The 72,089-nt window shown below is 36.1% G+C and overlaps 4 protein-coding genes and 1 long non-coding RNA gene across 12 annotated transcripts; 2 read left to right on the plus strand and 3 right to left on the minus strand.

Annotated features, from left to right (window-relative positions):
- Positions 1–5,301: 5,301 nt before the first annotated feature.
- On the minus strand, positions 5,302–21,547 carry LOC103927242 (protease Do-like 7). Of its 3 annotated transcripts, XM_009336138.3 has the most exons (24): positions 21,086–21,545; positions 20,692–20,762; positions 19,774–19,908; positions 19,612–19,670; positions 18,463–18,499; positions 16,850–16,975; positions 16,653–16,742; positions 16,193–16,258; positions 16,032–16,088; positions 15,867–15,932; positions 14,664–14,771; positions 13,126–13,206; positions 12,669–12,718; positions 11,959–12,124; positions 11,168–11,680; positions 10,392–10,574; positions 10,210–10,315; positions 9,005–9,175; positions 8,834–8,913; positions 8,496–8,723; positions 7,088–7,303; positions 6,726–6,883; positions 6,001–6,112; positions 5,302–5,808 (listed from the first exon to the last, which is right to left on the minus strand). In XM_009336138.3, the coding sequence occupies exons 1-24, from the start codon at positions 21,366–21,368 to the stop codon at positions 5,632–5,634; spliced, it is 3,339 nt and encodes a 1,112-aa protein (XP_009334413.1). In that variant the 5' UTR covers positions 21,369–21,545; the 3' UTR covers positions 5,302–5,631. The 3 variants fall into 3 exon arrangements, with proteins under 3 accessions (XP_009334413.1, XP_048430353.1, XP_048430352.1); XM_048574395.1 differs by lacking the exon at positions 5,302–5,808 and having other exon boundaries at positions 6,045–6,563; positions 6,679–6,883; positions 21,086–21,547; XM_048574396.1 differs by lacking the exons at positions 18,463–18,499; positions 19,612–19,670; positions 19,774–19,908; positions 20,692–20,762; positions 21,086–21,545 and adding an exon at positions 18,092–18,156.
- A 3,058-nt stretch (positions 21,548–24,605) lies between these two features.
- LOC103927241 (phosphatidylinositol 4-kinase beta 1-like) lies at positions 24,606–40,490 on the plus strand. Of its 5 annotated transcripts, none has more exons than XM_009336135.3 (17): positions 24,607–24,839; positions 25,359–26,891; positions 28,432–28,623; positions 28,981–29,029; positions 29,666–29,798; positions 29,959–30,415; positions 31,451–31,531; positions 31,623–31,742; positions 35,070–35,139; positions 36,257–36,354; positions 36,442–36,546; positions 37,695–37,748; positions 38,481–38,624; positions 38,750–38,803; positions 38,909–38,983; positions 39,538–39,621; positions 39,710–40,490. In XM_009336135.3, exons 2-17 carry the CDS (start codon positions 25,446–25,448, stop codon positions 39,809–39,811), a joined length of 3,264 nt encoding a protein of 1,087 aa, XP_009334410.2. In that variant the 5' UTR covers positions 24,607–24,839; positions 25,359–25,445; the 3' UTR covers positions 39,812–40,490. The 5 variants fall into 5 exon arrangements, with proteins under 5 accessions (XP_048430311.1, XP_048430314.1, XP_048430313.1 ...); XM_009336134.3 differs by having other exon boundaries at positions 25,400–26,891; XM_048574354.1 differs by lacking the exons at positions 37,695–37,748; positions 38,481–38,624; positions 38,750–38,803; ... (1 more) ...; positions 39,538–39,621; positions 39,710–40,490 and adding an exon at positions 37,201–37,254 and having other exon boundaries at positions 24,606–24,839; positions 25,400–26,891.
- A 2,493-nt stretch (positions 40,491–42,983) lies between these two features.
- LOC108865548 (uncharacterized proline-rich protein) lies at positions 42,984–43,466 on the minus strand. Its single transcript, XM_018642566.2, has one exon. The coding sequence runs from the start codon at positions 43,464–43,466 to the stop codon at positions 42,984–42,986; it is 483 nt and encodes a 160-aa protein (XP_018498082.2).
- A 4,586-nt stretch (positions 43,467–48,052) lies between these two features.
- Positions 48,053–49,914, minus strand: LOC125472671. 2 transcript variants are annotated; one of them, XR_007254590.1, is made up of 3 exons: positions 49,589–49,914; positions 48,386–49,098; positions 48,053–48,292 (listed from the first exon to the last, which is right to left on the minus strand). It is a non-coding gene; the product is annotated as an uncharacterized LOC125472671 (long non-coding RNA). The 2 variants fall into 2 exon arrangements; XR_007254591.1 differs by having other exon boundaries at positions 48,386–49,109.
- A 1,501-nt stretch (positions 49,915–51,415) lies between these two features.
- On the plus strand, positions 51,416–52,668 carry LOC103927240 (F-box/kelch-repeat protein At3g06240). The gene has a single exon (XM_009336133.3). The coding sequence runs from the start codon at positions 51,421–51,423 to the stop codon at positions 52,609–52,611; it is 1,191 nt and encodes a 396-aa protein (XP_009334408.2). The 5' UTR covers positions 51,416–51,420; the 3' UTR covers positions 52,612–52,668.
- Positions 52,669–72,089: the final 19,421 nt, after the last annotated feature.

Genomic DNA, 72,089 nt, shown 5'->3' on the forward strand with positions numbered 1-72,089 from the left:
GTTTCTCTTCTCCGATCTCTCTTGCATCAACGTCTTTGCAAGCTATGGCGGCGCACTCATCTTCGCCACCACCTGAATCGTCTTCTCCGTCGGTTCAAAACCCTAATTTCTCTGGAAATCCAAGTCCTCTGAGTTCCTACACCTCTCTTACGATCCATAACATCGGCAGCATGGTGCCGATCAAGCTGAAACGATCGAACTATTTGCCATGGCGTGCGCTGTTTGGCCCAATTCTACGGCGTTACAAGCTTCTTGGAATCATTGATGGTACTGATGTTTGTCCATCACCTTTCCTACCTGATCGCAACATTAATCCTGCTTTTGAGGAATGGTACGAAAAAGATCAAAATCTCTTGATCTGGTTCAATTCCACACTTTCTGAGGAAATCATCCCCTTCACGGTGGGTGTTTCTTCGTCTCGCGAACTCTGGTTGAAGCTTGAACAGAGATTTGGTGGAATTTCAGAGGCTCATATTCATCAATTACGGTCGCGTCTCCAATCTGTTCAGAAAGGTTCTCGCTCCATCTCCGAGTATCTTCAAGAAATTAAGGAAATCTCAGACTCCTTGCAAGCTGCTGGTGCCTCCGTTTCTGATCGCGACCTAATTGCAGCCACACTTCATGGCTTGCCTGATGATTTTGAGTCATTCATTGACTCAATCATGGTTCGATTGTCCTCTACTTCTCTTGATGAACTCCATGGTCTTCTTCTCACTAAAGAACTGTCCATGGCTCGACGCAAAAATATCAGTTCATCCTCTGCTGCTGAACCTTTTCAAGCCTTCTCGGTGCACTCTCAGCCTCCTCTGCTACCTACTCCTTCTGTGTTCGCTGCTCAGCACCAATCTTCATCCTGGCAACAATCAAAATCTGCAAATCGTGGCAAACATAACAGAGGCCATTCCTTCTCTCACAGAGGCAATCGCAATTTCCAAATGAACCGTGGCAATTACTCCAACACTCGTGGAAATCGTAACTTTCAAGGCTCTCGTCATCCTCAAGGCTCTTCCCATTTCAAAGTTCCATGTCAAATATGTGGCTCTAACAGTCATGAGGCTCTTGATTGTTTTGATCGAATGAATCCTGACATCTGTGGTCGGATTCCTCCAGCTAAACTCGCTGCTATGTATGTCAACCATTCTGCCAAACCAGCTCAGCCTTGGTTGATTGACTCGGGTGCGACTTCTCACATTACTAATGATGTTGCCAACATCTCTTCTCCCACTCCCTATACTGGTGAAGATAAAGTGTATATTGGTGATGGTAAAGGTCTTTCTATTCATCATATTGGTTCATCTGCTTTGCATACTCCTCATACTTCCTTTAAGCTGCAGAATGTTTTACATGTTCCCTACATGAAACATAATCTCTTGTCTGCTTATCAGTTTCTCAAAGATAATAACTGTTCATTGACCCTTGACCCTTATGGATCCACTGTTAAGGATCGTATTTCGGGGAAGATGCTTTTGCGGGGACCCGTTAGAGATGGATTCTACCCTCTTCAAGGTTCCAGATCTTCTTCAATTTCTTCTCCCTCAGCTCTGCTCAGTGTCAAGGCTCCTGTCAAAGTTTGGCACCGACGCTTGGGTCATCCATCCTCCTCTATTTTCAGAAGGGTACTTTCTACTAATAAACTGTCCTTACAAGGCAAGTCTACTACTGATTTCTTCTGCTCAGATTGTGCTCTTGCCAAGAATCATAAGCTTCCTTTTGGAATTTCTTCTTCCACAACAACTCACAGTCTTCAACTTCTACACTGTGATCTGTGGGGTCCAGCACCTGTTATCTCAAACAGTGGTTTCAAGTACTATTTGCTCATTGTTGATGACTTTAGCAAATATAGCTGGTTTTTTCCTTTGAAGTCCAAGTCAGATGTTTTTTCTACATTTGTTGTCTTCAAATCTTATGTAGAAAATTTACTTGGAAATAAAATCAAAGTTTTGCGCTCAGATTCAGGGGGTGAATTCATCAGTACCGCTTTTGCTTCCTTTCTCAGTACACATGGCATTTTTCACCAATTTAGCTGTCCACATACTCCTGAACAGAATAGTTGTGCTGAGAGAAAGCACAGGCATCTTGTTGAGACAGCTCGTACTTTGCTAGTTGCTTCTAATGTTCCTCATGTATTTTGGGTTGAAGCCTTCTCCACTGCCATCTATCTTATTAATCGGCTTCCCATATCTGGTATTTCCTCATCACCATGGGATTTATTATTTCAGCAACCCCCAGATTACTCTAAACTTAAAGTGTTTGGTTGCCAATGCTTTCCTTGGCTCCAACCATATGTTCACAGCAAATTAGATGCCAAGAGCAAAAGTTGTATTTTTCTTGGATATAGCCTTCAACACAAAGGCTATCGATGCCTTGATCCCCTCACCACTCGCATTTACATCTCCCGACATGTTGTCTTTGATGAAAGTTCTTATCCATTTCAATCCCTGCAGCCTCCCTGTTTCTGTCCCAACCCATCCTCACCAGCAAGCTCTTCCTCTTTGGATCTTTATTTTGAGAAATATATTCCCCATCTCTCTCCTAGCCGTGCCCCATCTTCTTCACCTGTTTCTCCTTCTGCCTCTGCTTCTCCCCATCCTTCTTCTTCTCAACCCATTTCAGTCCCTGCTGCTTCCAGTTCTGACTCCGTTTCTGAATCCTCCACCTTACCCTTAAGTCAGTCCAATCCTTCTCTTCTTCCTCTTAATTCTCATCCAATGATCACACGATCCAAGGCTGGCATTTATAAATCTCTCCCTCATGCCTATGCAGCAACTAAGCATCCTCTTCCTGTTGACACTGATTATGTTCCTAGTACATACCTGCAAGCTTCTAAGCATGCTCATTGGCGAGCTGCAATGCAAGATGAGTATAATGCATTGATCTCTACTGGTACTTGGTCCCTTGTCCCCTCTCATCCTTCCCAAAATCTAGTTGGATGTAAATGGGTGTTTCGAGTTAAGAAAAAGGCTGATGGCACCATTGACAGATTTAAGGCCAGACTAGTAGCCAAGGGTTTTCATCAACAAGAAGGTATTGACTTCCAAGAGACCTTTAGTCCAGTTGCCAAGCCCGTTACCATTCGGATCTTACTCAGTCTTGCTGTCCAACATAACTGGTTTCTCAATCAATTGGATATAAGCAATGCCTTTCTTCATGGTGACTTAAAGGAGGATGTCTACATGCAACAACCTCCTGGGTTTGTTGATCCCAATTCTCCTACTTCAGTTTGTAAGTTGCAGAAATCTTTATATGGACTAAAACAAGCTCCTCGAGCTTGGTTTGATAAACTTTTTCAAGCTCTTCATTCTCTTGGGTTTCAACAATCTTCATCTGATGCCTCATTGTTTGTTCTTCCTGGTCCTCATTTGGTTATTGTTCTTGTGTATGTTGATGACATTCTAGTCACCGGTCCTCACTCTCAAATCTGTCAACAGTTTATCACCCAACTCAGTTCTCAGTTTCCAGTAAAGGATCTTGGTCCTTTACACTACTTCTTGGGCTTAGAAGTACACAGATCCTCCCATGGTATTTTTGTTCATCAATCAAAGTACTTAATTGATCTTCTTAAGAAAATACACATGGAGGGTGCCAAACCGTGCTGCACACCCCTTAGTTCCACAAAATTAGATAACAGTGGGCCTCTCTTGTCCAACCCCACTGAATATCGTTCTATTGTTGGGGGATTACAATACCTTACTTGGACTAGACCGGATCTCGCTTTTGCTGTCAACCAGATCTGCCAATTCATGCATGCTCCCAGGGAACAACATCTTCAGGCAGCTAAAAGAGTTCTTCGATTTCTTAAAGGCTCTCTTTCCCATGGTTTATGGTTCACCAAGGGTTCCACCCATCTTTCAGCATACTCTGATGTTGATTGGGCTGGCTGCACTTTTGATAGAAGATCTACCAGTGGCTATTGTGTGTTCTTAGGCTCCAATCTCATTAGCTGGAGTGCTAAGAAACAAAGTACTATTGCACGGTCATCTACAGAGGCTGAATATCGCTCCTTAGCTCATACAGCTGCTGAACTTACTTGGGTTTGCAAAATCCTCAGAGATCTTCACTTCCCTATCCCTACACTGCCTACACTTTGGTGTGACAACATCTCAGCCATCTCCCTAGCTTCTAATCCTGTTTTTCATGCTCGTACAAAGCATGTTGAGATTGATTACCACTATATTCGAGAATTGGTTCTAGCTAATCTTCTCAAAGTTCAGTATGTTTGCAGTGCAGACCAAGTAGCTGATCTTCACACCAAGTCATTATCCAAAAGTCGATTTCAGTTCCTATGCTCCAAGCTACCCATTGGAATCTGTTCTGATTCCCCTTCTAGCTTGAGGGGGTGTATTAGGGAAAATGACAAGTCACCCATTTCAGTTACTGTAAAATAGTCTGTTATCTCTAAATGTACTTAGCTGTGCTAATGTTTGTGATTAGTTAGAACTGTTATAAGGTAGGTAGTTAAGGGGTATCTTTGTAAATAGCCAAAGGCTATATATATGTCTTCACAGTGTACAAACTAATTAATTCAGAAATACAATTGGAAAACTTACAGAGGAAGTTTCCAGTTTCTATATGCTGGACATATATTTGGTTTATCATGGACTCAAGCTGTTACGAGTTATCCGTTATGATCATAGGTGGTCTTGCAATTTCCTGCTGTTCAAGAATTTAAGCACAAAAATATCGTCTTGTGAATGCACGACAAACCGAAGGGGCAGACACAATTTCTTCACCTTTGTCAATTTAACACAACAAACTGAAAGAAAGAAAACCCATTCGTTATTTTTGCATTTGGGAATACATGTATACGTTGTATTGGTGGTGGTCAGCACCGTTGCTGGTTTTTGGTTTCTTACTTTTAATTCAGCTTAAAGATAACTTTACATATTTAATTGAATTTGTGATACTAATTTCGATTGTAAACTTGAGTTTAAAGAAAATTTGATTTTTTAATTAAAAATAATGAGTATAGACACCAAAACATAAACGCTCAACACCTATCAATTAAGTAACCATTTACCACTGCGGTGGAAAGGTGAACTCTTACATAACGACGTGTGAGTTCAAACCCCTCAATAGCTAATCTAATATCTAATCTAACAAAATCTTTCATTTAACAAACAAAAAAAAAACATACACATGTCGAAAAATAACTCCAAAGTTGAAATAATACAAGCTACTACTCTAATTTGAAACATCAAAGTTGTCTTGTATGTGGTTGGTCACCAGAGGTCATTAGTATCATAAAAGAAGCTGAAAATACATTCATAAATTAACTAAATAACCATAACACATTTCCTACAATAAATTAAAATATCAACTTTGTGTTTATTTTTTTATTTTCTTCATCTAACAATTCCACATTTTGTTAATTGAAGGGATACAAATCCAAACGACCATACCTCAAACTTTTCTATAACAATTCCCATTGCATCTACAGATAATATGGTTCCAGAATATAACATATAATATAATGAACCCCTGAGAATAATTCAATGCACAGTGCAGATAGCTGCCAGCCTGAATATGACTCCATGTATGATGGCCCGAAGCCCCGACTGGTATCGAGGGGCTTCGGCGTTTCTAAGCGTTTACCGCCTGCTTCCGAGGCGTTGCGAGATGAACGCGCCTTGTTTATATACTAGTATAATCTAGCGCCTTTATCGTCTTTCGACCCCAGATGGCAGAATCAGGATCAAATCTCAACTCCCATGTGGGCCAGTAGTGCAAGTCCTGTTTCAATGTTAGAACTCTCGGCTTCCCATTTAGATGGACTGTCCTCACACGAACAAACTGTCCGTGTTCCAATTCCTGATCACATTTTAAAGCAAGATTACAAAAATTAGAAAATATACGAAAGCAAAGATATCATACGCAACTCAATTTATATAATATGAAAAACACCAAAGGGGAAACAAAAAAGCTATCGCGAGCTATATATTGCGCAAATCTCAGCAATGCATCGCACGAACACACATAAAATATGAAGTCAAGTGTACGTACCTTTGTTACATCCACGAAAGCATCTAAATCAGGAGTCTTTTTTCCATTAACTTCAACAATCCACTGAAGAGCATATAGACCATATCTATGCACTGGACTACCATGACACCACCTGATAAATTTGGCAACTCGTCAGCATATAAAGAGAATCGAACAGTGGGACATGGAAGGTCATATCACTGAAAAGTTTATAAAACAAAAATTGCAAGTAATTATTTATTTATCTGTGTACATAACTACATATATTAAGCAAAATGCCGCTAAGGCCTAATTTTCAAAAACAATATATTCCACCCGCCAACAAGAGTCTCTTATCGCATGTACTCTCCTAATCCCACACTCCCACTCCATCTATGGCATTACAATAAGATTCATTCCTCCAAATGAAAATACGTGCAATATGAATACACACACACCAGTTTGCAATATGCATGACACTAGTCAACACAAATGCTGACACATGTGAGTGCTTGATGACGAATGAACTTTCTTTTGACATGTGGAAACTGTAAAATTGGTATCAGAGGAGTGTCCGTCCACCAGGCATTGTACACCAGTTTGACCTGTAGAATTGCTGGCGTTCATAGATACATACTAACTGTATCTATACTAACTTAAAAACCCTACTGTACTCAAAAAATAGTTTTGCTGTCAAAATAGAGTGTAGTATGTAGTCACCTTTCACCCAAATCAAGCATTCAAATTTCACAAAGAGGAATTTGTACCTCGCGACATATACGCCATGACCTTCATCTGGAAGAAACCCAAGAGCACGCACTGCTGGATGAGGATCCTGAACGATACATCCACACCAATTTATTACACGAGTAGTACCACTTCCATCCCTAACATCCGTTCCCACAAGAAGATTGATTTCGCGCCCCTGGAAAAAAATAGAGATGAGACTTTAAGAGGAGCGTAATTTAAAAGACCTTGCCCCTAAATCAAGCATTAAAACAAATCCATACAGTAATAATCCAAGGAAACAGCCCCATACCAAGACAAAATACTACCACTTTCCTAACTCAAAGATTAAAGATTTTGCAATGACTGGAAATGGGATCTAACAAACACAAATTCTCTTTACCTGGCGAAAGATGGTCATGTCAAGCTGGCCATCGTTGTTTTCACTTTTATCTAGTGCTTGGCAGACATTTTCAACATCGGAGAAACATGTAACCGGCTCCTTATTGATCGCCAAAACCATGTCTCCTTGTTCTAACAGATTTTCTGCTTTAGATCCAGCTAAACATCCTTTGACACGTAAAACTTGTCGTCTAATCGGATCTTTCTTAACAAGAGCCTAAAACAAGAACAATAATCACAATCTCATGATAATTTTCCACACACACATATATCAGTTTAGGGATCCAACTCCAAAATCAATAAACAAAAAAAATGCACAATCGAGATCAAGGACCAGAAACAAGGCTTCTGAGTTTAACAGTAAAACCAAGAGAGTAAAGGATGTCAAAAGGCCAAAAAAGAGGTTCAGAATAATAGTCAAAATGTGGAGAATAAGGGACAGTTTATTTAGCCCTTGCAGTTTCTCTAGTTCATTCAAAATAAATTAAGGGTGGTGCTATCCACACCTCTTTTTACCTTCCCACACTCCTCAGTTTTCAGCCATTAGATCAAAAGAATTGAAGAAGATCAAATGACAAAAACTAACAAGGGTGTGTGGGAGGTAAAATGGGTGTGTGGATAGCACCACCCTAAATTAAGTGCCATTGAGGCACAGCACAGAAACATAAAACTTAACTACTAAAAGAGGAACAAGAGGTAAGGGTGGATTTTTATTTTTTAACATTAAGCATTCCAATCCAAAAAGGATCTGAACGCTCCTCTCCATCCAGGTACACCAAATATCAGTGGGAAAGCTTAATAAAACCAATCCAGTTTTTCTCACAATCAACTAGGCCAAGATGGCAATAAGAGATTCAAAGATGATCAACAGAGCCCAAATACTGATGAAAAATACCCCATTAGCAAGAGACAGGACAATGATTAAATCAATGTCAGTTTTCAGTTCAGTTCAAACTCCCCTAACCTGGGCTGCAATAAAAGGCCTAACAGCTGGATGGCTGCAACTATCCAGTTAGGCTCATGTTGGCAGAAGTAGGGACATCATCAAGAGAAGATTTTGTTAAGTGGTAGTGTGATCTCCAGAATTTTATTATTTATATGATGCTCTCTTAAGAAATAAGGGTTAAAACAGAGGCTTCTTACTTTGATTTTATTGTGATACAAAATTTCAAACAGATTTAGCATCACTAATTGTGTCATACAAACATTATAAATTTATTGTTGGGTTTTTCCCTCCAACTTCAACCTTAAAGTGTTTCTTTATAATTATATAGACCATGAGGGATTACTAATTATCCATAAGCAACGTCATACCAAAAGCATCTAATTCTTTGAAAGTTGACATGAAAGAAAGATACAAAACAAAGACATAGTCGGAAGAAATATTTAGTATCAGGAAGAAGACGTACTTGGACCCAGTCATCACTCAGTCCAAAGCTTCGGGCTTTTGAAAGCAATGTAGGATATAGTTCAACCTCTAAAATTCTCACAAGAGGCATTGGCCTTTTGACACGATTTATGAGAAGAGGAGGGCCTTGAGCACCAGAGATAATTTTTTCTAGGACTTGACTGATTGAATAAATAGGGAGACCTCTAACAAACTGATGATCTTCGGAGCTACTGCCACCAAATTTTAGCTGCAAATACAAATCAAAAATGAAAATCAAATTAACAGATGTTAAAGTAAATACCTGAATTTTTTTATTTTGCCTTTTCTTTTCCTTTTGCTGAGGGAAAGGATGGAAACCTGAGTTGAAAAGCTGCCCCAGATGGCTTGAACCCTTCCATACTCATCAGTTAGTACACCAGAAAATGTACTGCCAAAATCTGAACAGAGCGCAGCATTAAAAGCAAAAAGTGAATCAAAATCAGCACAGTGAAATCAAGTTCTAGTTTAAGCAATAAGAATTTCAGTTACCAGTATCAAGCTCAATGACTTCCATATTGGTTGCTCTGTACCGTGGACAATCAGCAGATCCAATATTTAATGCAGCACACGGGTTAGTTACAATTGACTTTCTAGATGTTGCTTGTAGGCTTCTACTTAACCCCACAAGATACACAGAATCCCCCCGACGCAATGCAGGCTCTGTCTCAGAGAATAATTTTATCAGTAAATTTGTTCAAACACAATGGAGTAGATCCGAACAAGAGATGCAAAAGAGACAAACCACAAAATTGTTTTCTTTTCATAGGAAAAAGAAATGTAATTAAGAAACAAAAGTACCACAATAGTGGAGCAGTCCGCAACTGAATAGAAAATTTTACAGGAACTAGTTGTAAACTAAGTATAATACAACAAAACCAGAAAGGCCTTAAAATGACCAAACTACTACTTTCCAATCTGAGAAAATAACCAAAAAAAAAAAAAAAAACAATTCTCTAACATTGAAGCAGTAGATCCTACAAAGAAGCCCAAAAATAAACCCTATTCCAGCATAAATACCAAAACATTGCCATCATGGCACATCTTCCCAAAACTGCACCCCCCTTCTAACCACCAAAATTCTACGACAACAGAAATTACTCCAACCATCAAGGTTTCAAATATTAAAGATATTTCATTATATAAAGTCAAAATTCTAGATATCTAGAAATTACTCAAACTACCAAGGTTTCAACTGACACTCCATCAACCATTATCATCCTTTATAATAACATGCTAAGTTTTTTCTTGCTTGACCACTGTTTTCAAAAACTGATTCTGTTAGTACTTAAGCCAACTATTTCTATCTTATCTTAACAATAGGATAGTACCTTGACAACAAATAAACAAGCTGAGACACAAACAAAAAGTAAAATCAAAGTGCTTTAACTAATGTTTTAAAAGAATTAAGTTTCATTTTGACTTAAACAATTATAAATGTCTAAAATTATTATTAAAAAAAATTTAAAAAAAAAAAAACATTTAACTAATATCCTTAATCAGTACCTTTTGTTTAAGTATATGCAATATCAAATTTACAAACCTAATCCTGGAAAATGGATTAGAAATAAACAAGTAACAAATCATTTAATAAAATACAGCAATAATATCATTGTATAGTATACTAATACACACATACACACTATGCACATAAACTGAAAGGTAAAATTAGAGATAAGGTGAAAAGCCAGCCCTACCAGGAAGTAGTTCAGCAGCACGAACAGCAGACGAACCAACAGCTCCCAGGGCCAAGGGATCATACGAAATGAGAGCATAATTGTGAACAGGGTGGAGAAAAACCACCTGAAATTTAAAATAGGCAGTTTAGGTAATTTCAAAGGCATCATCATTTACATCTGTTTACATTCTATAGAATTACCTCGCCAGGAATTTCAATTGGAAAAGCAGCAAATGAAAGCATCACATCAGATGCAGCTATTGCAACTGTGTTCTTGTCAACAGCAACCAATCCCATGTTTTCAGAATGATAGATGATGACACCAGTCCCGAAAAAATGTTGTGAATGTACACCATCAAGCATACATGAAGGTGGCACATGAACCTGTAATCATATGAGAGCACCCCCTTAATATTCACAAGAATGTCATACAAATCTGTAGCAAGAATTTTTTGGTGATAAAAAATTTAAACCATCAATATAAAATACTTAACAAAACATCCATGACTGTAAATATACTGACAGAGTGACACCACTCACTGAAACACAACAAAAATTCCCAAGTACAAACACAGTTAACATGCTATCCACTAGAAAGAAATCCACAAAACCAGCAGGTAGCCTGCAAACAAAAACAACATACCTATCCTGACAGTATCACAATAAAATGGCACAAAAAGAATTTGTAGTCATAGGCTGCAAACCACCTAGTGTTGGGTTTTTCCTTTGAAAAAAGTGTGACCAAGTGAGATTTCGTGTGTGTGTGAAAGCCTGTGGGCACAAGTGCATGCGCGCGCGCGCGCGCGTGTGTGTGTGAGAGAGAGAGAGAGAGAGAGAGAGAGAGAGAGAGAGAGAACATACTGCCAAATGCCAATACAAAGAATAATGACAGTTTCCTTTCTAGCAAAGATTTTAGAGTTAGGAAAGAGACTATCGAGAAACACATAGAGAACTTAATATATCTCTGAGATGGTTACCTCAAGCATAACGAGAGTCGGCTCTATAACACGTTCAGCTAATGAAGCATTAGCAGTTGCTACATTTGCACCTTCAAAGTCTCTCAGAACAGCATTCTCCATAGTATTTGGATCATCCAGCTTACTGTCATTTGCTTCAGGAAAAGAACAGTCAGCAACAACATTTCCATCAGAAGGAAAACCCTCCTTCACTCGCCTTTTCTTTGTTTCAACATCCAGTTCATCCCTACAATGTGCTCCTTCAGATACGTGCTCATAACTGGTTTCCATACTGGTGACACCATCAGTCAATTGCTCGTGGCTATTATGCTGCATGTCTACCAGGGAAGTGACTTCACTACTTAGCGGAACTGCTTGGCTTCCTGTACCTCCGAGTTCATTGATACCAGATGATTGTAGATTACCATCAAGTTGAAACACAGGCTTAGCAGTCCAAAGACCAGTACAATCATCACGAGTGTATATCTGTGGAGGCGCATACCATTCATGGCGATCAACCGTGACCAGGACTGACTGCAGCCACCAAAACAATCAACAGATGAGAACCAACTAAGAAAAGATAAAAACAGTTAATAGCTAATTTCTCTAAGATATCTAATGGGGCAGCTCATTACAAGCATTTGCTGGGTTTCATTAGAAAAGCCAACTCGTGGGACCCTATGGTTCAGAAATCAGATTTTTATTTCTTATTCCTTTGTGCAATCTTAAAGATGAATTGACCAAACCAGCATGTACAACTATTTTCATGCCAATAATTGGTGGAATACAGTATAACTAAATCAAAGTATTACCTTCCTTCGATGACGATCCATGTAGCTTATATACTCTAATGGCACTCGAGCACCACGAGATAGCTTGCATAGAACTGAGATTAGATCCTCAAGTCGCGATATTTCCTCACCAGCAAACTTCTTAATGATAGCATGGCGAGGAACTCCAGCTCTAAGGAGCATATATCTGTAACAAATTAAATAATTGTTAATGATAGCATGGCAAGGAACTCCAGCTCTAAGGAGCATATATCTGTAACAAATTAAATAATTGTTCCTCAAAAAAAATGCAGATCAATTTTGTCAATAGGTGCAGTTCAAAAACGAAATAAGACCTATAAAGAGAGAGACACATGACCTATAATACTTTTCAAATTCACCCTTCAATAAATATCTGAATTAAAACACTCTTAAAATAAAAACTAAGAGCAATGTTCTTATCACAACTAGGATGGAATTATTGGTATCATCAGAAAAATTTATTCTCAAATTTATTCTCTTTCTCATATAGATCTACTTGAAAGGTCTTAGCTAGTTTTGCTAGATGGTGGATTTCTTATCCATATTTTGTAATTCATGTTATTGTTTTAATAAATTGTTATCTTTTTTTCTCAAAAAAAAAAAAATAGAAAAGAAAGAAAAAGCTGACACCATCATCCCGTAGGCCACAGTTCTTTTATTTGAGTAATAACAGGAAGCAAAACATATTGCACAAGATCAAGAGAACGTACCCTGGTTCTGTCACATATACAAGGCCACAAGGGAAACGAAAATTTCTAGCCTGTATGAAAAGCAGAGTAATGTCATAACATTAAGTGAAAGGTTCAAACATAAAACAAATCAGACAAATCAAGATAATAAGCCAAAGCCATGGTAAATGGAAAATGAGGAAATATTATTTCAATAGGCAGGGTCAACATAATTCAAAAAAGGCGTGCATAAAGCTCTCAGAATGGAATATATATATATATATATATATAGAGAGAGAGAGAGAGAGAGAGAGAGTATACGACAAGCTACACATGTAATATGCAAAAGAAATGCACTTGACTTGGTTAAAAGCATGCCAAAATTGGAATAAAAAAATTCAGTTCAAGCAAATGCAGACTTCTATATGAGGACAATAGCCCAGCAACAACTTGTAAGATCACTCTCGAATACTAAGTACAAACGGCAAAATCAACCAACCTGTTGGTACGATAGAGGTTGAATCACTCCACCACTTACTTCCAAGAAGTAATTAGGGGTTATTGAGTGTAAATCTTGCACCTGAAATAAATAGGATAACAAATTTACTGATGGCACCTTAATGAAACAATGCTACAATCTAAAGGAATACCACCAAACTGCATCCAGGTATATAACACAGTTGAATAAATTATGGGGTAAAGACCTCAATAAGTTCATACCTAGCCCAGTGAAGAAATAACTTAATTATGCATTGTGATAAAGGCATTAGTCTCTCTTTCATCACGATGCATAATGAGGAATGGGCAGGGACAATTTCAGATCGAAAAACAAAAGATTCAATTTACCAAGCTGATATTAATGCAAGCAAAGTAACTATATCTAATATTTTCAGACAAAGGCTAATGCAGTGAAAGTTGACTTGTGACATAAAATATTATCAGAGAAAACACCTCTAACCTAGCCATGTCTAAAGGGCAATCAGAGCATCCCTAACAGGTGATGGCTTAAACCTCTACATGTGCGGTTCAACCATTTCAATAAATTCACTGTTATTGGTTTTCCTCTCCTATCCTTTTCTCTACCCTGTTTTCAGTCCATTAAAGATGCCCCTCATGTTATACAAGGTTCCATAAGTCCCAACTCCTAGTTAAATCACCCACACAAACAGATACCATTTGCTAATGGCGTCCTAACTGTTCAAATCTCATGGACAGGAATTGTTGATAAAAAACAAAACACAAATGCACACACATACCATTCATATTACGAGGAACCTTAGGTACACAGACACATATACACTGAAGCATTCTCAGAAACATTAAGTGAAACAGAAAACACTGCAGCTTAAAATCATGTGCACTGAGACATTTACATTCACTGATGCATCTTCTAAACATACCATGGACATGAACATAGAATATTAAATAAGGTAAGGCCAGATCCACCTAAGCACTTAAATGATCTCTACCAGCTGACTTCAATTGGCCAATGCATAAAAAGAGAGACAAAGATGACATGTTAGTGCGTGCACATATCTTCTGCAACATTTGGTTTCTCCTAAGTAATGAAATCTCATCTTCTCATTTATAAGGAAAACAATTTGTGCTTTCAAGAACTAAACAAATAATAGGAAGAATTAGTGAAAACATTGTTTGAAAGCATGTGGTGGCAGTTCCTTTTAATTTCTGGTTCAGATGGGCATCTCTCATTTTCTTTCTCCTTTTCTTAAAACATTATTCAAAAACAAATTCATAATCCCATGAAAAAACAAGTAGAGCATTATACAATCAAGAAAAGACATAAATTACAAGTAACAACTCCTAACATTCTTGATTCATAATATTGAATGAACTGTTCTTAATCTTCCAGAAGGGTGCCAACATTGGATAATAATTAATGTTAAAAAGATAAGAGTAAAGCTTGCAATGCCTTGATTAAGCAGTGCACCTGTTGATTGCCACTACAATAAATTTTCCAGACATATATACGAGACTTTTCCATAGCAAAACATAATACCAAACAAGAAAACCTCTCACCGTCAAGTTAACAGTTAATTGTGTGCCACCCCTTTCAATCTGTAATTCAATCTTTTGATTGACACTGTCATCAAGTAAAGTCTCCAATTTTAGGAATTGGGTAATTACCTGCACAGCAATCCAATACGTTAGATTCAATTGTGTAGCTACTGTCTTGCTTGCATGAAAAACATTTGAGGTTTCCTTTCCCACAATCAAATGGAGCCTAAAAGTATTTACTTTGGATAGCATTTATAGACAAACTACCTATTGCCACAAGCGTACTATTTATTTTTGTCTGATGATGTATTATTTATTGTTTTGTCTTTCTGTTTTTTTTTTTCCTTCAAATTTACTTAATTTAGTTATTATAGTTTACATGGGTGGTTTTTTTATTTTTTGTGAAATTGTTTTTTCTTTGAAATCCTAATGGAAGAAGGGCAATTTTGAGATTATGAAAGCTTCACAGTTTTTTTCTTCTCCCTTTATATATATAAGAGATAATAGATAAAGAGTTGAATTCTAACATGTGTCATCTAAAATAAACAATATGGACCATAAAAAATTATCATTGATTATTTATCCAATCTAGAAGATGCGTTTGCAAAAGTAGAAAACCATTCATAATGAGTTACTGTAGCAACCTTACATTATACAAAGTTAATATCAAGTTAATCATAATATATAGTTAATATCAAGTTAATGGCATCACAAAACTCAACAATAAGATTGGATAAAGCTTATAATTTGATCCGGATTGATGACCTTACAGATGGTGGCCAGTGAGAAAAATAAACCTTATAATTTGATCCAGACATTTGCAAACAAAATAGTGGTCATATTTATAAAACAACAATATCAAATAAAGCAATGAATTTGCATGACATCAAAGTGTTTTCTATAAATACAAAATTAAATGGGGTCGAGCAAGATACTGGGCATCAGTTTCGAATGAGTTCAAGGATTATTCTATTTCTCATATAGTGTGGGATATGTTAGCAGCCGTAAAATGATTTTGGTTCAGGTTATGTTACTTATAATCAAATCTATTTGAGAGATCTTAGCTAGCTTTGCTACATGGTGGATTTCTTATCCACTATTTTGTAATTCTTGTTTTTATTTTAATAAAGTGTTATCGTTTCTTCTCAAAAAATTTAAAAAAAAAAAAAAAAAAAAGTCTTTTCAATAAATACAAAATTAAATGAGACAAAAAGTATGACTTACTTTCCCATTCATGCAAACAAGAACATCCCCTGGCTCCAAACACTTGTATGCCGGACCACCTGGAACCTGAAACAAGTCCAGCCTCATAAGAATCCCAGAAGTAAGAATTAGATGACCAAGAAAAAGAAAAACTTACACAATTTCAAAGTATGCAATAATACTCACCACAGAGTCAACAACCAGCATCCCAGTTTCACCCTCGGGAGATGCATGACGAACTAACTGAACAAATCAAAAGCACAGGTTACTTGAGGCACCCTACTTTTCATGCAAATAATGAAGTATGGGGAAATAAGACGGAAAAGAAAAAAAAAACCAAAAAGGACCTGCTCTGTTTCACTTTGAAGACCAAGCCGGCGTGTCTCATCAAACCCTTTATGGACAAATGTCACCTGCATTATAAATTATATATGCTGTGTCACAATAATAATTACTCAAACGTCGTACAACTCTGAACACCATGAAATCTTCGTATTGTTTCCAAGAATAAAATCAATCAGGTCCAAAAATTAAGAATTTCTTTTATATTATGGTTTTATTTCTCCTACCCTCGATCAAAAAATGTTTTCAATATTTCATCTAAACATAGATGCATAAATTAAGTTGTAAAAAACACCATGATCCATTGCAATTGCAACCGATTTCAACCTCAAAGGTAAAATAACACTGGGGGAAACTGAGTCAACTGCCCACCAAAATAGCAGTACCCTTCTGAACATGAAGTTAAAAGAATTGGAAAATGGTTTAATTGAAGTGATTCCCTTTAAGGATAATTCAAACACAAACCTGAAGCGTACCACGAGGTATAGAGACTGCCTCCCATTTATTGACAAAGGAATCTCTGCCTTTCTGGAGATAGTTCAATGCCCTCACAACCTGCCGTTTGAATAAGTCCATGTCATAAATCATAATTGTGGAATATAAAATATTAAATCCCCATGCATAATTAATAAAGATACAGAAGATACATAAAATGCACTTACTCGTTCTAATGGTAAGAAAAAAGCTGAAGCACTTGATGACTTGCTACCAGCATTCAAGGCCACCGCCCTGCCTAGCCAATCAATCACAGGAGATCCACTGGAACCACCTTTAGTACCAGATGCAGCCTATAACAAAAACAACTAATAAATATAAATGTGAAATTTTAGGCTAAAGCTACATATCAGCAAAAGATGCACTGCTATCAAGTATCAACCAACAATGCCAAGTCATTCAATAACATAATTAACAATGACAGTCATGTAGTAAAGGACTGCAAACATATATTATTCCATATGCAAAATAGTAAAAATACTGATCCATAAATCCAATGCCAAAGCCAAGCCATATTCGCACCTCAACTCTCCCAGATTCTAAAGGTACATGCATGCCATGAATGGAATGTATATAAATTTATCAGTAACAGTGTAAATCATTAAGACCATTACCATAGGTAAACAAACTTTGCACCTATGATTTTTTCTAAGAACGAGTATTTTCATGAAAGTCTTGTTTACAAATTTAAACCCTCATCTTTAGATACTTCGGGGCTTTTTTTCACGAAAGTCTTGTTTACAAATTGAATGTATTTTCTTAGTGCAAACACGGCCAACATGAGTGAGGAGGGCAAAGGGCAATTATAAAGACAAAATGCTGACCACTCAGATTTTGTTCCCTATTTCCTTTTATTTTATAATAGAATCTATAACCTATGTACAAGGGGCTTTCTCCACTTTTGGCCTCAATTCAAGGCCAAGTCTTGAACAAAAATTATAATCCTAAAGTTAAGTTTTTGCATCCAACAAGTATCAAATCAAACTTCCGGACAATGAAATTTGATCATTGGTACTTATTTTTCATCAAATGTGCCCTCGATGATAATAAGGAGGACAGTACATATTACCCCTGAGATATGTTAACCATTCCTATTTAAAGTTTGACCTGGTACTTGTTAGAAACAAAAAAGTTAGATAACCACTAAATGGGACAAATTAATCTTCACGCACTGAATTGATAAATGGGTTCAAAGTTCCGGTACCAAAAGTGGGAGAGAAAAATATTTATGCCATGTGGACAACTCTCAGCAGTCAGAACCAACCTCCAGCCATATATAAAACATCAATGTATTTTAAAGCAAGAAATTTTGTCTTCTATATGTCAGTCTGCTTCTCTTGTTGATCAAATTATTCATTCTAATTACATTTTCATTAAAGGAATCTCCTTCCCTTTTCTGTATCTTATACCTTCATCCTCACCCAATAACCAATTAAGCAGTACAATACGGCCCAAGTATAGCCCAAAAACTACCCTACAAAAGAAACAGAAATGCTCATATAAGTGACACATTTAAGCGTCTATAAGTGCCAACCACTTTCAGGTTGGATATAATACAAACACTTCAGTATATCAAGCATTGAAATATATCCAACAGTTTGATGTTTACAGCACAGTAAGGCGCTTGACATATGTCCCTCACAGAAGCATTTTTTACAACAGAAGTACTCTAAGGCACAATAATGAAAACAGTCACAAAATTATAAACCCAAAACCTACTCCAGTGGAGGAGGCTTACATGAAACTATTAGATAGCAAGAATAATGAATATGCTACTTACTTGCATGTAGAAGGTATTGAAGTCATTATAACCATCCCTGTGCAAAAACACAATCATTATTAACCAAAAAAAAAAAAAAAAAAACAGAAAACTGGTTGTAAAGTCTCCGAAGAACAAATGATCAAACCGTTAAGTGTTCTGCCTACCATAGGTCAGTAGCATAACAAAAGCAGCTTAGGCTCTGTTGTCTTATATCAAGCACACCTCTGTAAGAGGAGTTTAATAATAGAAGAGACAATTATGATTTTCTCCATGTAGTTTGGGATAGTTCCAATTTTCTCAATTGTAACCTTGTAGATGTAGTTTATTAAAGGTTGCAGACAAGGTGAAATCAAGATTTATATCAAGAAGTACTTATAATTTGTAAGGAATCAGCACTTGAAAATTTATTGGACTCAGTATTTGGAGAGGTGGTTGGGGGTTATCATAAAACGTTTTTATTGTTTCTATTGACTGCTTTTTTTTGAACGAGTTCACTGTAAAACTAACAAAGAAGAACAAAGATTGTTTTAGTTGGTCTTCTTCTATATTTTTATAAAGTTTTCGTCGTTGTTCTTATACGTTAAGCACAACGATTTACTTCTACATTATTCTGTGACTCAGGCAATCCACAGTCCACACTATGGTGTGTGCATCTATGACATACTAGAAAACGCCAAGTCCTATTTTTAAATGGATGCTCTGTTTAAAAAGGTAGCTGACTAAGAATGTTATGCCCCTTTGAAGAGCTCTTCCTTTTATTTATTTATTTTGTTCTTTTACATAACATAAGAAAATCAGTAAAAGGCACCATGTGAGCATCATGCGGTTGGCGCCTTTCACACACATGATAAAGACAGCTTGTAGGTCTCAGTTTGTCAATTTTGTTAATTCTGGTTTTTCCTAGACCATTGGATGCTAAAGCTTTAAGCTTTCTTTTAACTATAGGCATCCTCCTAGTATACTTCCCATTTCACAAGCACCAAGGATTTACCACTTTAGTGGTTCTGAAAAAAAAAATTATTATTCCAACAAACTACAATTCAATGAAAAACTCTTAATTTTTCGTAACCATGATATGAATCCATAGGACAACGTATATATTTCACTAGTTTTCAGGGAAAATAAGAACAAAGGAATAAGGCAGATGTTAGTCAAGCTGATACATACTTTTTGTAATGTGGAGCATCTCTATCCAAACGAGCAATAGTACCAGCCAAAATTGAGACCTAAAAATTAAAGTGAATCCAGTAAATAACAAATTACTAAAAAAATTTAAGGCATACAATTATGAGCCTATTACGTAAAAGCACAAACATGACAAATGAATACCTTCTCACCACTATCATTACCAACAACCCTGATTTCTAGTCCAACACAAGCAGCCTCAGGGGCCAGAGGAATCTCCTCATAACTAAGAAATTGTACTGCACTAGGATCATAACAAAAGAAGCCAAAATCATGGACCTGAAAAAACATATACATATATTAGTGTTTCGGATATACACAAGAAGTCTAACGCACAAATTGATTACAAAGGTTGTTTCGGATATACACAAGATGTCAAAAGCACAAATTGATTACAAAGGTATCTATAATTGTCCTGTTACATAAATCCCATGTTTAATTATAGCTAGGGGTGAGGTAATGATTAAGAGTTTCTTATTTTACAAGAAAACATGTAAATATTTTACTATCATACTAAAATTTTCAAATGCACTTGAATTGTAGGGTGTATGACATGCAATTCAATTATAGATTCGTTTGAACAGTCAAATAGTTTTAATTATTCTTTTCTTGCTATTTTGTTGTTGCTAGCAGACTACTTGTAAACTGCTTTTTAAATAACATTTTGAAGGTTCTTTCATTTTCAAAATCACTTCCTAAATACCAAAAAAATTTAAATACTTCACATGTCATTGGTGTCAATCATAATCACATTCGCATTAAACATGTAAGAGGACATATAAACAGATAATCTCATTTACACGTTCCCAAAATCACAACCATGTCTTACGATTTGAAGAACTTAAAGGAAAGTTCAACAAAACTTAATAATGAAAATAAACTGCTTGCTCTGCAGTCACAACTTTTCATTTACTATGTTAAGTAAGACAACAAAGCGTAAGGAACTATATCACACTGGAAATGTACAAGATTGTTTAATGGAGGAAAAAATAATATCGATTTTAGAAACCACCGTGCAATTACAGCAGATCATAAACCAAACATAAGAAAGAATTTACTCACTGGATCCCTGTATATAGGATATACTGGAATTTCTTCACGGTTCACAAACATAGCTTCTGCAACTACAGGTCCTACAGTACCAAAGAAACAGATTGGGAAAATATCAAAGAAGGTTCAAGATCCTTAAATCAAATTCCGTTGAAGAAAAAGAGCACTAAATGTTACCAACTAGACAATCATTACCGACTAGACAATCATTACCGACTAGACAATACTTACCGACTAGACAATCATTACCAAGCAATGCATTGGTTGGTTAGAAGCTTAAAAGAGTACAAATTTACTTTAAAACTCGAAAGGCTTAAACTTTGAAAGCGAAATTTTCCCTTTTCTTTCTCTCACATTTCCTCAGTATCCAAACAACAAGAAGAAAGTTCAAGAAACTAAAAAGTACCAGGCTTGACAACATGTCGATTGGTGAGGATGATCCCGCGGCGCTTATCGACGATGAAGCCGGTGGCATAGCTAGCACCAGCGGCCTCAGTGTCAAAAGCACGACAGGCGGTTGTCCGCAGAACGACGACGGCGGGGACGACCTTGCTGAGCGCCTTTCTCCAGTCGTCGGCGGTGGCGGTGTTTTCTTTGAAAGGAGGATCGATCTCCATGGAGAGTTCGTCCTTGATGTTCGATTCGCTCCCTCCGGCCTCTGATCCCAGCCTCTCCAGAGGATCGGCCATTCGAACTCCGTCACTGAATCAGGTAATAGAGAGAGAAATGGAGATTTTTGGGGGAAGGGAAATAATCTAGGGTTTGTGAAATGGATGGCAGTGAGGTTTAAGTCAAGATTAGAGAGAGAGTGTGTTTCTTTTAGTCTTAAGTGGGTGCGAGTCTGAGTTGGGTCTGCGAAGGAAAGTGCCTACAGAGCAGAGAGTCCAAACGTGTCCGGAGTGGCTTTTTTACTAAGGGAAGGAAAATATAAAATTTCTTTGTTACGTTTGGTAACGATGGAAAAGTAAATTAAAAAAATAAAAAGCTAAAATGTGGCAAAAAGATGCATGATCATGCTGCGAGTTCAGTTTTCGTTTCAGATCTCTACTAATAATTTTTTCGTTCTCAAATTATGTGATTTGTTGTACTAATAATCCATTTTATTAACTCCGTCAAGTTTTTTTTAAGTTGAAACAAAAAAAGAATTTCATCAAAAGATAAGAAAATGAATTTTTGAAAGAGAAAGACCTGGCATCTCAAGAATCGAGGATGAATTCCTTCTTAGAGTACATTGTGACTATGTTAGAGCAATAATAGAAAATATGGAAATAACACAAGAATTCTAATAATAATAATCATAAAGAAATTCACAACATCAATTATATATAAGATTAATATAAATAACTAGAAAGAAAGTTAGAAATACTAACAAACTTAGAGATTGAGGTTTGCATAAAATGCAATGTTCTAAAGACATAATTTTGCCCCAGCTCTTGTGTTTGTAGTTCGGTAGGTGTCCGTCTCCTATGATTCAACAATCTATAATCCAATTTCAATTTTCGAACTCTGGCGAACTTCATATATTTCGTACTCTCAAAACATGAATCGGAGTTTGAGTAACAAAAAATAAAAGATATTGGAGAAAACTCTTTTCTTCGATCCATTAGATATGTGGGATGTTTGAGTTTATATAGAACTCAAGCCACCCTCATTTGAAACATTGTGACCATTGCCTAAAGTTCCAACGAACAGACGCAGCTCATGAATTTGAATTTAACTACGACACATGACTTTTATTTTTCATTCATATAAAAATTAAATATTATAATATTAATTATAATATATAATTTCCAACAAACTTTCACATAACCTTGTTTTTATGATCGGAACTCCTTAAGTATTGACTAAACGATCTTAATTTTAATTGATTTTTGCAAATATGAATAGTTCAGCATGAAATTATATTAATAAACCCGAAGTATTTTGAGGAACTCCTCATTAACTTTAAGGAGCCAAGCTCTTCTTTTAAAAAAATAATAATAATAATTTGCTTTTTTTATATGAAATAAATAAAAACAATTCAGTTAATTTGTAATGGTAGAGATTAAAAAAAATTCTGATTGTTTTATTTTTTATATTTATTATGTTATATTTTTTTCTTGTTCATTTTTGGATGAAAATACCTATTTTACCTTGTAAACTTAACAGAAAATTGATGAAGTTAATGAAAGGACCACCTAATAGGCTCGGGTTGACATTATTAAACTCATTTTTCCTAAGAAAATGATTCTCACTTCTTGTGTGAGGCTTTCAAACCCAAGAAAACCCGGTGGTGTCGGCCCTAGCTTCCGGCGGGGTCAATTGTCGTTGCCTTCTTGCTTTCTTTCTCTTTTGTTTTCCTTGCTTCTATTGCTTTTCTCCCAAATTTCTGCTCCAATCTCTTCTATTCCTCTATCCCCAAGGGTATTATTCTTCCTTGCTCTGATCTCAACCATGAATCCTACTAAAGATTGTGTGTAGAGTTCTGGTGTATCAACCGGAAAGCAGTTTAGAAGGGAAGGTTGCAGACCGTACTAGGCAAACAACTATGTTATGCTAGTGATGGTGCATACTAGTCTCCACGGCAGCTTACGAGTAGTTCCAAAGGTCACTAGTTGGTTGGAGTGTAAGAGAGCCGGATACCCAAAGAGGAGACTATGAAAAAGTCTGCTTTCAACTAACTTGGGTTTGGTATGGCTTGGTGGTAGGACACCATGGGCATAATGGGCTTATGGCAACCGAATGTCTCGTACTTGCAAGAGAGGTAGATGCCCCAGTCCCTTGAGATATTATGTAGTTTGCTCACAACGTGAAGAGTAAAACTGTCATAGCGAGATTAAAGTTCACGTGTCCTTCTCCTATTAGATGCAGTTAATTTATGTCTTTACAGGTTAGGTTGCTGAGTTTCACGAGTTGATCAATTACTTTTTTTCTTATTTCTAAAGTACGTATGATTGGAAAATATTTCGAAGGACAAATTGTGACCCCCATTAAGACTTAAACTTTTGAAAATTAGCCATTTTCCCCTCACCGTTAGATTCTATCTACCATTTCGTCAAATTTAGAGGCAAATTAGTCTTTTCGTTCTTCATTCTTATTTGTCAGCTATAACTATTATACATATAGGATAGCAGAAAACTATCCTTATGCAAATGTGAACATAACTAAGGCACCATCATGCGGCATAACCCCCAAAACCTAAAAGGAAACTCAACTGTTTTTATGAGGATGCTGTATTAGAAATCTTACTCAAACTTCTCATTAAGTCTTTGTTGGTTTGCACTGTATCGTCCAAGAGTTATAGATACCGTATCCTGAGCTTGTACTTCATTAAAAAGCATCACATCATAGCACTTGAATCTAATTACATGAATGGAATTCCACCCTTCTTGCTCGTGACAGTGGCATCATTGCTAGCCACATAACGGTCTTATCACCCTATCGTATCGATCGTACAAGTTATGGAGAAGGAATGCGAGCCTAGAAAGAAGGAAAAACATGAGTTAGACCTGATTTGGTACTGAGGTGATTATGATAAAAAGTTGGTATAAAAAAAAGCTGGAAGTTATTTTTGTGTTTGGTAAACATTCAACTTCAGCTTTTTTTTCATAGTTTTTGGTGAAAAAGCCAAAAACAAGAAGCTGCAAAATCTAGCTTTGAAAAACCAGTTTTTTTTCACATCTGTTTTACATAAAAGTTTACCAAACACTATAATATTATTATTTTTTTTCAAAAACACTTTTACAAAAAAGTTTACCAAACACTCTGCTACTTTATTTCACAGCTGTTTATTCTCATAGCACAATAAAAATAATTTTTTTTTTCAAAACATTGTAATACCAAACCAACCCTTACACCATCCCAATACAAGAAGGCCAACTTCGTATGCTCAAACCCGTGTATCCGGAAACAATTATTAATATAAACAAATTAAAAATAAAAAGAAAATAAAAGAATAAGAAACCTCCAACATTTGTGACGTTCTCTCGTCTCGCGGGTTCTCTCTCTCGAGTCCATTGAGGTTCATCATTCATCAATTTTGATTTTCCGGAGCAATCAAGCAATCAAGACTCCCCTTTTCTTCTTCTGATTCAATTTCCACTCCCTTACTCTCACCTATTCGACTTCCCGCTGCCGAAATTTCTGAGGAAATATAGCAATTTTGGGCTTCTGATTGAAAGGTAAAATTTGCTCAGATTCTTCTTCTTCTTCTTCTTCTGTTGCTTTTTGGGTATGCATTGTTTCACCTATTCGATATTAGTAACTTGTCTCGAATCGCTGATATGTTGAAAGTTAGATCGTAGAATGTACTGATTGGGTTGGAGAATTTGACTATTGTAGTATTCTAGGGTTCCCTGTAGGGCAAATGAATGCCAAAGAATTGATCTTGTTGTCAAACACATTCGTTTAGTGTGTAGGATTTTTCACTTAAACCCAGTACTGCAAATTATCGAATAGTTTCGTAGTGTTGCTGAATTCAATGCTAAACAATTTACTGTTGTATGCAGTAGCTAATCGAATTATTGAATATGCAATACCTGTTTCATTTCTCATTTATGAGTTCGATACAGTACAAATTTGATGGTTAATTCGAATGGAATTACATTGTAATTTATAATTGTGATGTAGCAGGTGTACTATGTACGGTTTATTAGTTGGATAATTTGAACTTAATATTCTTTCCTATTTACTTTTTTCAGGTATATATAGTTTGAGGCTGTTTTTGTTTGAATTTTTGTAGGTAATTACCATATTTCTTTATCTTAAAAAAAAAAAAGTGAATGTGAATGGATGGCACCATTTTAAAATTCCGCCTTGGGTCCTCAAAAGTTCAGGGAGAGTCGCCCCGAGAGATCACCTCTCGGACAAACCTGTCGAGTGACACCAGTGAGAATGGGTGGCTCATACGGTTCTTTGACTCAGCATTTTTCTGCGAGTGGATCGCTGTTAGCTACCTGTACAAGCATGACCATGCGGGGGTGCGCGACTACCTCTGTAATCGAATGTACACTCTTCCCTTATCTGGAATTGAGAGCTACTTGTTTCAGATATGTTACATGTCAGTGCACAAGCCTAGCCCGTCTTTGGATAAGTTTGTTATTGATATGTGTTCTAAGTCGCTTAAGATAGCTCAGAAGGTGCATTGGTTTTTATTGGCAGAGCTTGAAGACTCAGATGATAATGAAGGAATTAGTAGAATTCAGGAGAAATGTCAGATTGCGGCCACTTTGATGGGTGAGTGGCCGCCTTTGGTACGTCCTCAAAACGAGTCAGCTAGCCCTGGGAGCAAGAACCAGGTATTGAATAGAATATTGTCATCAAAACAGAAATTGTTGTCGCTAACGTCTTCACCACCTGCCCAGAGGTCGTTTTCTTTCTCGCCTTCATCGGTAAACAATTTGCAAGAGGATGGTGGTCAATTCTCTCCCGATGAGAACAAAATTTTTAAAAAATTCATACCAGGGCCGAAGGTTCGGGATGCATTGCTCTTTAGGAAGTCAATGGAGAAAGGTGACGATGACTCTGAAAAAGATGGATTCTTTAAGAGGCTTTTAAGAGACAGTAGAGGTGATGACGAGACAGGTTCTAAGATTAGAGATTCTTTGCCTTTTAGAAAGTCCTCAGAGAAGGATGATGATGATGCAGAGAAGTATGGCTTCTTTAAGAGGCTATCGAGGGATAGTAAAGGTGACGATGAGGAATTGACAGCAAGCTCAGAGGGTTTTTTTAAGAGATTGTTTCGTGATAGGAAGAGTGATTCTGACGATAAATCAATCTCTAAATCAGTGAAAGATGAAGAAAAAGAAGGGTTCTTTCGGAAGTTTTTCAAAGAGAAGTTTGAGGACAAAAAGGACCGGATTGATAAGAATGAAGATGATGATGCACCATACTCTGAAGAAAAAGGTTTGAAATCTGCTGAAGATGATGAAAAAGAGGGGTTCTTCCGAAAAATTTTCAGAGATAAGTTTGATGACAAGAAAGATGGGAATGATAAAATCGAGGAAGGGAGTGCCAATGGAGACGAAGAAGAGCCTTCTGACTTTCCATTGTTTCGAAGATTGTTCCGTGTGCACCCTGAAGATGCAAAAAGTACTGTTGCAAATGAAAACAGCAGTACGGGTGGCTTGCTAGAAAGTAGTCCAGGGACTGAGAACTTTTTTCGCAAATTGTTTAGAGACCGTGATCGTTCAGTTGAAGACTCAGAGCTATTTGGTTCAAGAAAACACAAAGGGGTAAGCCCATATCTACTTATCTATCGTTGCTTTGCTGTTAGTGGGAGTATGGCTTTGCAGTTTGTGCTTTTTTTTCATTTTTTTTTTCTTTTGTTTTTGAGAAGGAGACTATTTTATTGAAAGAAAGACAATGAAACAAAGTTGTCAGGAAGACCACTAATAAAGAGAACAGTACAGAAAGAACAAGAGCCTAGTAGCCACTACTCCCACAAATTGTAAAGGATTGTTGTTTTCTATACATTAATTTTTTTTTTAATTAAATAACGTTTTCCTTCAGTTTTTTTTTAGATTCGGTGTTATGAGCTGAAATATGTAATAATTAGCTCTTGAAAATGCTCGCTGCTTTGTGTGAAATTCCCTCAATTGTCAAATTCTTGAATTACATTACAAATTTTTCTTTCAATGGTGAACATATCCAGTAAGGGCGAGCCTTGGCTCATTGGAAAGGTTGCTCCTTTGTGACCGAAAGGTCATGGGTTTGAGTTGTTGAAACAGCCTCTTTGCAAAAGAAGCAAGGGTAAGGCTGTGTACGATAGACATTACCCCCCGCGTGCCCTTGCAAAGTGGGGAGCCTTGTTGGCTTGGGGTCGGTGTATGTAATCCAGTATGATCTAGTTTGTGATTTTTATGTTTTAGTAATTAGTTTTTCTTGAAAGTTAGAAACATTAGAACATTACTTTTGGTCATATAGGCATTGCCACTGGCAATGTAGTTCTAGATGGCCACTGAACTCTCCAATCTCGTGCATACGTTGCAGTTGCCGACGTTATGGGTTTTGTGTTAGTCGATAATGGGTTTCTTTGTTTATTGGGTGGGTATGTAGGAGTTAATCAGTAAATAATTAGGCTGGGATGGCATGGAGTACCAAACACGTTCGTGATGAAGTTAGGAAACACTGATTTTGTGGATTTGATATTTTCATTCATCTGTAGTGTAGTTTTGATATATACATATGTGCAAACGCATAAAGAATTCAGTGTTTATTCTTATATTTAGTTTTAGTTTTTTTTAAAAGCTTAATTTTTTTTAATATATAAACCTCGTGATAATGTATATAAATATTTTTATATGAACCTTGTAATACCATTTTTGTGAAATTAACTTAAACCGGTTATCTGATCTCCATTGTAAGTTAAAATTTCAAAACATGTATATCGAACATAATGTACGAACGGTAGAGGTGTTCAAATTTGAATTTTGACTGGGTAGGGTCATATTGCCGTTTTTCCCCTAGTTTGACTGGTTGAAAGAGAAGTTGATTTCCCCAACTTCAGTAGCAGAAGAGCGGTTAATTCTACCTTATGTTTGTTTTATATTTTGTGTTGTGATATTGAGTCATGCATTGACATAATGATAACTCTAATCTTGCCAACATATCATGGCAGGGTTTGAACTCTTGGCCTCTTAGTCTACACTCATTTGCAAGATGGGGGAATTATAGGCAATACAGTTACATTCTATTGTATTCACTGTGGTTAAAGTTCATTTCAAAGAGATGCATAACTTATTTGATTTATTCACTGTTATTATGTTTTGACAGAAATGCCCTGGTTCTCCAAAGCAACAAAATGAAAGGTCAAGTGCTAAACCCCCACTTCCAAATGCTACAGCATCCCAATACCGTAAAGGGGCTTATCATGAGTCGCTGGACTTTGTGCAGTCACTATGTGAGACATCTTATGGCTTAGTGGATATATTTCCAATTGAGGATCGCAAGAGTGCTCTTCGTGAGGTTGATGGTCATCTGGCTTATCATTTACAGTTACTCAGCACACACAGCATATAGGGGCATGGCTAATTGACACATGCAATGCAAAACTATTTACTATCTTTTAACTTTTTATTTTCCATCAATCCTTCCGTTGATTAATGCTCAAATCATGCTTACCATACGTGTAAAATTTCAAGTCAATCCAATATCTCTAGCTATTCCATATTCATTGTATTAATAGTTAGCTCCATACTAACTGTTACAAGGAACCTAACAAACCTAATACAAGGAGTCTTAACTTTTTATCTCATATCACAAATAAACGTGCATACTTTTAATCTTTTGTCTGACATGTGTTTGTTATTCTTGCATATCTAGTCACTTGCAGAGATCAATTTGCACATTGCTGAGGCTCAAAGTGGTGGAGGTAATTCTTAGTCAACATTTCTGGGCCCTTTGTGTTAAGTTTATCCAAGTATGTTTGGGAAATTGAAAAGATTGCGGAAATGTTTTTCTAAATTCCATAAATTCGATTTCTGAACAGTATGGAATATGTATACATATCATAATATTAGTTCCAAAAAATATTATTTCAAAGATATTGGAAATGTTACAGAATGCCATACTTGGAAGGGATCATTTTCGTAGATTTGAGATTTGTTTTGTCTTTGTTCTGCATGACACTTTGGAAAATGTGGCCATGCTTTTTTTGTCTGAGAATCATGTAGCATAAATTGATCTTGTTTTCTTTTGTTTCACTTTTTCCCTCCCAAAATTATGTTCATGGAAGGTGTTACTACTATGTGTGCATTCATGTGGTCTGCCTTGTGCATAATCTTTTATTTTAATGTGAAAGTCTTGATTCCATGAGAATCTAGGTATAATGTTATTTGAAAAGGAATCCAATGAAACTAAGACGTAGAAATTAGATGGAATTCCTACTATTCTGCATATTGTTTTACCCTTTTAGTTAAGCGAAATTCTACGGTCTTATGCTTTTAGGGCATCTGTATTAACAATTATCTCCATACTCTTAATTGAACATTGCTGATGATAATATTAGGAGTTTGCTTTCCAATGGGGAAGGGGATGTATCGCGTGGTTTATATACCGGAAGATGAAGCTGTTCTTTTGAATTCTAGGGAAAAGGCACCGTATCTCATCTGTGTTGAAGTCCTGAAAAGTGAAATTCCTGGGTATGCTTGCAGTTGCTTAATTTCTTCAGTTCACTATGGTCTAATCAAACCCAACCCCACCCCACCCCCCACAATGTTTAATAATTGAAATTCCCTGGTAATTGTTTTAAGCTGAAATATATTCAATTTCTTTTGCTTTATTTTGTGAAAACTGTTTAAGCAATCCAAAGGATGCATCTGGTTCTCAAAAGCTTTCTCGAGGAGGAATTCCTTTAGCAAATGGGGATGCACTTCTGCCAAGACCGCCTCCGTGGGCATATCCTTTGTGGACTGTCCAGGAGGTCTATCGCAACAGTAATGATAGGATGTCGAGTTCTACTGCTCAAGCAATTGACCAGGCGATGTCATATACCTCCGAGGCGAAAGTGAAATTTGTTACTGTAAAAATATCTGTGGAGAATAAATTGCATAGTCATACAGTAAAAACAGAGAATATATCAAGGAGTTATCAACGTGGAGAGGCTGCGACTTGTGCACAAGGGAGTGATTTGGAGTGGGTAAGGGTGGTGCTTACAGCAGACCCTGGTGTTAGAATGGAGGACATTGAGGATCAAGGCCCCCTTCGGCGGAAGGAACACCGTCGTGTACCAAGTACAGTGGCTATAGAGGAAGTAAAGGTGGGCTTTGTTAGGTCTTCATCACCAATTGATGTTAATTTGGCATTTATTGATGTTTGAATGAAACCACATTTATCTTGTTGCTTATCTTTTTTGTCCTAATATCCTCCAAATTTGATGTAACTGGTTCCAGTGTGCATATGTTTGTCTCATTTCTTACATATAGTACTCTTTTCTTGTCTTCAGAATGAAATCCCATGGTTTTAATATTTTCTTGATGGACTGTTTCTCTAAGTTTTTTTTATTCACCACTATCAATAGACTGATAAACACACACACACACCCAAATTTGTTTTGGTGAACTGGTTTTTTCTAAGGTTGATTATTCACACACACAACACACACAGAAAGATAGTCATTTCTTTGGGGCAATTTTCTCCTCCCAGTCATTCTAATATATTATATAGTCAAATTCTGTGCTTGGAACATTGATCAGGTGCTTTCTTTTCTGACTCTGTACTTTTGTTGGTTGTCTAACCGCATAACATTCTAGATTGTCTGAAAATTGACCATTTTATAATGAGGTGAAATACTATTGAGATGATCTTGCTTACTCTATAATTACAATCATTAACATTTTATTCAGACGCTTGAGAAACTTGTTCTTGTATAAGAGTTGTTGATTTATTTCTTTTTTAAGAATGCTTACGGACCAGGACCTTAATCCGGCACCTTAGACATTCTTGTATAAGAGTTTCATTAGAGAAGAAATCATATCAGTATTATACTTAATGAATCACCTTGCAAAATGGAAAGCTATTTCCTGTTTTTCTTGTTCAACTTGAGAGACAAACCTGATTCCCTTCTCTTGTGCACGGATTTATTTCTTGCCTCATAAATTGACATTGCAATAGCATAGGTGCTTATTCATGCACAGGTTAATTGTAATGGCATTGAAGCCTTAAGTTAAACAAATAAGATTGATGCTTTCTGAAATAATGTATTTATCTGTATAATTTTTGGATTCTTTTATGTATTCTTGAATATTTATTCTAATTATTCCATGCTCTGTTCATAAAATTTAACTTTCTTCAGGCTGCTGCAGCGAAAGGAGAAGCACCTCCTGGACTTCCTCTGAAAGGGGCTGGTCAGGATTCATCAGATGCACAGCCAATGGTGACAATATCAATAATTTGCAATTGTGTTAAGAGTTATATCATGCAGATGCTTAATTATATTATCTGACAACATTTAAAATTTTGACCAGGCTAATGGCGGTATTCCCAAGGCCAGCAATGCCTTGTCTGGCGAACTTTGGGAGGTAAAGAAGGAGAGAATAAGAAAAGCTTCAATTCATGGCAAGTTACCTGGTTGGGACTTGTGCTCCGTGAGTACTTCCCCGCTCCTTCTTGTTTCTGCTTCTTTCCTCTTTTTAATATAATCGTTTCCTTATAAAAAGAACTTAGGCCTAGTTTGGCAGCTCAGACTGTACTCACTATTTCTGTCGAGGATAAATAGTCGTCGAATAGTACTGACTAAATTAATCGGCCGTTTGGTGCAATATCGGACTAATGACCGTATTATTTATCTTGTGTTTGGTATAGTACTGGATATATCGTAGTACTAAAATAAATAAAAAATGTTAACCCAAATATTTCTCAAATATTATCTTCAAAATACAGCCATCGCCACCGCTTACCAGAAACATAAAATTAGATATTGAATAAAAAGCAGCAGCCATGGAGGTTCGACCCAATCCGACAGCCGGCAACTTGTCGGCCATTCAAAAGCAGTGTCAGCGCCAACCTCAACTACTCAGAAAATTTAGAACAAAACCCCCAAAATTAGAATCAAATAAAAAAGCACCCAAAAGTAGAACAAAACGTCAAAACCTAATTTCAAATGAACATTGCCCAGATGAAATCTTTCCTAATCTTCAAACCCTATCATTGATTCCCAGTCAACATTCTAAAACCCAGTTGAAAAATACCCCAATCACAAAAAGCAGCAAAAAGCTAACCTAAATCCCACTTAAGTTCAAACTCCCAGATGACCAAATCTCCCAAATATCACGAACTAATGATTCGAATGTTGTGAGATGAGAGAGAAGCAATGGTCGGTGCGACTGGTCTTTCTGTCGTTGTGGGTGTCTCCAATTATCAGACAGAGAGCGAAGATAAAGAGAGAATAGAGCCGGCGAGAGAAGAAAACAGGGAGAAGAAAGCCGGTGAGAGAAGGAGACGAGGATAACGACTGAGTCCATATTATTAGTCCTATACGGTCACTTATACGACCTGCCAAACGAGGCCTTAGTATGATGAAGAATGTTGGTAAGGTTTTCATTTATGAATATGGACGGGAAACGGTTATGGCGGGCGGGTAACCGCGGTTATTTATCCATAACCGTTTAGTCTCATACCCTCATAACCGTTATCCCGTTGGCTAATTGCCTAAATGGTTATACCCATACCCATAATTGTTTATAAACGGTTAACCATTCCCATAACTGCATACCCATTTAACCGTAACTGTTTAGTACCCGTTTACCCATTTATCTTGTTTTTAACCCGCTTATCCTTTCTTTTTTACCATTTACTCATTTTTCTCCCATCTACGTGTTTTTTTAACTACTTGAAATTTAAAAAAGAAAAATTTGTCATAATTTTCTTTTTCTGACAATTGATCACCGTTATAGGTATATTCCTCATACATTTCCGCATTTTAATTTTTTAAGTCCCTATACCATTCCAATAATTGAAATAATAGTTTACTGTCGATATTTTTAGCAGTTATCAATGAAGGTAATATAAAATTTGCTAAGTATTCTTGGGTTACGAAAACTGTTAAAAGACAGCGTTCTTGGGTTATTTAACTCAGAATGTAAAGTACTAACATAATATGTATAATGGACCATGAAATTTAAAGTGGTTAAGGAAAATTATATTATATTAGCTACAGGTTTGCACTATAGTCAATAGCATTGATATAAGTTTTGTTCGATAGAGAACATGATTTGTGTTAATTTTACATATATAAAATAAACGGGTAAACGGTTACCCGTTTATAACCATGGTTAATACCTATAACCACCCATTTAAATTTCGCGGGTAAACAGTTATACCCTTAACCGTTTATTTATCAAAACGGTTACCCATAACCGTGACCGTGAAATTTAAATGGCCGGAAAACTGCGGTTACCCATAACTGTTGGGTTTTTTCCAGCCCATGATAAGTTGTCCTACGTCTATAATGAATTATTGTCTTAGAGTATTAAATTGTTTTCCCAATTGGAGTTAGTTTCTCAATTGGAGAAGGATTCATAACAAGATTCTAATTAGGATTAGTAATCCTTATTGAAGAAGACCTTTATTATGTCTATATAAGGGGACTATTGTACTAGTTTTGAGATGGGAGCAAAACAATAAATTGTATACCACTAAAGGGATTAGAGTGAAAAAATATTGTAAAGTGTGTGCGAGAGAAAATAAAAGAGATAGTGTATTTCTTGTTCTTGTTCTTTCAGGTTTTTCGTCAATTCCTAGTTCTAGAGATTTGGCACGATTATTGGTTGTACTCATTATTGATATAATGAAAGATTGTTGTTGCTGTCCTGTGGACGTAGGCACATATTGCCGAACCACGTAAATTCTTGGTGTTATTTCTCTTGGTTATTTGTTTTTCGATTTCCGAAGTTTGTCCTATTTTTCCCATTCTCAACAATAACCGATGGGTATTTGCCCATCCCGACTTATGAACTAGATTTCTAGTAAAGTTGAGGAAATGTGGAAACTGAGTGACTATGTCAGCCCCCTTTCTCACTTGAGTGAGATTACTTTGAAACATAATTTTGAGAAATTACATTCTTAAATTTATCTTCTCATTTTTCAGATGAAGCTGGTTGACAACTACATAATTGTTAGTCTATTATGAAATTTTATTGGATAATAAAAACTGTACAGAAAAGTGGACAAGTAATCCACCATGAGTAGAAGAGAAAAGAATTTTAATTTAACAAACTACTTCTAGCTTAAGACACCAGAATTAATCATGACACTACAACTTTCCATGCTAGAACAATATCAAATAGAGGCTTGTCCCTGAATACTGGAAAAACAGAAGCCCAAAGCACCAACCAAAACTGGACCTTCTTTCACACCTCCTCCCGTTTCAATCCCCTAACGTCTTTGAAGATCCGCTCAAGCTGTCAGGTACAATGCCAGACCCCAAAGGCTAAAGCTTTTAGGGAATGGTCAACAATTTATCTTGAGCTAAGACCAGCCGTGGCTTGCAGCCTTAACTTGTGCATTCAGTGACAGACAACGAGAAACATATAGGTGCAGCCCCACTCTATATATGAAAATTTGGGTATTGGGAATAAAATTTTTCATTCCAAGAGTTTTTAACCAGAGATTCAACACCACATTAGATTACCATTGGACCTGAAAAGCTTAAGCTGTTTGTGATAACAAAATAATACATGTCAGACTAACTTGGTCACCCTTTGAAAGGGTGGAAGGGTTAAATTTGGTTCTTTTTTCGCTTGTCTTTTTCTTTTCCAGAATGTTTGAGGTATTTATGTTTATCTAAATAAAGTGTATGTTTGGATGTCCTTGGTTTTCTTCTGTACATAGTTATCCATTTATCGGTTCTACAATTGTATGTTCAAGACTTCTTGGTGCTGTATTGTATTTAGCTTCATATATACTTCATGCAGGTTATTGTGAAGAGTGGTGATGATTGTAGGCAGGAGCATCTTGCTGTGCAACTTATTTCTCACTTTTATGGTAGGTGTCTTTCTAATCATTTTTCTTCTGTTTCGTTGAAGGCAGTTCTGTCTATCTCTCTTTCTTCCTTCTCCCTCGCTTACTACTCAGTCTTTGGTTTGATTAGATCAAACAAGATGCATTCTTAAAACCTATAGGGAAAAAAAATGCATTGTGGAAACATTGAGCTCTGTCTCTTTTTCTTTCTATTATAGTTTGTGGAGAACCAGTCAAAAACTGCATGAAGAAAGCTAGTTGAACCTCTAGGTCTGTTTGATAGTTTAACCCTCGGATTGCACTATGTGTGTCAGGAAATGCTCTTTGTTTGTGTTGTGCACTCAAGGATGAGAGTTGTCTCCTTGTTTTTACTTGGTATTAAACTGAGTCGGCTGCCATAAATGTTTGGGCTAGGTTTAAGCCTTTAAGGCACAAATCAAACTGTCCAATTTCAAACAGAACTCCCACGCCCTAGTTATTTTCTTATAAGAGCACTTTAAATAGAAGAAGATACTAAGAGAAAAACTATTCCATAATATACTGCTATACATAAATAGGTAATTTTGGAATCTGAATGACCATACGGCTAGTTGAGATCCATCCTTATTATAGATATGTCATCCGTATAGCCAAAATTACCTATATCCGTTATTGTATCTAATACATCTAATTCACTTCAATTGTGGGACTGAAATAGGTAATTTTGGAATCCGAATGACTATACAGCTAGTTGAGATCCATCCTTATTATAGATATGTTATTGTATCTAATACTTCAATTAATGTGCTAAAGGAGTGATTTAACTTTAAATGAGTGATTTAACTATCATTTTCTGTTCAACCAATGTTGATATTTTTGGTAATACAAACCACTATTAATTTTTTTATCAACCTCACTGTTTCATCATCCCAATAATTTTATCGACCACAATATTTTCATTTTTATTTTTGTTTCAAATTTGTTTCTCTCTTGTGGTCCCATATTAGACAGTTAATTAAACAAGCTGGAAATATTAATTGAACTGAATTCAACTTGTTATGTTACTTTCCAGATTTATCAAAATCATTTCCTTGTTGCATTCACAGTAGTTGAACCCACTCCTCAAACTAGTTGAAGACTATAACATTGGATTTGATGGCAGATATATTTCAAGAAGCTGGTCTCCCTCTTTGGTTGCGCCCCTATGAAGTCTTAGTTACTTCTTCTTATACAGCTCTCATTGAAACAATTCCAGATACGGTAATTCTGTTCTCTTGTTCTATTTAAGTGAATTAAGAATTTCAAAACTTCACCACCTCATCCATAATATACTTTGCTGTGTTGTAGGCTTCAATTCATTCTATCAAAAGTAGATATCCCAACATCACGAGCTTGCGGGACTTCTTTGCTGCTAAGTACCAAGAAAATTCTCCTAGTTTTAAACTTGCTCAGGTAATCTACCACTTCATGAACCAGATGCTTATCAAAATGTCTACTAATGCTCAGCTATATCCTCATCATGGGTAATTGTTATAATTGCAATGGAGGAGTGCACACTCTGTTTTTTCTATTTATATGATTTTATATTTTTTTGAAGTGCTGGGGTGGGGTGAAGGTAGGAAGGATATGGAAACTCTTGATAAGATTGAGAACTGAGAATTGCCTTTAATGACTCTCTTCTTCTCTGTTTCTGGATATTAGGGTTATGTGTTGGAAACTGTAGAAGTAATGACGTTTAATAAGGACAGGAGGATCAGTTTTCCAGTCAATTGAGCATAGTCACTCTACCCTTTCCTAATAATATGACATAATTATTTGACAATAGATTCCTAAGGTTCCGAGCATAGAGAGTTTCCAGATTGAGGTTGTTTGTAGACATTGTAGGACTTGGATCAATTTGGTTGTTGAAGCATATTAATATGCTCTGAAATAAGGAATGTGATTCATATTGAGTTAGCATTCTATATAATTGCAAAAGAATGTCATATGGTATTATCATGTAGTGGATCTTTGTAATGTCATTTGACCAACTGCCCTGCTTACAGTACATGTGTATCCGTTTGGGCCACTTTCTGCAGTATCTGAAGCCATGCTTTCGTTTTGAAGTTTTTGAATTATGATACCTTTAGCTTGGCATACTCATAAATGTTTATTTGGTTAGATGCGAATGAAGTTGGTTTTGAAGGTGCTTTTCACTTGTGAGTTGTGTATAATTCCATGGATTATCTTCTATTCTATCAGATTTTGATTAGTCTTGGCAGAAAAGAACAATAGATACCTTGATGGCTAAAATTCCGTAATAGGTTTTCTGTCTTGGTCTCTTTATATAAATTTTATATAGGTGTTCTCGGTTCTCTTTTTTTGAGTACCAGATTCCCGAGTCTCATACCAACTAATGAACCCAATCAATATTTTGGTCATCTAAACGAATTTAAAGAAAAATGTGCACTAGGGAAAACTGTCCAGAATCCAGATTCAAGTAGTGCAATGAGCCAATTTTATTGTCTACTAGTTACAATTGGTTAATTTCACTGAATCTAATGTTCTTAGTGAATTGAAAGGCTTGATTTATATATTTATTTATTTTATTTGTTTTACAGAGGAATTTTGTTGAAAGTATGGCTGGATATTCTCTAGTGTGTTACCTTCTGCAGGTATGGTTTCCCCTTCTCTAAATCTATCATCTCGCTCTCTCTATTCATAACTCAAACAAGTTAAGTGTTAGTTCTGTCATGGAGGGGCAAACCTCTAATGAAATTAAGCTTCAATTCAGTTGTTAGTTTCAAAAATGACATTTTGAGTATATATGTGATACGTTATGTACATCACTCTGTGTTTATATGTTTTATCACGTGCATGTTGCTTCAGATTAAAAAATCCTTCATGATATCATGTTCATGTCTGGTTAAAATCGTTCATGTTGGTTGCTTGTTAACCTGTAATGCACATGTTAGCAAACTCTCATTTACGTCACTAGTACAAGGAGATACAGTTTCATAGCAACAATGCAATTAAGAAATTACTTGACTTTCTGACGATGTATTGCTCCTGGTTGTTATACTCAAGATTGTCGTCCCTAAATATCATTATTGTTTTCTTTAGTATAATAAAATAATCTCTTTCCTAAACATTTATGCACAAGAGATGTGACTATAAGTTAACCCTGGAATCTGCCATATGTTGCATATGTATATGTATGAAAATATCAAATGTTAATGAAGATTTAAATTATCTACTGTGTGTTTGACATTTGTTTTCATTTTCAGAAGCATGTACTCTAGGCACGTTTAGTTTCTCACATACCTTTGATCCTTAGATTTTTTCTCCTTGTTTTGTCCTTGAAGAAGGTCATATAATAACTTTTCACCAATGTGTTTGTTGTCTAGATAAAGGATAGGCACAACGGGAACCTCTTAATGGATGAAGAAGGTCATATTATACATATTGATTTTGGTTTCATGCTCTCCAATTCGCCTGGGGGTGTAAATTTTGAGAGTGCTCCATTCAAATTAACACGTGAACTTCTTGAGGTAAGAGACATATGCTTACATTGTTTAATCTGTTGCCATATTTGTCCAATTATCTTCCTTACTGCTTGTAAACATTCTAGGGTGAATCATTTTTTCCATCTAAGTTGAAAATGTGATTACGCTAGGTCATGGATTCTGATGCTGAGGGAGTTCCTAGTGAGTTCTTTGATTATTTTAAGGTAACAATAGAAAAATTTAGCTTGTTTTTGTTCAGCTTCAGGGACATCTATATGTCTTTGGATGTTGTTATATTTTCTGGGGGTAAGCTCTCGTGCTGTTTTCAGGTTCTGTGCATTCAAGGATTCCTTACATGTCGGAAGCATGCAGAACGCATTATTCTTCTTGTTGAGATGTTGCAGGTAAACCAAATTTAGCTGTCAATGCTCTGATCTTTTTTTTCTTTTTGTCAACTATGTGGAAAAGAAATTTGAGGATGTGCCATCTTCAGAATTTCAGGAGCAGAAATGATTTTCACGCCCTTTCTCACCTCATACAAAACCCCTCATGTTCCTTAGCCGTTAGATTGAACAATTAAAGTAAAACCTACAGTCAGGATTAACAGTGGCACGAGGTGAAAAAGGGTTTGTTGAAATCACTATTTTCAACAATCAGGAATTATTATTTTACCTTATTGGTTTGGAGAGCTGTAGTTAGTTCGCAATTCTTGGTTGTTTTAGCTTGTTCATATATGTTATACTGTTTGTTTGCTGATATCTTCACCAGTGTTGGGTGTACTGTATCCGTTTCAATTCAATAAAATGTTGTTATTCATGGAAAAAAGAGAGAAACTCAACAATGTGCCTGTGTAGTCCATTGATGAGCATGCAATAGTAGGGAAGATCTCTTATCAAAATACCCCCTTTCACGATGGTTGGTTTACTCAGGCTACTGTTGTAAAATGTTTTTGGCCCAGGACTCTGGTTTCCCATGCTTTAAAGGTGGTACACGAACAATACAGAACCTACGGAAAAGATTTCACTTGAATTTGACCGAAGAGGTTTGATTTTGTTTTCTTATTTTGCTGTTCAAGTATACTATGTTTCGTTGCTATTGTTGTAACAGTGCTGTTTGATGCTTTATATCAGCAATGCGTATCCTTGGTGCTTTCGTTGATCAGCAGCAGCTTGGACGCATGGCGAACAAGGCAATATGATTATTATCAGAGGGTTTTGAATGGAATATTGTGAGGTTAGAATTTGTTGATAAGCACATAGTTTTATCCGGAAAAGCCAGCTCTGTGAGTGTTTGATCAATAGCGCATGTGCGAGCTGCCTGAGTTTTCGTCTGAGGTGAAAAAAGAATTGCTTACGGTGGTTTTGGCCTATTTTTCTGGGTGAGGAATTTGTAATTGTATCGGCAAAAAAACTTATTCAGCATCTAGAAGGCTAAAATTAGCTCAGCAGGGTATTGATTATTTCCCTTGTTTGATGTAATATGGGACTCTGCTGGTTGGGGGGAATTCACTTATTCTTGAGGGAATGTTCGACCTTACTCCCCTTTGTCGGACTCCCCATACTGTACAGAGTGATTGCGATTGAGGACAAACTAGAAACCAAATGGCTACGAAAGCCATAGTTTCTCGGTGCCATTGGAACGTATTTTACACTGGTTTGTGATCTGAAGGTTATAGCACTATTCAATTCTGTAAATCTTCCATTTCCAGACAGAAACAAAAAATCTTCGGATCGAACTGTGGAATTGTTCCGATCTCCCAAAAGTGGCCGTTCTTCCAATTCCGGTGATGGATATCATCCCTCATTTTTGTATCTGAAAGCTCGTGTCAGCAAAATTCTTGAGAATCTATATGATTGTATCATGTGTAACTGATCCGATTTTACATAGTGAAATTTGTAGATTCCAGGTTCATTATACAAGGAGAATTTGCGATGAACGTAGAGGAGGCAGTGTAACACTTTTCGGGTTATTTTCGTCAACCGCTCTCAGAAACCAAATATGGAAATTTATTCATGTTGATCGATTACATAAGAGTCGTCACCCGCTCTCCTGTGAAAAGGAAAAACGAACACCTTATTGGGACAAGCTGGTGCTAGGGTTAACTAAGATGTCATATTAAACTAGGAGTGGGCGCAGTTCAATTTGAATTTATTTGGCACAAATTATATCGAACCAACTAGGTTTAGCGGTTCGGCTTGGTTCGTTTGAGACCAGCCACCATTGAAATTGAACCAAACCATTGTTTATCGGTTTGATTCAATTTGGATAAGCCTATTCAAGTGAATCAATAAAAACGTCTAATATTTAAAGAGTTTTAATTTTTTAAACATCGATCCACACATCGCACATATTTCAATTTAATCAAAATATTAAGTTTTTCAAAACATAAAAATTTCAACAACTCCACTAGGACCAAGGTTCAATTCAATAAATTTCTCTGAGCAAACATTTATCAGTTACAATTTCACATAAGCATAAAATACAAACAAATTTCTTAATTGGTAATAGTTATTACAACTTATAATGTGTATAAGATCTCCGAATACCTATAATAAATTGACATATTAAAAGATATACAATTGATTCAGTTTGATTTTGGCAACTTTCAAAAATATCACAATTGAACCAAACCAAAATAAATTATTTCGGTTCAGTTTTTAAATTGTTGAGACTTTTACATAAATCATGACCAGAAAAAAGAAGAAGACCATAGGTGCCTAGGTGGATCACATCTAGACATCAGGAAAGTCAACAATACATTGTCGGCGTCGAGTTCAACTAAAATATTATGTTGGGATATTACAAGTATATGCCCACACACAAATTGTGTGTAAATTTTTTTTTTTTTTAAATGAGAGATGTTAAAATTACTTGTAGGTGAAGCCTAAAAAAAAAAAAAAATTTTTAGTTTTGTGAAGTTGTGTTACTGCCCTTTACTTTTTCGTTGTGATAGAAGACTAAATAATCTTTTCACTATTTTTTTGTTGACAAATAAGGTTCTATTAATGTTTAGATAATCACCTTTCTCCCAAAAAAAAAAAAAAAAAAAAATATATATATATATATAATCACACGTTTTTTCTTTTCTTACTTGCACACTCCATTTTATTATAATCATTATATTGAATAATCAAACGAAAACTAACGGACATTACTAAATGAAAATGTGTACGAAAAAAAAGAAGGGGTTGGTTATTATTTTTCAATTTTATTGGGATGAGGATCCAAATCCTGTTTGTTACGAGCTACATGGGGGGTTAATTTGGCATGGCAATTTACCAAATATATGAAGGCAGCCGTGGACAAGTCAATAGGCGTAATCAACGAAATGTGATATGAATTAACCATGAGTACAGTACTTTCGTAGCTACTAGCCACCTCAAAATATAAAATCAAACTTTTAAAGTGTAAAGAAATCTTGTGACTTTGCCGAAATGTCAATAACAGTATCATGCATAGGAAGAAAATCTTTTAAGTTCCAAGGACAAGAGTCTCAGTCTCTCTTGTATCCTGTTTATATATTCTTTATGATTATCTCTCTCATTCAAAAAAAGAAAAAAAGAAAAAAGAAACTCCCTAACTTTGAAAAGGTTAACAGAGGAGAATTAATAGCAATTAGAAAATACTTGTGTCCCTCCCTCCTCCCCCGAACAACCTATTTGTTCCCTCTACTTGAGATCAATGTATTTTTATTGCACAAACTTCATAATCGGAACTATTTATTATCTTTCTTATCATTTAAAAATTATATGTGCAAAAAATATTTAATTTGGAGATCTTTCAGTCATCCATGTGTGTCAAAACCAGTCATCAATTTTGATATAAAATAGCATTCTTATGATAAACCATACATGTTTTGATACATATAAATGAGTAAATGAAGTAAATGATTTTTTTACAGAGATGATCTTTAGATTATGATAAAGAGAATGAACAGTTCCAATTATGACATTTATAGGATGAAAATACATTAATCACAAATGGGAACAAGTGGATCCCCCACGAGGAGAAACACAAGTATTGTCCATAGTAAAAGTACTGCATACTATAAGAATTCAAGCACGTTGTTGTTGCAAGTTAATCTGAATAAAGCTAGCTTGGTAGCTGTGAAAATTTCTAAAACGAACTAGCGAGCTTTCTACTGTAGAGGGATACGATATAACGTATACCACAGTACGTAGATGCGAATATTTAACGAGTCGACATTAGCATTAGAAAATTGCAAGCATTACTTAAGGACAACAATAGCATTACAGAAACAGTACTAATTAATCAAACAGACCTAGCTAATTAATAAATTTGGATTGAATACTTAATTAGCCTTTTAATTAATTGATACATCCCATGATCTCATGGACAAATTAATAGACCATGGCCAAATTAGTTACCTAGATAAGATGATTATCAGAGTCCCCCAAAAGCCATTATTACTTCTGCACATACCAACAAGAGTAGCAACCCCATGCTGCAGTGATGACGTGGAGCAGCTGAGTAATATGCATATGCATCGGTTTGGTACTGATACACATCTCCAGGTAGACCTGTCACGTAAGCAAACCTCGGAGGCGGCGGCAGTACATTTCCAGGTGGACCTGTCACGTAAACAAACCTCGGAGGCGGCGGTGGTACTGGCACGTTTTGGCTTGGATTAGGGTTGCAATCTTGAGTTGTCGTTGGAGTCTTTGGCGGTGGTGGTGGCGGCGGAGGTGGTGGAGGCAGCTGTTGCTGTTCACATGGGTTGACACAAGGGCACGTTCCACATTTTATCCCCGCGTTCACTTCCTTAGACACCAAAGGTTGATGATCATCAGAAGTAGTGGCGGTGACACTTGCTGAAGAACAAATCAAAAGCATGATAACGAGTGTTTGATGTGGTGGCGATGCCATTGATTTCCGGCTAGAGAGAGAGAGAGAGAGAGAGAGAGAGAGAGAGAGAGAGCAAGCGTACTAGTGGGTTGGAAAAGAAAGGAATGTAAGGGGTGTTAAATTTGGTTTTCGATATGCCAGCTAGATAGCTTGTGGCTTACGTTTGGGGTGCATGGAAGTGGTAAAGGCTTAGGTCATGCGGTTAGGTAATTTTAGTTATTTCGGGGAACATGTAGTTGGATGAGCGAGAGGGACTTGAAATTGTGAGCCTCTTTAGATGGTTTGAGAGATGTCTTGCAAGCAAATTGCATGTGGATGTTGTAAATGCATGAGAGGGACCTTATCTCAACTACTTCTTCTAGTTGCCATGCCCTTAAAAATATATATGAATAGAAACTGCTTCATAACCCTTGACCACATTACTTAATTTAGATCTTCTCTTTAGTAGCGAGTGTTTATTATTTAAGATGAAGAGCTATATGTATGATTCAGGATATGTTTTTGGAAGACAGATATACGTGAGGTCAGGTACTAAATCATTCCTTTGATTCTCAGTTAATTTATGAATAAATTATTGTTCGTATTGTCGAATTGATGGATCAATTAGCAACTATTTCCACTCATGAATTAGTTTATAAACTAAATTCAAGATGGGCCTATTAATTTTTTAGTGATATTTTGCTAAACTAATATAAAATATGGGAAGAAGGATTCGAAGTAGGATCCATAGGATCAATCCAACTAATTTAATTATGTTTTCCTTACAGGGAACGTTTTCTTATAATCATTAGAAGAGCATCGCACATCTGCACGTAGGTTGGAGTTTGTCATGGCCTCTTAGCTTCCATGTTAATTGGCTAATTAACAACATATTGAACTTGCATGTAATTATACTAAAAAAAATGTTAACGAATGTGTTATTATCCCCCTCCTCAGAAGATTCTTTATTACGCCAGATCCATAACTCACTGTAGAAGGTCACAATAGGCTAGCAATAATATGGTTCAAATTTACCGTTGGCGAGAATTGAACCTAAGACCTCTCACTTATAAGTGAAGAGAATAACACTATTTTATTTTTTATTTATTTTAAACAAATGATGTTATCTACACTAAGGGAAGTAGGGTTTCTAATTTGGTAACCTACTTCAACATTTGAACTTGAGATGCCACTAAACTTTTTATCTAGTTGATGTCACTTACTACTAAGGTCCTTCTCCACTTGTAGGTAACAGATCTTAGATTTGACTCTTATATACAATGAGTTCGATACTAAATTATTATGGTTGTCTCATTGTGTGACTTAACCCATATCTCCGCCCCTTTAGTATAAATAATAGAGTTGTATTAAATAAAACATAATATAGTTGCTTGCATTCAAATTAGCATAGTTAAGGAGTAAGATATTCTTCAAACATATTATAAGACCACAAGGCATTTAAAATTTGTGGGGTTACTTTAAGAAGAAGAAGACTCAAGAGCTTGATAGTTAAGACTTAAGATTGCTTTATATGTCTCCAACAGGAATGCTTCCATTCCATGACCTTCGAATAAAGTCTATGGCTGGCATTATTCTTCCACCTTGGCCACTATCAACAATTGAACCTAATTGTAACTTTCACAGTTTATATGTGGCTTCTACCTATTATAATACTGGTTTTATTATTCTTTACTATTATTAACTTAGGGAATATTTTTACTCACTATCCCTAGTGGTGATGATGCTCACCATCCTATTTATCACCGTTGGATGAGTTTAAATTTCGAGATCTGTGTAGTGGGTAGACACAAATATCGAACTTAAACTCATCCAATGGTAATAAGTAGGGTGATAATCATTACTAACACTTTACGGTGGTAAGCAAAAAAGCACCCTATTAACTGACTATATATGTTCCGTCTGCTCAAAAGTTGGTAGCCTGTAAAGGATTTCCTGATCAAAAGCATTTCATCAAAAGTGGATACCCAAAAAGAAGCACTTCGTCTCTTGTTGCATTTCATCTACAACGAAGGGAATCGTATACCCTGGCTAAAGATTAAAAAGAGATCGTTTAGGTATAACTTTTCATTTTTCTTTCCGACATCACATTAGAGGGTTTGAAATTGTGTGGTAATGGAACAAATATATAGGTGGAGGAGCGAGGGGGACTTGAAATTATGAGCCTCTTTAGAGGGTTTGAAATGCTCGAGAGGAAACTGCATGTGGATGTTGTAAATGCATGAGAGGGACCTTACCTCAACCACGTTGTCTAATTTCCATGCCTAAAAAAATATATGGATATACATAAACTTTATAACCCTTGGTACATAATTTCATTAATTTTAATTTTTCTCCGGATAGTTAAAACCAATTCCCTGTAGCTGGAAATCCTACTACAAATCAAAAGGTGGCTTAATTACTAAGGCCATGCAATAGCATAAAGTGTTTGATAATGAAAATGATGGAATAGTTAAGAGTCTTAAGACTTCCAAGGTTTTAAGACTCCGAGAAGAATGACAACCCCTGGTAACTTGTTTATGTTGCAAGTCTGGATAAGTTGAGTGAATTTTTTTCCTTTCTCGTTACATATTAAAGATACGGACAAATTAACGATAGAATAGCTTATAGGGTTTTGGCAGCTTTTGGGCGCGCAGACGCACATGAACTCTGAATCAGCTCAGTTGCTGCGAGATAATCTTCATATTATGGATTTGGTTAATACTTGCGGAAGTTAATTTCACAGGGGAGTTAACATCGGGAAAGGAAGATAATTTCGAAAAGCATGTTGAGGTCATGAGGAAGCTAATGTCCGTAGGAAGGAAATTACAATCGTTGGGTTGGGGTTTTCAATTGCTGAGGGGGCAAAAGCAACATAATTTGGGCCGCTGCTCTCCCCTTCTGATGGGTTGTGGGTCGTAGGGTTACAGTTAAGATTGAATGGGGAAAGGAAAGAAATTAGCGTTAAGTCTTTAGAGAAAATTAAAACTTTGTTCGATAATATGATTTAATGGTCTCCGATATTAGGTTCGAAGAGGGTTTCATGAACCTACCATTGAGCTTTGGAAAATCGTCAGCAGCGAGCCCATTCATGGAAAAGAGGAGGTTGTCAAAATACAACGATTTACATGAACAATTTAATTAACTTCTTGGATAAGGGAAACCTAATATCTTTGAATGCGATGGGAGTACCCTATACTTGGTGCAATGGTCACTCTAATGGTACTAGAATTTATGAAAGACTTGATCAAGGTATTGCTAACTCTTACTGATGAACTGAGTACTCTGATCACAATCCTCATAACTATCCAATTTATGGCTCTGATCATGGCCCCATTATGTTAACCAGCAGCGTGTTTAATGAAATTAAAAATAATTTCCCTTTTAAATTCGAAACTATGTGGCTGCTTCATCCCGAGTTCAAGGATTTTGTTAAAAATGCATGGGGTTATAATGGGGAGTTTTCTCCAATTGATAAATTTAGGGCGTGTGCTGGCACTTTTAGGTATCTTGTGAAAAAATGGAACAAAACAACTTTTGGTAATTTAAGGAACGCAAGAAAAAATCTTGAGTTATCTTAGTAAGGTACAAGAAACGATTATGAAGAATCTAATCATTGATAGAGAGTTGGAGTTGGAGACGAAGCTTAGTGATGAGCTAAATACAATACTAAATCAGGAAGAAACAATTTGGGCGCAAAAGCCAAAGCAAATTGGTTACAGCTTGGGGATAAAAATACAAGATATTTCCAAATTGTGGCCCCAATTAAAAAAAAAAAAATGAAAAATCACAAAGATGAAAGATGGTATTTGTTTTTGGTGGAACTATGGGGATGAGATAGAATAGTTTTTGCGCAGGATTTCAAACTGCGGTTTTCTTGTGATGGATCCCCATCTATAGCAGATATTGCTTCCATGGCTAACGTTACCATCCCTTGTATTTATAATCATCAAAATGATCAATTACTAAAGCCTGTTGAGGAAAATGAAATATGGGAGGCAGTTAAAAGCATTGATGCTTTGAAAGCTCCTGGTCCGGATAGAAAAGCTTAAGGCTTATCAATCACACTAACATTGCTCTTATCCAAAAAATTGAAAACCCTGAATTGGTAAAGAATTACAGACCTACAAGTCTTTGTAATGTTAGTTATAAAATAAAGGAACTGTTGTTGACACTCCAAAAATCTCATTCTACGCTCTTCATAAGTGTATTTTCCTTTCTAATTATAGAAAGTTTGGAGTACAAAATTAGAATTTTAGATTGCTAATAACAATGCCCTAAAATAATTACCAAGGTTATTATTAAGAGATTGAAACATCTTCTTGATCCTTGTATTTTAGGTAATCAAGGGGCTTTTAATCTTGGACGTTCTATTCATATTACTATTCTTATTGATCATGAGATGTTTTCCAGTTTTAAAGGGAAGAAAGGCAGGGCGAGAGCGATGAGGATTAAATTGGATTTGGAGAAAGCCTGTGGTTATCTAAATTGGAAGTTCATTACGTATGTCCTTCTTAGATTTGGTTTTGCGGAAAGGTTGGTGAACCTAATTATGGAATGTAATACATTTACATAATTCTCGATTGTGATAAATGTGTCTACTCACGGTTACTTTTACCCCAAGAAAGGAATTCGACATGGTGACCCCCTCTTGCCTTATATTTTCATTCTTTGTATAGAACCATTAATTAATTAGACATTTTAATATTTTGGCAAGCAATCCTAAATCACATGTAGGAATACTGTCATCCTCTGGTGGATTTAGAATTTCATATCTAGTGGGAAAATCCGGGGCAACAACTCAGGAATCTCAATCCACACCCTCGAGTTGTTTTTGTCTTTACGTACGACAAGGTTTCGAACAACGTAATCTGCAAAATTGAAATTGATACTATCAAAAAGTTACAACGAAAACAAATGTAAAAGTACTATAAACTTATAAGAAAAAAGAAAAATAAAATTACCTGGAAGACATAGGGAAGCCCCCTCAGGTTATAAGAATCATGGTAGGTTGTCACCCCTTTTTCTTTTATAAAGGTGTACCGGGTCAAAGCAGCGATCCTGATGGTTGGCATCAACAAATGGAACGACGCCGAACCCCAAGGAGAGGTCTCCCACTTTTCTTCGTTGTCTACCAAGTCAAGCAGATAGTACGAGATAATTGAGTCCTTCTGTTTCCCCAAAAGAACGAAGTGGACGAAGTACAGTAGCCCCAACTTGTACATATTATCTTGGTTTTGGCAGACATTGAGTTGGTCCTCCAATTGTTTTAGGGATATCTTCTTCTTTCTTCTGAGATATGTCTCTCGTATACGACATTCCTCTTGCTTCTAGCGGGAATTCTCCAAACTTTAGGTCATTGATCAAACAGAATTCCCGACTCCTGAATGTTGCAACATCTTCCCCAAAAAGAAAGGATATGGAATCGTTGGTCACTTTATCCTTTATAGCCTTAAATATAGCGTAGTGGTTTAGCTGTCCAAACCAGTCAATGTGGTCCATGTCAATGAGATAACCGAAACAAGTATCCTCGAATTGTTTAGGTGCTCTCTTGAAAATCGCCCTCTTATGTTAGAAAGAAACCCCGTCGTGTACGACAGACATGGAATGATGGCAAGAAACACTTCGTCAGACAGACACACAAGTTCTGTCGGAGGAGAACCATTTCACTTTCGACCTGCAAGATTTCTAATACAGCCTTTCAATCCAACAATGACAGCCATAAGGTTTTATACGCACATCAAATTAATAACATAAACATGCATACAGGAAATGCATAGTATATGCACTCTTTCATATAGATCAAATTCAACCAATTCATCAACTAAATTCAAAGCAAGTATGCCCAACATCTGCACCATCTGATATGCGCAAAATATGTACCGAATTCAAGCAAGTATGCCCAACATCTACACCAATTCATCTACCAAAGTACAACATAATCAATTAATAATTTCCAGCAGTATCATATACACATGCCCATAATATATACACAACATGCAAACCATGACCAAAATTAAATTCGAAATACATGCAATTACACAACCCTCTAGTCCGTTAACGTTCTCCAAATTAATTGCACAAAACAGTCAATCACACCCAAAACCCTAAATTCCCAAATTGAAAAAAATCCTAAGATCAAATAATGAATTGAATTAAAAACGTACTGCTTTTTTTTTTTATTTTGCTCTGTCTCAATCGTTGGCCGCAAAACTTGCACAAAATCTGAGTTAAAACGGCGCCGAATGTCGGAAAATTCGAAACTTGTCATCGGTCGGAAAAGCGTAGAAGAATTTGGAAACTTCCCGTGGTTTTGTAAAGTGGACAAGGATTTGGAAACTTAAGGTTTGTCGAGTCAGGGGTTGCACTGTTCGAGGTTAAGGTTCGTTGAGTTAGGGGGTGGCGCCGGTTGGGGGTTTTGGACAAGGAGCTGGGGCCACGCCATTCGAGGTTCTCGGAGAGGGTAGAAGAAAATGCTGACTGTGTTGGACGAAATAATTCATTTATATAGGAGGGTAATTTGTCATTTCAAGTTTTAGAGAAATCCTATTTCTATCGTATTGTTTGTGCATGTTGTGTACATGTTCTTTGCATATCACAAAAATCCTATTTTAGTTCCAAAATTAAGGAAAACCTATTTCTATCATATTGTTGTGCATGTCGTCTACATGTTCTTTGCATATCACAAAAATCCTATTTTGGTTCCAAAATTAAGGAAATGACCCATTTCTGTCATTTTCCCAATAATCTTTGCCTAGCAGCTCGGCCAAGACTTGCCTTGGAAGTGAGTTGGGTATAGTAGGGCCTACTGATTGCCTTCCAATTTTTGGGGTGGTGGAGCAATGTTTGTGAGTTTTGGGCAATATTTGTTCCCTTGCTTTCCACCGCTGGAAATGCTCTTCTGAGTTCAGAATTTAGGGGTGCACGGGAGGCTGCGTTAGGGTGTTTGCGGATATGGTGTTGGTGTTTGATGGTATTTTTGGAAGAATGTGGTGAATTTAGAAAAATGTTTAAATTTTAAAATTTATATGGGGCCAAGACACTGTTCTACGTCTCACCTAGGCACTAGGCAGCTGGTCCCAATTAGTCTCTAAGTTTTTGAAAATTAAGAAAATGCATCTAGATACGCTTAGACGTATGTCTAGATAGACAAAAAATCGATAGTTTTCATTTTGTGTTTTGTAAGAGGCTTGTTGAATACTTAAATGAACATTCATTATACATGTTTGTTCTCCATGTTTTCAATATGTTCTAATACTTTACAATATATATGCCATTTATTTTGCAATTTCTGTTTCTCAATTCAATCATATATTTTTTAAATATAAACAGACACTTATTTATTCAATATATAATAAATTTGGTTAAATCTACCTAAAAGCCTAGGCACTAGGTCCCAACATGCCACCCGATTAGTGCCTAGCGTCTATTAGAATCTTGGACGTACATAGAAATTTGGGTAAACTTAAATGAGAAGTGGTGTTTAAATAGAAAAACTCTTAGCTGTAATTAGGATGCGGTTATGTGATTGTATTTCTAAAGAAAAAATTGGCTTAATTAATTAAAAATCTTGTGAACATGTGAAATTTTCTTTGTTAGTTAGTTAAAATCATGTGATGTTACAAGCTGACCCATATACGGATATCACACTCACCTTATCATCAATTTAGTTTGGACTTAAAAAGTAAAATTTGAACGTAAGATTCTCCATAAAACTCGAAACTGATTGGCTCATCCCTGTTTTCTTTCGAAAAACTTGCCTACTCTGGCTCACCCCTGTTTTCTTTGATAGCTAAATATGTTGTGGCTGTGGAACTCTAAGTTTATTTAGTACTGTTGAATTTCGGCATCTTATGGGGTAATATGTTTAATAATTGAACCTCGACCTACCGGCCTTAGGGACTTGGAGTTTGATTTAGTTTGGCTCTCAAATTGGTGGTGTGTTTCCTGTGTTTATATACGTGTGAATAATTCATGTGCATGGAACAAAATTGCCGAAATGTCTCAGGTGCGTGAAAGTGAAACTCTTGAAGATAGGATGGTCGAAATCTTGTCCAGGTTGCCACCCAAGTCTCTGATGCGATTCAAATGCATACGCAAATCTTGGTGCACTCTTATCAATAGTCCATGTTTTGTGGCCAAACACCTCAGCGATTCTGTGGACAACAAACTCTCATCCTCCACTTGTATCCTTCTCAACTGTTCTCAGGCTCACGTTTGCTCGGAAAAGAGTTGGAAACAAGAAGTTTCATGGTCCGTGATTAATCTTTCCATTGATGGTGATGAGCTTCATTATGATATTGAGGACCTAACTATTGTACCGTTTCTAAAGGATGGCCCTCATGAAGTAGAGATTCACGGTTATTGCGATGGGATTGTTTGTGTAACAGTAGACGAAAATTTCTTTTTGTGCAATCCTGCAACGGGGGAATTCAGGCAACTTCCTGATTCATGCCTTCTTCTACCCCTTCCCGGGGTAAAAGAAAAATTCGGATTGGAAACGACACTTAAAGGACTGGGATTTGGTTATGATTGCAAAGCTAAAGAATACAAGGTTGTGCGAATTATAGATAATTATGATTGTGAGTATTCAGAAGATGGAGAAACATATATCGAGCATATTGCTCTTCCTTACACTGCTGAAGTATACACCATGGCTGCTAACTCTTGGAAAGAGATCACGATTGATATACTAAGTAAAATATTATCATCATATAGCGAACCATATTCTTATTCAGTGTATTTGAAGGGGTTTTGTTATTGGTTGTCATGCGATGTAGAGGAATACATATTTTCATTTGATTTAGCTAATGAAATATCTGATATGATAGAATTACCTTTTAGGGGAGAATTTGGTTTTAAGCGTGATGGTATTTTTCTGTATAATGAATCCCTCACTTATTATTGCAGTAGTTACGAAGAGCCTTCCACATTATTTGAAATATGGGTAATGAACTACGATGACGGATTTAAGAGTTCATGGACAAAACACCTAACTGTTGGACCTTTTACAGATATGGAGTTTCCATTGACACCTTGGAAACGTGACGAGCTTCTTATGATTGCCTCCGATGGAAGAGCTGCCTCTTATAATTCTTGTACCGGAAATTTCAAGTATCTTCATATTCCTGTTATTATTAATCAGAATAGGGTTGTAGATTACGTGAAAAGTATTATTCTAGTCAATTGAGTTGAGGGAAACGTTCCATTTTCTCCTATTTAACTTGTATGCATGATACAAGGCTTGAGTTGGCATCTTCTAATATTGCTTTGTGGCCTTCGTACTATGTTTGCTTATCATGGACAACCTTAGTTTTGGGCCTTCCACATTTTGTAATGTTATTCGATTTGAAAGTGTGTGATAATTTGTTTTTTTTGAAGTTAATTAATATTAACAATATTCCCTTACGTTTTCCTTTTTCTTTTCTTTAGAATTCCCTCCTTAAAAACGTAATAACTTTTTATCCCTTTAACATAATCAAATAAAATCTTAGGTAATTTAGTTAAAAGTTAATAAAAACGTTACTATTTAGCCACATATTAATGGCATATTTTTGTTTTAGGCTTAATCTATGGTATATTTTTACTAATTAGACATAGGTCAATAATGAATGCCAAATGGGCTTTAAGTTATTATAAATGGTTAAAACTTGACTCTTCTATTATTCTCTATCTTTCTAATGTCATATGGGTTATAAGCTATTATGAATAGTAAGAACATGAATATTCTCTCACTCTCTCTCTCGCGCCATTCGTTTACATGGAGGAGCCTACTCAACTTAAGAAAACGGAACCAGGAAATGGATATTGCATCGTCTAAATCCAAATGTGAGAAACATAATATAAATGTTTGAATATAAGGAAGCACAACGGGGAAGCACAACGACCACAAATGCAGTGGAAGAATCAATGAACTGGAATTTGCAGGAAGAATGGTGAAATGGAAAATACCAGAGTTTGGGACACTTAAGGTGAATTGTGATGCAGCTTGGAATCCACAATCACATAAAGGTGGAGTGGGATGGGTTATAAGCGACTTTGCCGGCCTGTTGCACTCTGCAGTTGGATAGGGAGACCTGTATTTCCATTCCGCTGAAATAACTGATTCTATTGCGTTGAGGGCAGCGCTGCAGGAGTGTGCAAAGGAAGGCATCTAGTATATTGAGATTGAAACTGATGCAAAGACAATCCTGGAACGGATGCATCTTTGGAGAATATCATTGATGACATCTGGAATCTCGCTCAAACATTCCAAAATGCAACGTTCATGTATGCCCATCAGAAGTGCAACCACACTGCTCATGCTGTTGCCTCTTATGTCTCTAAGTATGGAGGTTTCTGTTTATGGGATTTTGTTGAAATAAGTCAATTGACCCCTTGTCGGGAGATTTCATCCACTATTTCGTCAAATTCAAAAGAACCAGGAAATGGACATTGCATCGGAGTGTCTGAATCCAAATGTAAAAAATAGAGGCAAGAACCGACACTACATTACAGTGTTTGAATCCAAACGTAAAAATCAGAAGTCGCACGAGGTGAAGCATAGGAGGTGTGTGAGTGATGAAAAACACAGAACCAGGAAACAGATACTGCAACACAGCGTCTGAATCTACAAGTAAAAAAAAAGAACTGGGAAACGAACACTCTATTGCAGTGTTTGAATCCAAATGTAAAAGAACATGAAGGAGGGCGTGTGAGTGATGGAAAAAATGAAATCAGGAAATGGACACTGCAACGCAGTGTCTGAATCTAAATGTAGAAAACAGAATACAGAAATAGACACTACGTTGCAATGTCTGATTCGTATTGACATATTCCAAGATATAAAAACTATGAAAAAAGGGTTTCAGTTGAAGTGGGTGCCAGCTGTAGTGACATATTTTGTAATTTTTGTTTATTTTAAAAGTATTTAAGTATCATAATACATGATTGACCTATTTATAATTAACATAAACATTATTGATATATTGTGAATAATGTAACTTTTAATTTTATACAAGGAGTGCAAACATTGATAAGTAAAATATGGGGTGCCAAAAAAAAAAAAAATTAGGCAACAAAGATTATTTATAGCCTTTTAGCCCTAAAATACGGAACGGGTATTGTATGTCAACAATATGTAAGTGCATTGCTAAAACTTTACTTTAAAAATATTATTTTTATTTTTAATATTTAATTATTTTAATTCTTCAAATATATATTAATATAAATAACTACAAATTTTAATTTTTAAGTTAAAAAATATAATAACTTACGTAGAAATACATTATTACTTCTATGTCAGAGACTTCAATAAAAAATTGAAAGTCAACAAAATTTCAGTCAAAGAACATGAAGAGCATCGTACATCTACATGTGGATTGAAGTTTGTCATGGCCCTCTCAGCTTCCATGTTAATTGGCTAACAACAAACTGAGCTTGAATGGAATTATACTAGTGTTAACAAATTTGATATTGTCCCCCTCCTCCAAAGATTGTTACGCCAGATCTGTCACCGGCTGTAGAAGGGGGAGTAGGGTTTCGAATTTGGTAACCTATTTCATCTTTGGAATTTGAGATACCACTAAACTATTTATTTAGTTATGTCACTTACTATTAGGGTCTATCTTCATTTGTAGGTGACAGATTTTAGGTTCGACTCTCATATACATTGAGTTCAATACCAAATTTTGATGTTTGTCTCATTGTAGCCCATCTCTCCGCCCTTTTAGTATACATAATAATAACATTGTATTAAAAAAAAATATAGTTGCTTGCATTCAAATTAGAGTAGTTAAGGAGTAAGATATTCTTCAAACATATTGTAAGATCACAGGGCATTTAAAATTTGTGGGGTTGCAATAAGAAGAAGAAGACTCAAGAGCTTGACAGTAAATACTTAAGATTGGCTTGTATGTCTCCAGGAGGAATGCTTCCATTTCATGATCCTCGAATAAAGTCTATGGCTGGCATTCTTCTTCCACCTTGGCCACTATCAATAATTGAACCTATTATTGTAACTTTCACAGTTTTATATATGGCGTCTACCTATTATAATAATGGTTTTATTATTCTTTACTATTATTAACTTAGAGAATATTTTTGCTCACTATCCCAAGTAACGATGATCTTCACCATAATATTTATTATTGTTAGATGAATTTAAATTTCAAGATTTATGTAGTAGATAGACACAAATATCAAATTTAACTCATCCAATAATAATAGGTAGGGTGATGATCATTACCACAACTTGACCGTGGTAAGCAAAAATGCACACTATTAACTGCCTATATATGTTCCGTTTGCTCAAAAGTTGGCAGCTTTGCAAAGGATTTCCTGATCAAAAGCATTTCATCAGAAGTGGATTCCTAAAAAGCGGCACTTCGTCTCTGGTTGCATTTCATCGGCAAAAAGGGAATCGTATGCCCTGGCTATAGATTAAGAAAAGGGATCATTTAGCTATAACTTTTCATTTTTCTTTCCAACATGTACATTAGAGGGTTTGTAATTTTACGTTATTTCGGGGACATATATAAGTGGAGGAGCGAGAGGGACTTGAAATTGTGAGCCTCTTTAGAGCGTTTGAAATGCCCGAAAGGAAACTGCATGTGGATGTTGTAAATGCATGAGAGGGTCCTTACCTCAACTACTTTGTCGAATTTCCATGCCCAAAAAATATGTGGATATATATATAAACTTCATAACCCTTATTCCACTATTTTAATTAATTTAAATTTTTATCCGGATAGTTAAAACCAATTCACTGTAGCTGGAAATCCTACTATAAATTAAGAGGTGGCTTACTTACTATGGCCATGCAATAGCATGAAGTGTTTGATAAAAGAAAATGATTTAGTAGTTAAGGGCTTGTTTGGTATCCCACTTGAGTTCAACTTTTTTAACTGAAAAATACTTTTTGAGTTTTAGGTGTTGAATTCTTGTTTGATAGGACTCTTTTTAAAAATTGGATTCAAAACTAACTTAAAAACATAGGCTATTTCTTAAAAGGGAGACTTTGGATGCGGTGTCACATCCCAGCCTGGGGCAGATCACTTCCCGGGCCCGCTCCACCACCGTAGCACGATATTGTCCGCTTTGGGCTTACCATTCCCTCACGATTTTGTTTTTTGGGAACTCACGAGCAACTTCCCAGTGGGTCACCCATCATGGGATTGCTCTAGCCCCCTTCTCGCTTAACTTCGGAGTTCCTACGGAACCCGAAACCAATGAGCTCCCAAAAGGCCTTGTGCTAGGTAGGGATGGGAATATACATATAAGGATCACTTCCCTGGGCGATGTGGGATGTCACAATCCACCCCCCTTAGGGGCTCGACGTCCTCGTCGGCACACTCGCGACCAGGGTTAGGCTCTGATACCGAATTGTCACCTCAGCCCGGGCTGTGCCGACGAGGACGTTGGGCCCCTAAGGGGGTGGATTGTGACATCCCACATCGCCTAGGGGAGTGATCCTTATATGTATATTCCCATCCTTACCTAGCACGAGGCCTTTTGGGAGCTCATTGGCTTCGGGTTCCGTAGGAACTCCGAAGTTAAGCGAGAAGGGGCTAGAGCACTCCCATGATGGGTGACCCACTGGGAAGTTGCTCGTGAGTTCCCAAAAAGCCTCGTGCTAGGTAGGGATGAGAATATATATATATAAAGATCACTCCCTTGGGCGATGTGGGATGTCACATGTGGTCCTCAGCTATGAATATTCTTTGATTAAAACTATGTTGGTTTTTAATTTTTGATCGAGGTCCCTCAAATCAATATGATAATTTATTTCTATATACGTTACTATATTTGTTAAATTAAAAATTAAAAATTTTAATTGTTTATATAAATGAGATTTTAAATGAAAAACCATAATTTGTGGGATTAAAAATATAAAAATACTATTGTGTACATGGGTACATTCATCGAAATTAACCAAAAAAATTATTGTATCCAAACATGGGTACATTCTTCAAAATCACAAAAAAAAAAAAAGAAAAAAAAAAGATATTAGGCTTAATAACATTAGTAAATTTCTTCGATTAAACTTGACATGGATACATTTTAAAATCAAAGAAAACAGAATGTACCCATTAAGTTTAAAAATGGATTAAAAAAAATTGAATAGATTTTATATAAAAAAAAGGGTACATTTTAACATATAACAAAATAAAAAGTTTTACATGAATAGGTACATATAATTAGCATGGGAGCGTGGGTACATTTAGCAAAAATAAAAAGTACAAATAAAAAAAAAATATATGGGTACAAATACAAATAAACTTTAAAAAATATGGGCACAAAAAGAAATTAATATATGGGTACAAATTAAAACTGAAAAGAAAATTGGTACAAATTAAAAAATAATTACAAATTAAAAATGGGTACAAACTAAAACTAAAAATATATGATAAAAAATTTAGTCATAAATATAAATATACTAATTGTAACATTTTTAACATTAAATGAATATATTTAGAAAAAAAAAATTTATTATTGAAATAATTAATGATGTTATTAATAACCAAGGACCTTGATCAAAAATTGAAAAGAATAGGATTTTAATCAATGGAATAGCAAAAGGAAGGACAAGAATCTAATTTATCCTTCTTAAAAACACTAAAAATGAGTTTTTAGAGTTTTTTTTTTGCTTTCTCTTCAACATCTTTTTTTTGCTCTCTCTCCTAACCCTTTCTTTTTTCTCTCCCAACCCTCTCTTTCCTCTTGGCCCACGTCACACCTTGTCTTCTCTCTCTCTCTCTCTCTCTCTCTCTTTCTCTCTCTCTCCTTAGCCTTGGTCCCATCACCCTCTCTTTCTTCTCACTCCTCACCTTCTCATCATATTTTTTTTGCTCTCTACCTCACCTCCTCGCCCTCTCCTTGTCTTTGTCTCTCCTTGCCAACTATTTCTTCTCTTCTCTTTCCCAATTCTCTCTCTCCTCCAATTTCCGCTCAAGGTAGTTTGAATTCAAACTAAAAAAAATTATTTTTAAAAACTCAACCAAACAGATTTTTGAAATTTTGAGATTTAAAAGAAAACTGTTTTTAAGTGATGTTATTTGAAAATTATTTTAAGGAATTTGAAAATTATTTTTAGGAACAATCAAAATTTTTGGGTAGGATACCAAACGGGCCATAAGAGTCTTAAGACTTCCAAGGTTTAAGACTTTGAGAAGAACGACAATCCCTGGTAACTTGTTTATGTTGCAAGTCTAGATGGTAAGGAATATATGTTGCAAGTCTGGATTGTAATGAATATGTATACACCATAATCCAAAGATCACATATATGCTATCAAGTTACGAACACAAGAACATCAATCTCAAATATAAAGATGAATGTAAGAAACATACCTACAACACCAGATGAAGTTGATGACGCCACGCCATGATATCCTATGGAAACAGTTAACCTTCTCCTCTTTGCAATACAACGAGTGCTTTCAAACAATAGGAATTTGACCGAATGAGCAGGGTATTGTGAGAGCAGTGATTAACGTTTATATACAGAATGTTCTCTTAACTGATCTCCTATTAGAATCAGCATAGAATACAAACATCATAGTTTGCATTAAACATGTGTATAAACACAATCCTAGTATGCACTTCAGTCCTTAAGACTTGGACTGCACTCAAAACTAGAAATCCTACAAGATCTAGGTTTACTTAAAACTTATTAACAAGATTTCTAAATATCAGATTCACACACTATAATTGGCTCCAATGTCATGTTCATTTTCATACTCTAACATTCTCCTACTTGAGCATGAAACATGACAACCAGTTTTGTTTGAAACATGGAAGTGACCACCAAGTCTGAATTAATCATTAAGCTTATCTTCACATGCAAGTCTACCTATACACTTCGAAGTATAGGACTCTAGAACTCCATCTACACATTTACAGAATTAATTCTGGAATCATAGAACACTCAATTTGTACTTTGTAACCATGTGAATCTTGTAGTAATTTCAAATTACATTACTCCCACTCAGTCAAGCTAATCTTAACTTGTCAAAATCAAGAGTCTGATTATCAACTAATATAAGTTAACCAATCATCATGCTCATAAAAGAACAAAACAATAGTTCTCAGAAAAGCCTCAACAAAATCTGACATTGATTTTCTAGCAATCCAAACTATTATTAATAAACAAAATAGTCTTATGGAACAATTAATCATCCAAAAGGAAAAAATTGAACACTAATAGAAAAACCAAAAAGAAAACTCAAGTTGGAAACTAATTGAGTAACTCATACCAGCAACTAACTAAACATCTTAAAGTTTGCAGCTTCAGCATCCAACCATAATTGAAGAAGCATCAATAATAGTCTTTAAGATTCATGTAATTGTTCACTCCCACTTGTCAAAAGATTCCAAAACTCCCATCTTGACAACATGTCCTTTAAACACATTATTTGGTAGTGCTTTTGTAAGTAGATCTGCAATCATCAAACTTGTTGACAGATACACTATATCAATTTGTCCTTTCTTGACAACTTCTCTGACCTTAAGAAACTTAACATCCATCAATCTAGATGTTGAAGTTCTCTTATTATTCTTAGAGAAAAATACAGTAACACTATTATCACAAAACATCTTCACAGGGCCTTTCACAAAATTGATAATCTTCATTTCAGTGATAAAATTCCTGAGCCAAACTGCTTGCTTCATTCCTTCAAAACATTCTACAAACTTAACCTCTACTGTTAATGTTGATACAATGGTTTGCTTAACACTTTTCCAAGAAACAGCAGCTCCACTCATCATAAATATATAACCATTAGTGGACGTTCTTTCATCCCTATCTCTTGCAAGGTCTGAATATGTGAAACCAGTTAGTTCCAATGAATTTTCTCTACCATACACTTGCATATGCCCTTTTGTTCTCTGCAAATATCTTAAAATTTTCTTCGCAGTAACCCAATGAGCCTCACCTAGATTTGATTAAAACATGCCTAATAAACCAACAATGAATGCCAAGTTTGGCCTAGTGCAAATGTTAGCATACATAAGGCTACCAACCAATGAAGCATAAGGCTTTGACTTCATTAGTTTAACCTTATGTTCACTTTCAGGACATTGATCTTTGCTGAACTTATCTTCTTTGTTAATTGGAACATTTGCTTTGTTACAATTCTCCATGTTGAATCTATTTAGTACCCTTTCAATATAGCCTCTTTGACATAAACCAAGAAGTTTTTTGTTTCTATCTCTCACAATTTCTATTCCCAAAACATAATGAGCCTCACCTAGGTCATTCATATCAAAATATGGTACTAAGAACATCCTTGGTTTCTTGCAGCAACTGCTAGTCTGAACTAGCAAGGAGAATATCATCAACATATAAAATTAAGAAATGAACCTAGAGCCATTAAAATTAACATAGATGCAGTCGTCTAATTTGTTTTCTGTAAACCCTTGTGTAGTAATTACTTGATCAAACTTAAGGAACCATTGTCTTGAAGCTTGCTTAAGTCTATAAATTGACTTATTAAGCTTACACACCATGATTTCCTTCCTATTTTCAACAAATCTAGTAGGCTGAACCCCACACACACACACACACACACACACACATATATATTTATATATCTTCCAATAAGTCTCTATCCAAGAAAGCAGTCTTCACATCCATTTGATGCAATTCCAAATCAAAGTAAGCTGTTAATGCCATGATGATCCTCATTGAATCCTTGGAAGAAAATGGTGAAAAAGTATCATTGTAATCTATCCTTTCCCTTTGAGTGAAGCCCTTTGCAACTAACTTAGCTTTATATCTCTCAATTCTCCCAACAACATCTCTCTTGGTTTTGTCAACCCATTTGCATCCTATAGGCTTCATTTGTGATGAAGAATCCCCCAAGGGTCTAGACATTGTTTTTGAACATTGAATCCAATTCTTCATTCATTGCTTTTAGCCACAAAATGACTTGGGCACTCTGCATTACATGATTGTAAGTTACTGGATCATTGATGTCTCCCAAATCAAATTCAGCCTCTTGCAAATACACATAATCTTGTGAAAAGTTTGGCTTTCTAACTCTCTCAGATTTCCTCAGTGAAGGTTGGATAAGTAACTGATCTGAGTCTTGAGTATGTTAATCTTGAACTTGAATATCATCATTATTGGACTGTTGAGCCACTTCTTGAATTTCTGGCACAATTACAGTTTCATCTATCTGAGCCATAATTGGATGCAGGTAGCTTAGGCAAAATTGGAACCGATTCATAATCCATTATTGATGAAATTCCATCTAATTGCTCAAGTACTTCAAAAATAAAACTATCCTACACAAGATCTAATACATCATCATCTTCTATAAACACTACATTGTAAGTTACTTGCACTCTAGTATGTGACTGTGGACAATAGAACTTAAAACCTTTTGATTTCTCAGAATATCCAATGAAAAAACATGAAATACTTCTGGAATCCTATTTCTTCTCATTTGGATTGTAAAACCTTACTTCAACTTTGCAACCCCAAACATGGAAATGATCAAAACTAGGTCTTCTACCTGTCCACATGTCAAAAGGTGTATTTGGAATTGCTTTCGAAGGAACTCTATTCAGAATATAGTTTGCAATTTTCAAACATTTTCCCCAAAGAAACCCTGGCAACTTGGAAATGGAAATCATGCTTCTTGCCATCCCCATTAATGTTCGATTTCTTCTCTCTGCCCCCCCTCCCCCCCCAATTCTGTTGTGGTGTTCTACGGGTCGCATATTGAGCCACAATGTCTTGTTGCTCAAGAAAACAAGAAAATAGCCCCTTTTGTTGACCTACTTCTGTGTACCTACAAAAGTATTCCCCTCCCTTATATGATCTAACAATTTTAATCACTGTATTTAACTATTTTTCAACCTCATTTTAAAAGATTTTGAAGCAATTAAGAGTTGAGGACTTTTCATTAATCAGAAAAATATGGCAGTGCCTTGAGAAATCATCAATGAAGCTCACAAAATATGAATTCCCACATGTTTTTCACAGGGAAAGGACCACATATATCAATATTTATAATTTCTAGTAAACTTTGACTTCTTTTAGCATCAAACTTTCTCACATTAGTCATTTTTCCCTTTAAGCAATCAACACATTTAGATGCATTTTTAAAATCAATGACAGGAATTAATTCGATTTTGACAATTAAGAAATCCTATTTTTTGAAATATGTCCCAATCTTTTATGCCAAAGCATGAAAGTGTGATCAGAACCATGCATTCTTTTGGTTGTAATATTCAAAACATGCAAGTGATTGGCTATAATCGTGCACTCTACTCTCCACAGATGATCATGTAAGAAAGCTTTTCCGATTAATGAACCCTTTCTGAAGAATTTGACACAAGTATCATCACCAATGAAAATATATTTTTGTTTAATCAATTTTGATGCAGAAATTAAGCTTCTTCTCATGGTAGGAATATATAGAACATCATCCAATTGCATTATGAAGTCGGTGGTTAATTTTAGTCTAACCACTCCTATAGCTTCAACATGCACTTTTGTTCCTTCTCCAACAAAAAAACATTGAAAGAATTGGTTTCCTTTTGTTTTTCAAAACCATGCAATGAGTTTGTGATATGCAGTGTGATATTCACAATCCTTTCTATAGTGACCCTTAGTTTTACAGTGATGACATCTAACTTTCTCTATGTTTTTAGTCTTCACTTTTAAATTGTTGGATTTAGGGGAATTGAAATTTTTAGCAGGCACAACAGATTTATCATCAAACTTGAATTTAGAGATTTTACCAGAATTGAAGTTCTTCCCCTTGGTGGCTTGCACAAAGTTGATAGATTCATCTTCCTTTTTTTTTTTCTCTTGCTTTTTGTCGATTATCTTCTTGCACACATTGAGCTATAAGTTCATCCACTGTCTAAGTTTTTTCTTGTGTGTTGTAAGAGACCTTCAGTTAGCTAAACTTCAAGGGCAAGGCTTGCGGGATCATAAATACAAGTTGCTTCTCACAAATTTTCATGTCTAATGAATTGAGTTTCTCAGCTGCATCAGTCATTTTCATGATATGATCTCTAATTGATCATCCTCCTTCAAACTTATAAGTGGTGAGGAGTCATGTGCTGAGCAACCTCTCCCTTCTATGATACCTTGAACTTACCTTCAATAGCCTTGAAATAATCAGATGCAAGGTCACACTTCTTTATACCTCCAAGCACATTATCTGTCATTCCACTTTCCAATTTTGAAAGTGCAACCTTATTTGCTCTTGTCCACCTTTCAAATTCAACCTTATATGCTTTAGTACTCTTGTCAATGAGAGGTGTTGGTTGTGGTGTATCAAGTGCAATATCATACTTATTTAGTGTCAAAAGCAACTCTATTTCTTATTGGGGCTTAAAAAGACTTCGGTACTTTGGAGATGTTTATCTCACAAAGAAGAATGTAATGCAGCGGAATTAATAAGCAAGAGAAAGAAAGAATACTCAAAGTATTACACAAGATTTTTATTCACTCACAAATTTAGTAAAAGAGGAAACACTCAAACACTCTTAGAAGCTTTGTTGCTTCTTCTCACTTGGCACTTTCACTTCTCACTACTTGCTCTCTTGGTTGTTACATCACATAGATTAGCACCTCACCTATTTATAGGCAAGGTTTGCCAACTTTGGCATTGCTAGAACTTTCTAGCTAATGCTTAACAACCACACATTTTTACAAGATTCTAGATCTTTCTACAAAAAACCTTAGATATTTATGCATGCATTCCACCAACTTGAACTTTGCTAGAACTCTCTAGCATGTGCATGGATCTTTCTTTGTGTATGGGCCGGATCAATTGTCTTGGGCCAAGACAAGATTACAATTCAACATTTCTTTTCTCCATTTCTTGTAGTTGCTCCTACCGATGAGTATTGGCACAGAAGCCAAATTAATTGATTTAAGTGAAATTGCAGAATCAACAATGAAATCAGCACTATGAATCTTGTAAGATTCATGATTTCTATCTATTTCACTCCAAATCATACAAGATGAATCAATCTTATCATATACATAGTCTTATAAAGAAGACACATATAGAATAAACAACTCATTATGAATTCCGCAGACATGTTCATGTTCAAAATGATGCCAATATTTTCTACATCACATGTATATGTTTCCCTTTTAAATTTTGGTTACAAGTAGATTCTTTTAGTATGTCAAAAATACATATCGGATACGTGAATTGTATGCCTATTATTGAACAATGTGTCTAAATAACGTGTATAAACGTGAAAAGTATGTATGTATGTGTATTATATGCAATGTTTTAAAAAACGTGCCTTCGGGTGCACCTAGGGGGCCCTTTGGAGGCATGGCGGTGGTGAAAATGCCCCTGCTCAATAGGAAGAGGCTTAAACTTGCTTAGATGTGGTCGAGGCATGGCTAGGTGGCTGAGGCATGCCTTAAGGTTTTCCCCCTTTTTTTTATTTTTATTTTTATTTTTTTTAAAACTACCCAGCCCAAACGATGTCTTTTTGCCCAGGTTTTTTTCTTCATAAAACTTGCAACTCGTCCTCTTTCTTAGACAGTTTGAAATTGCTGACCTTTCTTCTTTTCTGAGTTCTACGGAACAACGAAACTTGCTTGACACTGCCAACTAACGTCACCATGCCACCACACCAAGTAGGAACACGCCCACCACCCACCCAGCAGCACCATGCCCACAAATTTTCAATTTGAAGGTTATGGTTTCTCACCTGCAGTGAATAAATTCATGACTTGATTGTTGATTATTCTTCTATAATGTTTGATTTCGATTCTCGATGTTTGATTTCGACTTTATATGTTTGATTGTTGATTAATTTGATATATTGTATTATATATAATTGTATATAATATATATTAAACATTTTTAGTCTCATGAGGTTTTGCCTCACACATCAAGGCTTTTGCTCATATAAGGCTATTCATGAAATGCCTTGGCTTCACCTTCACCTTTTAAAACATTGATTATACATTTAGAATTTAAAATAGCATGCAATTTAATGAATCATTAAGAAGTGTACCAAAAATCGAAGTATTTTTTGAAAATATATACATACAATTATGATACGAGTATTATATGTTACGGCACGTCCTTAATTTTGTTGTAATTTATTTTCCAAAATTATATAATGGAAAAAATGCTTTGATTGGCTAAGTGAAAATTCTAATAGTACTCATCCATATGAATGCATAAGCGTAAACGGAATGGAATTCGGAGCTAAAACAAAACATTTTATGAAACTTGGACGTCGAAAGTATTTTGATAACTTGCCTTTGTCTGGACATATCTTGTTTTGTCCCTCGTTCTTCACTCTCTCCTTCTCCCCGACTCTGTCTCTCTCTCTCTCTTTCTCTCTCTCCCTCCCTCCCTCCCTCTCCTCCTGTTGTGCGGAAGCTTCAAATATGAAACCAAAGCTAATACGGCAAAATATGACAAGACAAATAATCCAAAAAAAAGGCACAAGGATTTATATTGGTTCGGCGTAAGCCTACATCCAGTTCCGAGACGGCGAGGAAATTCCACTAATGTCAAAAGGAGATTACAAATAGAGTTTTAACTCTCAAACCCAATAGCCCACATACACCCAATAGCTCTCACTCTCACAAAGAACAAATGGAGAAGATGGAAACATATACCAAATTCCTTCTCTCCCAAAAGCCACAAAATGTAGCACAAATATCTTTGATTGAGTGATCACTAACAAAAGGGGATTACAAACAAATGGGAAGGAGCAGCACTGTTTCAAATGGGAAAGCCGAATGCTCTCTCCTCTGCTCTCCTTGCTCTCTGTATTCAGCTCAAAACATAAAATGAGCTCCACTCATTCTACTCACCCTCCGTAGCTTTCTATCTCTTTCTCTTATTTATTATTAGGCTGCAAAGGCAACCACCAAAACATAAAGGACCAAAACCCACGGGTGTAGAAGAGAAAGAAAACCTTTGCCCTTTTTTCTTCCCTAAAACAAGGTAAGGTGTTGTCCACCTTTTTCATATTTTAATAGCCGAAAGTTATATTGTCTTGTTGTCCACTTGGTCACAAATCCAACACCTCCTTCACGTACTCTTTCTCTCTCCCTCGACTCTCTTCTTCCCCGACTTTCTCACAGACGAAACATTCGTCATTCATAGAAAAACCGGACTGCCAAACCACCACATTTTCATCCTCTCACCACCACGAACTCAAATTTGAGTTTCGTTTTGTGAAAAACTGAGCCCGAAGGCTGTGACTTGAACTCCGACAGTATTCTTGTTCGTGTTGAGTACTTTCAAATTCTAGTATGAGTTGTTGAATATGGTGAGTTTTTGACATAGATAAAGGAGGTAAAGCCGACTGTAGTTTTCGGCGAAGTTGCACAACTCCGACATGATTCTTGGCCTAATCTCGTCGATGTTGACATGTTTGAAGTCAGCAACCAATCAACTTCCTATCATCCCTAGACTCAGATTCGAGCAATTCGTGCTCGGATCTACCTTGGAATCAAGGAATCCCAAAACTCCGGTTTGAGCCTAACTTCTCCGGCCACTTTCAGGCCATGCACCTTTCGACTTCGAGTTAGCTATAATCTTGTTCCTTTCCTTCCAAGCTTCATTTTGACATAAAGATCGTGAAAAATGGTTGAGATTTGACCCTGTTATGGCTTGATGAAGCATTTCGGTGAATAACCAAGTTTCTAGCGAACTAGATGGTGGCGGACGGCAGCTCCGGTGATCGGCGCAAGGTAGAAGACGATTTGTATTCTCCCACGGTGAAAAAATATTTCCTAACACCGTCAACATATTCTGTTAACGGAAGGTATATTCCTTTGCCGAAATATTAATTGATATCGACAAAATATTTCATCTGGTGACAGATTATTCCGCCTAGGCGCGTGTAAGTCCAGTTTTAAACACTTTCAACACCATTTTGAGCAAACAAGGGGAATTTGAAGTGTTTTCCTTGGTATTTACGAACCTTAGGTAGTCTAATAATTAATACAGTGGTTTCCTATGTACGAGAGACGTATCCTGAGGGTTACATGAGGATGCTATTTGTTATCAAAATCATTGATGGTTTAACACATATAGATGATTATATGATATCCAAATTAATTGATTTTTTGGCAGATATGATATTTAAATGATGATAAAGAGAATGAACGGTTTCGATTATGCTGTTTGAATAGTAAATGTATGTTAATTGTAAATGAAAGGACAAATAAGTTCCTCATAAAAGAAGACAAGCATTATATGCAACACCCTCGTATGGTAAGTTTATCGTGTCCACCACCGTTCGAACTTTTAATTTGGTAAGCGTATTGTTTTGCTTAGAAGCCTCTCCAAAAATTTCTTCCTTCGCATACAAAGCAAGCAAAGTAAGGCATACAAAAAGAACCTATGGACCATTTCCATTAAACATTTTACAAAATTGACGATAGTTGGAAAACCATTCAAGATGACTTCGAGTCAATCGGTCAAGTAGTACATGCAGCCTGCACTACACGGTGAGGCAGGGTAGGAGCCACTTTGTCACTGGACTAACCACATGATTCCACGTCAGCACAGAATGACTCATACTTACAACAGTACTTGAAGAGGTAGCTCGATAGAAATCTCAGCTTATGCAAATCATTATAATTAAACTTGAATTTCCTCTCCTAGCTACCTCCTTATTATAACCATGGCAAGGCCTTTGCCAAGCTTTCCCATGGCCTCTTGTTCTACACATCTTATCTTCGTGATCCCCATTTCATTTTTCTCCATATTTTCCATCTTGATCTGCTTTTGTGCTTCTACTAAGAAATCGGAGAAGGAAACGGAGGAAGTGATCATAGACACTGAGTCAAAAGACGTAAAATTTGTGGCTAAATTAAATAGAAAGATCAGTAGCAAAGCTGTTGCGATAGCAAAGATGATTTCTTGGAGGAAAGTAGAGGCAGCAGCAGAAGAAGATTATGAAACTGATGATGACGAAGCCGTTTGGAAGAAAAAGATCATGATGGGAGAACGTTGTAGTCCGCTGAAATTTTCAGGGAAAATTGTTTACGATTCTGATGGAAACCTTCTCTCCGATTCGCGGCGTGAGAATCCTTAGTGTTGGCACTTGTTTCTGTAGAGAGAACAAAGTAAGTCTCCATTTTGTTTAGGAAAAAGCTGCTTCTTCAGAAGGCTTCAGAGCCTACTTGAGGTTTTGTAATCGAACAATTTTTGCTTTGTCTGTCATATCATAATGAATTGAGGTTCTTTAAATAGATTTATGACAAGAGTATACCGTGCAGTTACACTATTACATGTGAATTGGTGAAACCATGATAACGTGACTTTAACAATAAAAAATTCATGTCTAAGTATTCAGGACAAGTCTCATTTTGTTAGCAATTTACGATTATGTATTCTAAATCACTATTTGGTCATAGGTCTCCTGACATATAGGAGGTTCTATTAGTTATGTATATATTTTACATTTTCAGTAACAAGCATGAAGCATTCATCCACTATTAACTGTATTAAAGTGTAACAAATGAATTTGCAAAACTTTGCGCTCAAGTCATTCTTTTCCAGTTTAAAAGTTTGGGATTTTTGGACAATAATTGTGATGTTTATTAATATGAAAAATTTTCAAATGGATAAAGAGATATGTTGACACGCCCCAATCCCGATATCCCCAAATATCAAGATAGGCACGTGCGTGCCGACACCCGAGGGTGACGAACATTTTAAACATGCATGCAAATAAAATATGTGATGAGAAAGGAATATACCAATGCGGACACGTGTTCAGAGCATACAACTACTCAAGAAAAAGGTGAAGGAATTAGTATAAAAGGGTACGAACAAAGGAATAAGACCTGCACTGAGAAGATTCGAAGATACCTAAGTGGAAGTGCTCTGATGTTGGGATCGTGTGCCTCAAATCTAAATCCTGAAGGGGGAGCAAAATGAAAAGAGTGAGTGGACCAAAATTTATGATAATAGAACTAATAATAAGAAAACCGTTTTCTTTATGAACATACTATCCCTCTATTTTGAAAACACATATATAGTACTATATAATAGGTTTTCTGAAAACTCTAACATGCCATGAAAAATATTTGTAAAACATGTACGTGTAAAACAATGCTTAGTACTGAAAATACTCACCCAAAGGCATATCCGTAAACCTCATCAATGATGTACTCACTAGGGATATCATAGTGGCCCGAAGGCATAACCATCACCAAAGGTGAAGTTGTACGACACTGGGTTACGCCAATGAAGAAATCATGGTCCATCACCCGAAGGTGAAGTTGTACAACTCTAGGTTACGCCAGAGAAGAAACATATACATGTAACATATCACACATACACAAGCCTCAGGCCAGTGAAGCTGGGGGAATGTCATAAATATCCTCAACTGTGTCCTATGGCCATGCAGCGGAGCATAGTGCCTCTGGCGGAGGCGTATGTTCTCCACGTGCCAGCCATGATGCACACCCACACGTCGACCATGGAACTGGGCTTGGGTTCGAGTTATTGGATTGGATCCGGGTCAGATCTGTTGGGTTCGCTCGATTTCTAGGTTGGGCTTGGGTTAGGGTTAATGGGTTATGGATTTGGGCTAGGTTATTGGATTGGGTTTAGGCCAGTTTTGGATTGCTGGTCGGGTCGACCCGGTTAGGTTCGTGGGTCGTTGGACCCAATGAAGAAGAAGGCCGGACCTGGGATTTTGGTTGGGAAACTTTCCGAGCTCTGTTCGAGCTCGATTCATAACTATTTTTCATGAAATAAAATTCAAATTGAAGCTTAGGAGATTAGGAACAAGGGCATACCAAAATGAGGTTGAGCTGAGGTTTGGATCAGCCAAAAAATGCCTGCAAAGGCTGGGTGGAAATCTGGGGAACTTTCCTCTCATCATTTCTATGCAATATCGTCGTTCAAAACACCTAAACATGATAAAAAATGAATCACGAGAATAAGAGGAGAATGTGGTCACCGGAGATGATGAATAGTGACTCACAGTGTATGGGAAAAAGACCAGCGAGCTCAGGGCTCGTCCCATCATCTCATGTTGCATGAATGCTAGTGATGATATGGTTAGAGTATCACAGTCTCGCCAGGGTAGGGTGACTCGAGGAGGAAATAGTGTAGAGATGAGAGGAGGAGGACAAGGAGGGAGAGAGTTCGAGAGTGTTCACTCGGGGAGGAAAGAAGAGAAAGAGAAGGAAAGTGAGAGAGTTCCAGAGATTTGGGGAGGGGGGATGACATGGGGAAGAAGGGGAATTGGGGTGTGGACCACATGGCTCACAAAACAACACACACACACAAAGTATCTTCCTACATAAAATTACTAAATTGCCCTACATGTTTGTGATTTTGTAAAACGTTCATCGTAACTCCAAATTCAATTTTGCTTGCGCCCACGCGTTCGTAGCGATGAGTATTATAAGAATACACCAAGGAAATGGATCTTATGTGAGACAACAAGGTGATCAACAAAAGTCAACATTTTTGCCTCGAATGGCATTTTCGTAAATTCACGCCGCTCTAAAATTATAAAAATTGAAATATTTGAGGACGGATCGTTACATATGTCCCAATCGGACCCTGGGCACTTCTGTTCAAATTTGACTACTTCCCTATATTTATATTATTTGTTACTTTTATCAAGAGTACTTGCCTACAGTTTGACCTGGTTGTTTTGTTAAGGAGAAGATCTTGGAATGCATGTAATTAGTTAATGTAATCTCACTCTTCTTTATATTAAAGGGTTTTTAGTTTGAAATAATAAATAAAAGAAGAGAGATTCGTTGTTGCTTATTCTCTTAACATTGTTGTAGCATTGCTTTTCTTCAAATAAAAATTCACTGAAAACTTTAATATCGGATTTTGTTCCACCCTCGGATAAACCAAAACTCTTTGTCATGAACCATCGAAAAGAAGGACTAACAAAATAAAACCAAACACAGTAGCATGGCATAACAAATAAAATGGTTTGAAAACTTTGACTTTAAATTAAAAAGACAAAATAACGATGTAAGTGAATAGTACCATAAGTGACTTTTTAGATTTATTCACCTAATATTATACAAAAAACATACACCTATTAGTTTGAGAAAATTAAATACTACAATATATATCACAAATACAAAACACTTAGAACTTACATATTCGAGAAACCACTGTGGAAACAATTCTCAGTGTTTCTTGGCATACAAATGCAATGGATGTTCTCGTTTCATCATCTCTTCATGCTTATCTAGGTATGCCATTATCTCGTCACAATTGTTCAGTACGAACCAATGTGCTACCTCCGTGTCATTTTTGGAAAATGACTCGCCTAGTACAGGATCTCCAAAAGGTTATGCGCATTGGGCAAAAACATAAAGTTTCTCCTTTCTCACACCCTCGTCATTATTGTGCTGAGGACGATTAAATGTCATCTGCACATCTTTTAAATACATTCCACAAAAAGTAAGTGACTCATATTGAACCCAAGCCTCTATAATTGATCCTTTGGGCTTTGATGAGTATATTTTATATTATATATTTTATCCTATTCTTAGTATATTTTGGTTAATAATTTGAAAGAATTTTGATACTTTGAATTGTATTTCTAATATAGGACTTTCGATTTCTTCTGGAGCAAAACATGGTCAAATGGATGAATTTTCGAGTAATTCCAATTGGAGAATGTTCGTGAATCACTTAGCTTGATTGTATCAAAATATCAGATTTTTCTACCAAGC

The sequence above is a fragment of a genome, unplaced genomic scaffold (genome assembly GCF_019419815.1).
Source record: "Pyrus x bretschneideri cultivar Hongxiangsu unplaced genomic scaffold, Pyrus_bretschneideri_v1 Contig71, whole genome shotgun sequence".
NCBI lineage: Eukaryota > Viridiplantae > Streptophyta > Magnoliopsida > Rosales > Rosaceae > Pyrus > Pyrus x bretschneideri.

What these genes read in the sequence shown, in the direction of transcription:
- LOC103927242 (XM_009336138.3), bottom strand. Translation starts at nt 21,368, where the DNA reads ATGGCCGATCCTCTGGAGAGGCTGGGATCAGAGGCCGGAGGGAGCGAA. An exon ending in TTTTCTTACCATTAGAACGA is followed by an intron (nt 16,743 to 16,849) that starts GTAAGTGCATTT and finishes TTCAAACGGCAG; the next exon opens with GTTGTGAGGGCATTGAACTA. An exon ending in TACCTCGTGGTACGCTTCAG is followed by an intron (nt 16,259 to 16,652) that starts GTTTGTGTTTGA and finishes TTTATAATGCAG; the next exon opens with GTGACATTTGTCCATAAAGG.
- LOC103927241 (XM_009336135.3), top strand. Translation starts at nt 25,446, where the DNA reads ATGGATGGCACCATTTTAAAATTCCGCCTTGGGTCCTCAAAAGTTCAG. An exon ending in TGAGGCTCAAAGTGGTGGAG is followed by an intron (nt 29,030 to 29,665) that starts GTAATTCTTAGT and finishes TGATAATATTAG; the next exon opens with GAGTTTGCTTTCCAATGGGG. An exon ending in ACTTATTTCTCACTTTTATG is followed by an intron (nt 35,140 to 36,256) that starts GTAGGTGTCTTT and finishes ATTTGATGGCAG; the next exon opens with ATATATTTCAAGAAGCTGGT.
- LOC108865548 (XM_018642566.2), bottom strand. Translation starts at nt 43,466, where the DNA reads ATGGCATCGCCACCACATCAAACACTCGTTATCATGCTTTTGATTTGT.
- LOC103927240 (XM_009336133.3), top strand. Translation starts at nt 51,421, where the DNA reads ATGTCTCAGGTGCGTGAAAGTGAAACTCTTGAAGATAGGATGGTCGAA.